Source organism: Mesocricetus auratus, unplaced genomic scaffold (assembly GCF_017639785.1).
Source record: "Mesocricetus auratus isolate SY011 unplaced genomic scaffold, BCM_Maur_2.0 Super-Scaffold_100020, whole genome shotgun sequence".
Taxonomy (NCBI): Eukaryota; Metazoa; Chordata; class Mammalia; order Rodentia; family Cricetidae; genus Mesocricetus; species Mesocricetus auratus.
The window spans coordinates 21,292,613-21,364,701 of NW_024429201.1; the positions used below are offsets into that span (position 1 = coordinate 21,292,613).

The window sequence follows — 72,089 nt, forward strand, 5'->3', positions numbered from 1 at the left end:
TCCCAGGAATCCACAAGGATGACCCCAGCTAAGACTTCTTGCAATAGTGGTGAGGGTGCCTGAACTGACCATCTCCTGTAACCAGACTGGTGGCTACCCTAATTGTCATCATAGAACCTTCACCCAGTAACGGATGGAAACAGATGCAGAGACCCACAACCAAACATTGGGCGGATCTCCAGGAGTCCTGTTGAGAAGATGGGGAAGGATTGTATGAACCAGTGTGGCCAAGGTCATGGCAGGAGAACCCACAGAAACAGCTCGCTTGAGCTCCTGGGAGCTCACTGACTGCGGACAGACAGCGAGGGAGTCTGCATGGGATCAATCTAGCCCCACTGAATGTGTGTGGCAGTCGTGTGACTTGGTCTGTTTGTGGAGCTCCTAGCAATAGGATCAGGACTTTCACCTGGCACTTGAGCTGGCTTTTGGGAGCCCAATCTCCAAGCTGGGTTGCCTTGCCCACCCTTGTTTGGGGGAGCCGAGTTGGTCCTGCCTCAAAGTGCCATGCTCTGTTGACTCCCATGGGAGGCCTGCCGCTTTCTGTTTGGAGACAGAGAAGTGGATTGTGGGTAGAAGGGAGATGGGAAGAGGGAAGGAGGGAATGGGAGGAGAGGAAGGAGGAGAAACTGTCATTGGTATATAAGCTAAATGAAAACATTTTAATAAAACAACTTATTATCTGCCTTTTAAGGTAAGATGTAGGGCCCTATTCTTTATTTCCTTTCTTCTAAGTTGTATACTAAAATATGAATTATTAAAGATATAAAAATGAGAGCAAACAAAAGTCATGTGAGAGGCAGAGACAAAGCTCTGCATTAAAATGCAGGCTTGCATGCATGAGGCTCTAATTTTTGTCTTGCATCAAGATTAAACTAAGATGTTCAACTCCTTGACTTCTGGATTCAAGGTGCAGAGAAGAGAGGTGTCTTAGTCACAGTTGCTGTGAAGAGATACCACAACCAAGGCAAATCTTATAAGAAAAATTTAATTCTAGGTTTGCTTATGATTTTAGAGGTTTAGTTCATTATCACCATGGTGAGGACCATGGTGGCTTGCAGGCAGGCAGGGTGCTGGAGTAGTTGAGAGCTATAATCTGACGCACAGGCAGTGAGGCAGGTGGAGCTGAGCCTGTCATGGGTTCTCAAAACCTCAACGCCAATGCCCAGTGACACTTCCTCCAATGATCCAACAAGGCCACACCTAGTCCAAAAAAGGCCACACCTCCTAATTCTTCTCAAATAGTGCCACATCCTGGTGACTAGCATTCAAATGTATTAGGAGCATTCTTATTCAAGCTACCATGTAAAGAAAGAAGAGAATCAGACAGAGAGACAGAGAGAGAGAGAGAGAGAGAAAGAGAGAAGGAGGAGGAGGAGGACGACGAGGACGACGAAATCCCAGGATTCCCAGGTCAAGGAGTGACATGAACCTGTGGGTGCCACTAAGTCAAGTATGCACAGAATAAAGTATTAGGACAATGATGGGAACATCTAAGACTCTAACCTCAGTGAGCACTGAGATCTATAGTAACGAAACAGCTTCCTTGTGACATCCAATTACCCATGTCGTCAGTGCCTTCTGGGTGCCCTTTGCCATGCCAGCTCCTTTCAGAGAAGCCGTGCTTTGTCAAAGACAGAGAACAAACTGCAGAGACCCTGTATGCCTTCTGCCTCCCCACAGACAGTGTGACTTCTTTGTGATCCCTGGGTGACATCCTCTCCACACAGTCCTGCCAGCAGCAGTGACAATCAGCCCTCCAGGAAGAGTCTCCTGCCTACTCTTGCTTTGTCCTGGCAGGGGCAGCAGTGTCCCTAAACTCTGACCCAACCACTCAAGGGTCAGATCAAGAGGAAGCCACTCATGTGGGCATGCCCATCTGCCAACCCTCCAGGAATTGTGGATGCTAGTATGTCAGAGCAGGTAACAGCTTTGGAATTCACGAATCGGAGGACATCAGGTTGAGCCTTTGACTTCTTTACTTTTTGTTTTGGTTTGTTTTTTGAGGCCGGGTTTCTCTGTGGCTTTGGAGGCTGTCCTGGTATTAGCTCTTGTAGACCAGTATGGTCTACAATTCATAGAGATCCTCCTGCCTCTGCCTCCCAAGTGCTGGGATTAAAGGTGTGAGCCACCACCGCCCGGCAAGCCTTTGACTTCCAAAACCCACATCCAGGCTCTTCCTGTTCCCTTGACTATGAGATATGCTGACCCCAGGCCATTGTTTCCCTTTCCTCTCTAATCTTGTTTCCCATATGGAAATTATATTCTGTTTGAACAAGTGGAATGTAAAAAAGCTTTTGGGACTGTGATCTCCAAACTCCTTTAAGTACAACCCACAGAAGAAACGAATCTTGATCACGAATCAGCGTGCATTCATATGCATAGAACGGAAGAAGTTAGTGTTCATGATACTGTGCTGAAACACTACATGTTTGAAGATGGTCGTGTCCACTAAATTGAATCATGACAGAGAGTGTAGATCACACTGACTTAGGAAGGGTTTTCACATAGGAATCATATAAAACTATATGTTGAGACACAGACTATGCACTGGTTCATTAACCAGTAGGTGAGTCTAGGAAACAAACATGAAATGATTGCAGCAAGTGAGAAGGGAAGAGGAAAAATGTGACAGCCACTTATGGAGGCAACTGGAGTTCAGTCAGTCGCGCTGGGACCCCATACAAGCAATGTAGAACATATTGCAGAATAGCCCCATCTCCCAGAATCAGGAATCCAGGTGTGGCCCTCTGTAGAGCACTATATCTTGGTGTTGAGAACTCCCACTGGGAATAATTAACCCAGAAAACATCTTCCTTGCTTAGGGAGATGTAAGTAGAATGCCCTCAAGCAGAGAGAAGCAGGAGACCCTGGTGTTCCAGGTAAGAAAACAATCTACTTCTAATACAAACCCAGAGGTAGATAGGTGGGTGATGTTTGGAAGCATCACCAATAGCCTCTGCTCCCAAAAATGCCACATTGCCCCCACACTGTCATGCATCTCTTGTTAATGCCCTTTCCTAGATTTAAAACCAAAATGCCCCAAATAAGCAAAGTCAAGCAGAAAGGGTGACCATGACAAGGGTGCTGTGCCATTGCATGAACTCAGATAAATGCCAAGTGTCCCCTTCTTGCAGTTCTCTTCATTGTAGCGTAACTGGCTTTAAGCAGTGGCGGAGAAGTTTTCTGCACTCAGCAATCCAACTGTGGAAGGAGACTCTTGATTGCAGCTTTTGCTTCTTCTGTTTTGAACTCTCTACCCACCCTCAGCAGTGGATGTCGGAGAACTCGCCACCTCTATGACTCTTGGGCCTGCAGAATGGCCCAGGAAGCCAAACAGAAGGCCTGAGAACATTTGCCATCTAAAAGGGCTTTGAAGATTTTGAGGTTGAAAGACTCCAAGTAATTACAAATTGTCATCATAACACAAATATGTCTGGGTAGACAAGTCCAAGGGAAAAGTGAATTTTCACCAGTGACCAAGCCCTTGAGTTCTCTGATCAAATACACATTTCAAGTTTCCCAGGCCTGGCATGTTCACCTACCAGCATGTGCAGTCCATCTGGAACACATGGCCAGTGCAGGCAGACAGGCACTAGGCTGCAATTAGAAGAGACAAGGACACTTGGAGTGCATCTGCCAATAGTCATGGGATCGAGGAGTTGCCTAAATCCTCTGAGCTTGTTTTCTCTAGATTGTGAAAGTGCTTTGAAGGCGAGAAAGGACTACGTCACAGTCCAGAGAAAGGATCAAACAGAACGTTGCATCTTGGTTGTGAAATTTGGAATGCCCCCACTTGGGTCACTGCCCTGAACTTTCTGTCCCTTCTTCAGATGCATTAACTGTACTGATGAAACCAGACAATGGAAAAGTAACGGCGTTTATACAAAGAACACTCTTTTTCCAGTTTACTTATAATCATTTTGCTTTAAGCTCCATATCAAGGCTTAACACATGGATCTGCTCTCTTTATCTTGGTTTCTCTCCTCTCGTCAACATCTACTACCATAGAAGCACAATTGTGGAATTCCGGCGCTTACAAGACTGAGCCATCAGTCGGGAGGCAGGGCCTCTTTGCTGTGGTTCTTAAAAAGTTTTTATTGAAAGGTGAAACTCACTCATATAAATGAAGACATATCAACAGGAGGCACCAGATAAGGACCAAAGAAGTGGCCTAAATAGTCAATGCAATCCAGGTTAGACATACTTGTACATGCGGCTATGTGTGGAACTTGTTTCCTTCTATGTTAGGAATGGCTCACCATTAACCAGTCCTGTTTTTCCAGTATTTACAATGGGTTCCTCTCTGTTGGATACTTGCTTCCAGGTCTTCAATTATCTTCCTTTCAAAACAAAATAAAATATTTATTATTTTTGCGTGCATTTGTGTGTTCTTGCATGAGCTTGTGTGCTCTGTGTACATACAAGAGCCCTTAGAAACCAGAGGAAGGTATCAGATCCCAGGCAACTCATGTGAGTGTGAGATGCCATGTGAGTGCCAGAGACAGAAGCAGAGTCCTCTGCAAGAGGAACAAGTGCTCTTAACCACTGAGCCGCCTCTCCAGCCCTGGCTTTCTTCAGTCTTAGCCATCTAAAGAGTTCCACTATGCAGGGGCCAGCCCTATAGCTCTGCCTTTTTCCTCAGAGTTTCACTTTTATCATTGTCTTTCTCACATTATATCTGTTTTTAGATTTTTGGGTAGTCCACGACGTAATGGATTTTATTATTTTAATAAACAGTACAAGCCTATTTGCCTTCCTTTGTTTTCATTTGTCCCCTCCTCTCCTACCTTCCCCCAAGTCTCCTGCCCCTCCTACATGATCCTATTCTTTCACCCAAAGAATCTTAAATAAACAATTGTTCAAAATCAATATCATAGAAAAGGGTTAAATCTTGGGCATTAATGTGCCCAGATGACCATGGTACCTCTTGAACAAGCAAGATGCGGCAAGCCCTATGACAGCCATCAGCTGTGAGCTCCCTTCCGGTTACCACCCTTCCTGAGTGGGAAACCAGTTAAGTAGTGGTTTAGTGTCCTCCTGCACCCCTCCAGCACTGCAGCACCAGCAGCCAAAAGCTCTCAGCCCAACTCTTCTCCACCATTGCAGGGATGAAGAGAGCCTGACCCCAGGTCCTGCATCCTTCCTGGGAGCATCCATACTGGATGAGCAGTTGCTATGTAAGCAACCGGGCTATGAAGGCCCAGCCCCCAACCCAACATAGGCCAGGGCCTTGCACAGCTGCTCCATTGGTTAACTGGGACCCTGATTGTGACTTTACCTCCCCTGCCTGTATTCTTTGCCCCTCCAGGTGCTTACATTAGATTACAGCCTTAATAAACTTCCTATACCCCACCCAATTCTGAATCCCAGGGACCACAGGAAATGGTATCACCAGCTTAGCTACTAACATCACAGACAATGCCATGGGGTTTCGAAATTCATTTTAAAATGCAGTGTGTGATATTTAGGGTGTAGCTGTTTATGTCATCCTTTAGGTAATTAGACTAGAGCACATTTACATCTTTAGTGTTCTTAACTTTTTCAGTCTTTTCCCACTTAAGGTTATCATGGACAATGCTGCAATGACCTCTGTGTATGTGTGTGTGTGTGTGTGTGTGTGTGTGTGTGTGTGTGTGTGTGCGCACGCATTTGGTTGTGTGCCACAGTAACCTTGTATGTGTGAATGTTCCTTTGGTGTGTGCCACAGTGACCATGTGTGTGCGTTTCCTTTGGTGTGTGCTGCAGTGACCTTGTGTGTGTATGCTTTCGGTTGTGTGCACATGTAAGAATTGCTGATGGTAGTATACCGAGCTACAGCCTCTGCTGAGTAAGATATAGGCATGTCTAGCGGGTATTACAGAGCACTGTCTAAAGGATTTATACCCCAGTTTGTACCCCAATTAGTGGAGTGTGAAAGTTGTCCCTAGCCCACAATATAAAGGATTTGGAATCTCTGACATAAGACAAAGAAGGAGAGGAACTGAAGTTCTAAGACAGAATAATCCTTGCTATGTCAAAAGGAAGGAAAAGCAGCTTGTTTAGTGTGGAGAAACTCAGGAAAAGGATGTAGTTTGTATCCATTTTCAAAAACGGACAGACAGTGATGGGTTTTGCCAGCCACCAGTCTTTGTTGCTGCTAATCAGTTTGGCCATTGTAAATCAAAAAGTCATGAGACCAAGGAACACTAAAAGCAGTTTTGTGCTGATACACTTTAATTAGGGACAATGGCATTTTAATTTTTATGTAATTTTACATTGTTATAAAATATTACTCTTTGGACTTTTTCCCCCTGAATCATTAGAAATCATAAGAACCAGTCTTACTATGTAGGTTAGACAAGAACCAACTGTGGTCTGGGCTTGGCTGGGAGTAAGTCACTGACTTGGTTTTTGTTCTTTTGTTTTTTTTTTAATTTTAGATTGTGGAAACTTTAAATGAAAAGAAATCTGAGTTTTGTGTGGTAACATATACCTTAAATCTCAGCCCTCAGGAAACAGAGGCAGGTAGATCTCTGTTCCTGAGTACAGCCCAGCTGATATAGTGAGTTCTAAACCAGTCAGGGCTACATAGTGAGACTCTGTCTCAAAATAAACCACAACAAAAATTTAAAAAGAGAAATTGAAACTGTATTTGTGAAGCAAAATATTTATGCTTTGGAGGGATAGTGCTAATAAAACAAAAGTAGAACCCTTTTTAGTGTAGATGAAGGAAGATGCAGATGGTGGAGCAACCAGGTAAAAACAGCCTATGTAAACTTGTAAGGGTTAGTGAGGATTTACTACCTACTGGTGACATAGATGCCAAAGAGACCGTGTGTGCAACAATGCACTGGGGGGGGGAGGGGTGGAGAGGGCTCAGTGGTGAAGAGCCTGAGTTCAGTTCCTAGTCAGGCAGCTCACAACTGCTGTCACTCAAGCTCCAAAGTCCCCGATTTCTCTGACCTTCAGGGGCATCTAGATCTATGTCCGGGTGCGCGCGCACACACACACACACACACACACACACACACACACACACACACACACACACACACACTGGAGCACACACACTTAAAAGCAATAAACATTAAGAATTAAGACAAAGATTTCCTGGCTGATAGGAGAGAAGGAAGTATCCATGCCTGGCACAAGGGTTTTGAACACAGAACACAGAACCTGCTGACAGATAGTACTGACGGTATGGCCATTGGGGTGGGGGGGATTGTCTCAGTCATAAGCCTGCCTCCATGATCACCAACCTTCTGAGACTAGATCTGTCTTTTAAAAGGGTCCTTTGCACCTGTGTGCAGACTGGTTCTCATGGAACCCTGAGCTGGCCAGAGTGCTGCCTGAGTGCATTCTGCCAGGTAACCGGGCAGGCCAGCATAATGCCTGAACCTTTCACTTCATGCTACCCCAACTCCTGGCAGAGAGCGAAGGGAGAACGTGGACATGGATGAAAGGCGAAACACGGGATACAGCCCTTCTTACTAGGAACTCGCTCTCACAGCAGCTAACCCAGGCCACTGCGGAAGGCATTGGGAAGAATTCTCCCCTCAACCCTGCCACATTGTGGCCCACACCTCAGCAATGAGCATTTGATGGAGCAAACCATGTTCAAACCACAGGAGAGGGCCGCCCAGAACCCACCCACAGCGATGAGAGTCAGAGAAGTGTTGAGCTCTGGCATTGTGACTGTATTTAGAAAATGATAGAGCGCAAGAGAGGGGCGCACAAAAAAGGCACAAGAGAGTCACCCGGCACGTAAGACAGGACTTTTCTGTGCCTGCATTGGTGACTTTTGTGTCACTGTGACCAAAGACACCAGGAACATGGTATTCCAGCTCATGCTTTCAGTCTATAGTATTGGGGAAGTCACGCTAGGATAGCTCCATCCATGGTGACAGGAACATGTGTGGCAGGCAGTGATTCACATGATGGCTAGCCAGGACACAAGGAGTGGACCAGAACCAGGACAAAGCTGTATCTTCAATGGTAGGTCCCAGGGTTGGCAGCATGATCTAGCAGATAGGGCAATGCATGCCTAGCCACCTGAGTTTGATCCTGAACACTCACTCACTCACTCACACAGACACATGCACATTCATTCACACAGACACACACTCACAGACACACTTACACACACTCACACAGACACACACTCATTCAGACACACTTACACGCTCACAGACACACTTAAACACACTCACACAGACACACATTCATCTACACAGACACACACACACTCACACAGACACACACATTCATTCACAGAGACACACATTCATTCACACAGACACACACACTCACAGACACACTCTCACAGACACACACATTCATTCACAGAGACACACACACACTCACATAGACACACAAACATTCATTCACACAGACACACACACACTCACATAGACACACAAACATTCATTCACACAGACATACACACTCACACAGACACATTTACACACTCAATGACACACTTATACACACTCACACACAGAGTAATTTTAAAAATAAAGAAGAAAGGTAGACCCTAAGTGACCGAGCTCTGCCCGTTGTGAAGGCGTCTCACCAATAGCCCCCATTCTGTAAAGTTCCACAGTCTCTCCAAATAGCAACATACTCCAAAAAAACATGCTCAAAACACGGGTTTGCAGGGGATATTTGAGATTCAAACCGTAGCACTCTCAACTTCGCTGCATGAAAGGTCAAAAGTGGGACTTTTTGGAGAACTCGATGGATTCTTGTCAAAATTCATGGGCAAAATCCACAAGTTTGCATTTAGGTGGGGTTGGCCTACATCTGCTGAATGACAATGTCTTCCAGGGTAGCCCCCCCCCCAGCTTCTGTAGTAGCACCGATCAATGGGACTTCTCAGAAGCCCATCCCCATGAAAATCTCCCCCTACCGAGGCTGCCATAGTAAGTGTGAATTGCTTCTTCCTGGATGGGGTGGGGGCGGGGCTGCTCATCCTGGGAGAGAGGCCATCCCCCCCCCCCGCCTCCTGCTGGCACTGAGCTCTGAGGCCTCCAGTTGGGACCTGACACCACACAGTCCTTCATCTTCTGATCCACAGCAGTGGGTGAGGTGTTTTGCTGTAGCTGCTGCTGTTTTCTTCCTTTCTTTCTAAGTCTCTTGATTTGAAACTCCGAGAGTTACTTTTGGTAACTACAATTAGTTGCACTTTTGAGAAGAAAATTGTTTCTAGCCCACTCAGAGATCTTAAGATTGCCTCTTTCCTCATCTTCCTACCTCCCCAACCACCTGATTCATTCTTGAAGTTTCTGACACAATGTCTTGATGCCTTGTTTAAATTTTATAGAAACAATACTTAGCACAAGAAAGAGCTTGAGTGTGTGGAACATTAGGTGACAGTCTCCCAGGATAGGACTGGCTTCAGGAAGGTATCCTGTTCCCCCAGTCCTCACCCTCATCTCACTAACTGGTAAACACTGTGCCCTAGTTTGCTCTTGGTTGCTGTGACCAAAAGCAATTTAGGAAAGAGGCTAAGTCAGCCTGTAGATTATACAGTCCACTATCAAGAGGATGACGAGGCAGGAACCTGGAGGCAGGGACTGAAGCAGAGACCATGGAGGATGCTGCTCACTGGATTGCATCCAAGCTCAACTTCTGAGACCTTTCTCTTCATGCTTTTTTTAAAGATTCATTTAGTTTTGCATGAGTAAGAAAGTTTTGCCTACATGTATTTATATGTATCCAGTGTGCAGTGCCTTTAGAGGCCAGAAGAGGGCATCAGATTCAGTTGTGAGCTGCCTTGTGGGTGTTGGGAACTGAACTCCCTTCACTTCCTCACACTCCACCCTCCATCTAGTGCAAAATCAAGTGCTCTTAATGGCTGAGCCATCTCTCCATCCCCTTTCTTATATACCCCAGGTTCACTTGCCTAAGGATGGTGCCTCCCACAGTGGGCTGAACACTGCTACACCAATTAGCAAAGCTGCTGTGAAGAAAATGCCCCACAGTCTGATCAGATGAGACAATGCCTCATCTGAGGTTCTCTTTTTACCAAGTGGGTCAAGCTGACAACCCGGATCACCCAATTGCTGATGAGGAAATGGAGTGGCCTGAGTGGGAAGCCTAGAGAAAGGACTTCAAGATTTGTCAATCCACAACATCCAAGAGAGATCCTTTGAAAAATAATGCTCTTCATGTCATAAAAACACTAATGACATCCTTTCCATGAAGAAGCATTGCAGTGTGAATTCCTGTGTCCTGATAGGCTGGGAGAGGAAGAGGAGGCTGACTTGGAGACCGGGTTCATTGGTCTTGTAGACCTGAGAAAGGAGTTGAAATGAGTTCATTGTGGGAATCTATTAAGAATACTTTATTCCATACAGCCATAAAGAATGCTAAAGATAAACTGTGTCCCAGAAATCTGTACATGCTTGTGTTGGGTGCAGAGCGGAGAATGTGTGCAGAAAGGAGAAATAACTGTGGGGTCGTTAGAAAGTGCTTGTCTCAGTCAGGTAAGCAGACACACGTTACTTCCATATGTCTAGGTCTGACGGGAGAGATGCATCTTGGGATAATGAGCTTCCACAGATCTGTGATGGTCAGAGGCATCACCCACTTTGTTTGTGGAGGTAGCAGCACCAAACAGAGGCACCTGAGCTGGTGTGGCTTCATCTGGCAGAGAGCCATTAAAATACTGTTGATTGCGTGCTTGGGTAAAACCGTATGCATGATCACCATGGCCGTGGAAGCAGCATTGTAGCTCTTGGGCTCTTAGCTCTTCTCTGACTTTCCAGCCTGTGTTTATGATGTCTAGAGCTCACAGTCCACAAGACACAGCTCTCCACTTCATATGTGTTCTCCATGCCAGACCCCCTGGACACTCTCCTGGCTCCTTTAACTTCACCTCATGTTGGATATGGAGCCTTCCTGAGACAATGGTCTGGGACCTGCAGGATTGTATTTGAGGTACTCAGTATCTAGCCGGTTTAATGACAATTCTTCAGAGTCAGTGGATGCAATCTTGTGGCCCCTCCCACAGCCACTACACTATCCTGTCCCTGAGTCTGTTTCTGAGTTATGATTATTTCTCAGATCTGATTACTGAAATATGGAAAATCGTGCCTCTTAATCAGATCTTTTCCAGAATAGAAAAATATCCTAGGTGAGAGGCACCCTGAGACTGAGCCAGGTTTGTTTTCTTAAGAAAATAACGTTTGAAACTGGCCCTGGTGGTGCATGCCTTTAATCCTAGCACTTGGGAGGCAGAGGCAAGTGGACTTCTGTGAGTTCAAGGCCAGCCTAGTCTACACAGTGAGTTTTAGAACAGCAAGAGCTACATAGTGAAACCTTATCTCAAACAAACAAACAAACAAATAAACAAACAAACAAAATAGTTGGTGATTCTAGAAGCCCATAACACTGAGCAGGAGAATTACAAGCTGAAGACTTGCTTGGGAAACTTAGTAAGACTTCACCTCAAAATTAAAAGCAATTAGACAAGCAATTTGGTGTTAGAACACTTGGCCTGGAATGTGCAAAGTCCTCTTGAGGATCAGTCTTTGGTACATATAACATATATCATGTACATGTACGCATATATGCAGTGTTCACTATAGGACAGGGAATAAAATATGTAAATAAAATACATGTGAATGGTACTGAAATATAATCAATAAGGGGTACAGTTTTAATGAGTCCAGTTGCTGCTCTCTGTTTCTGGAAGCCATTGGACAGTTAGGCTAGCGGGATGCAGGTCTGGATACTGTAATCCTCTGAATGGTTTGCTTGGTGGAGCTCTTCAGCCCTGCAACTGAGTCTTCCCCACGGACCCACCCCGCATCGACCTCATGCTCATAAACCATCGCTTCCTAATCTGAAACACATCAGGTTTTCTTGCCTTTTCATTTGAATTTCAAGTGGCAGGTCACAAGGGTGAGGTCTGGACTCTAAAAGTAAGTACACGTTCTGATTATATTTCTTTATTTTATGCTTTTGAGTGTTTTGATTTGGTGGACTGCACTCTGCCTACCACACACTCTGGGCTCCTTGGGACTAAACTAAATACACAGCTTTTCCCAGTCACCTCCCTGAAATTGCTTCCTTAAGTTTCTTTAGTATTCCACAACAGACTCTTGCTAAAATCAGAGTCACAAAATTACCACATAAATAAATACTCCACAGAGACCACGGGACACGTCTCTTAGACTACAGAATCTGTTGAGAGCCACTGACATGGCTATTCTGATGAAGCAATCATGCTGCATTGAAATGCCAGGCAAGACCAGTGTTTGCTTTCTTGAAATGACTTCTCCTCTGACCAAATGAGTAGATAGACAGACACTGAATCAGCAAATCATTTGAGGTTGTATGACCATGACCTCCAGGTCACAGTATCTCAGTTCAGGAACCATTTCCTTGTTACATGACCACAGATAAAATCGTTTCCTGTCTCAGTTTTCATGGCTGTAAAATGATAAGTGGAAAGATCCATTTAGGCTCCTAAATCACCACTCAGTACCCACTATTGTTAGACCGGAGTTGCTGTTGTTAAGACATAACAACTTTAATAAAGAGAACTGCCATTTCTTGCATCTGTTTCCTTTGAGATGATGGGCATGAAAGGAAACTTGCCATTCCACATTAATTTGAAAATCTAAGGAAGAAAGTTAGGGGCCATTGTACATTTATTTGAAAGTCTGAAGAAAGTTAGGGGCCGTTGTACATTTATTTGAGAGTCTAAAGAGACAAGTTGAGACAAGCTGTTAGCAGTTCCCAGCCCATCTCTTAGGCTGATCTTGAGTTAGAGGAAATTGGATCTCTGTTACAAAGTTACTTACTCTGGAGAAAATCACAATGCATTGAGGCCTGGAGACATTTGGTGAGAAAAAAAGTCAGCTTTCTCGTGGCTTGCTACATGAAACCTGCTGTCCACACACCGAATATCTCAAAAATCATAGGGACACTGAAGATAAGGAGAGAACTCTGTGGATGAACACAGCATTTTCACTTTGCGGTAATACTGAAGATAAAGAGATAGCCGTGGGTGAACGCAGCATTTCCACACAGTGGCAGCATTGAAGATAAAGAGAACACTGGCTAGACCTGGCGCTCATCCGTAGCATTATTATCTGGAAGGACAGTGAACTGAAAGCGGAGATACAGCAGAGGGGAAGTCCTAGGCTACACTGAGCGAGGGACCAGGGCTCACATCTACTCTCAAGAAGCAACAGAAAATACCTAGAAGAAAGACACTTAAAGATAGATGAGAAGATTCGAGAACTGGGACCCCCGCTAAAGTGAGAGGAAACTCTGTATTGCTGATACCATTGTGACTTCAGGACTAACTGCAGACAATTATGAATAGAAACTGCTTTAATGGGATGGGGAGATGTCTCCACTCAAGCACGAGCATCTAAGTTCCATCCCTTAGAAGTTACACAGAAAAAGTCAGGTATGGTAAGTACACACGGACCCACATTCACCCCCATCCTTTAAACAAGAAAATCAGAAACTAGTTAGCCACAACTGTATGAGTCTACTTTTTGCATTCTATTCTCTCTCTCTCTCTCTCTCTCTCTCTCTCTCTCTCTCTCTCTCTCTCTCTCTCTCTCTCTCTCCCTCCCTCCCTCCCATCCTCCCTCCCTCCCTCCTTCCCTTCCTCCCCCCCCTCCCCGTGTGTATCTAGATAAATACCAATATCTTACTGGCAGGTTTATTGCCACCAAGTCTTAAAATCAAATGAAATACAACCTCAGAAAATGTTGATTGAGGATGGGTGTGTACTGGAACACACCTTTAATCCCAACACTCGGGAAGCAGTGGCAAGCAGATCTTGAGTTCAAAACCAGCCTGTAGGCCAGTTATAGCTACATAATTAAACTTAAAAAAGATTTTTTAGAAGTGTTTGCTTTGTCTTACTGTTTGTTTGATTTTGAGAAGGAGTCTCATTGTGAGTCCAGCTGGGTCTCACTGTGGTACTCCTGTTTCCACCCATATTAGTGCTGGGATTATAGACATGCGCCATATACCTGGATGATGAGCCTTTTCTTCTGTAATTAATTGTTTGGCTATTCTAGGTCTGTTATGTATCTATATGAATTTTGAACCATCTAAATAATTACTATTTTAAAAAAAATCAGTTGTGATTTGAGCTGAATCTAACTAAAGCACCAAGAAATGTAATGAAGAAGAAAATGGTTTTCAACAAGCATTGCTGAAAGAGCTGAGTATTAATGGAGGAGTGACAGCGCAATCTTTGCCACGTACAAAAATGAACATAAACTGCAGCACATAAGAAGGAAAGATACTGGAGAGTCATTGTGTCCTATGGCTAGGGGAGCCTTTCTTAAAGATAATGTGAAAAGCCATAACTGTACAAAATATAAGATCATAAATTATAACCCATCAAAACTAAAACTTGTTCTAAGACTTCAAAAACATGAAAAAGCAAGCTATAGACAGGCACAAAATATTTACAAAATATGTTCCTAAGGTGGTGGGGAGTGGAGACTGTCAGAATTGAGTCGTAAGATAAGTAATGAAATAAAAATTAATGAGGATTAAAACAAATAATAAAGGGCTGTGATATAGTCAGTTGGTATAGTGCCTGCCGAGCACACACAGACTCCTGAGTTCAGGCCCAGCACAGAATAAACTGGGCAGCATAGTGCATGCCTGTAGTCCTTGCATTCAAGAGGCAGAGGACACATAATCAGAAGTTCAAGGCCACCCTGGAATACACAGCATGAGTTTGAGGCTCACCTGTGATATATAAGGTCCTGTTCCAAAAGTAAAAAGAAAAAAAAACAAAAGAAAAAGATAGTAAATATAAACAGCTGGATTCTTTATTGAGGAAAAACAGATCTATGCATGCAAAGATGAGCAATGTTATTAGTTACCAAGTAAAGTGAATTAATGCTGGTAAGCTATCATAAACTAGTTATTAGTCAGGCTGAAATGAAAGCCTGATAATGTCAAGTGTTAAAGATGTGGGCCATCTATATCTGTCATATGTGGCTGCTAGGAATACTGAATGGCGGTCTGTAGTTTCTCAAAGTTAGACAAAATTAGCTATACACAAACATATTGCCCAGGAGTCCCATTCCTGGGTATTGACCCAAATAGAATTCAGAATCTGTGTTGACACAGATGTGTAACAATCATTTTCCATGCATCAATTCAGAGTCTACAAGAAGAATATCTTCTTTTGGGGAAGCAGGAGTGACGGTGGCGGCTGAGACAGGGTTTCTCTGTGTTAACTCTCCTAGCTGTCCTGGATATAGCTTTGTAGACCAGGTTGGCCTCGAACTCACTGAGATCCAAAAAGGATATCTTTCTTGTATATATTTTACTATTTTGGAAATCCTAATTGTTTCTATAAATAACCAAACTTCCTTTTAATATTTTGAGCTGGTCTCTGGACTCTTTAATCCTTTCTCTTTTTACAACGTTCTCAAATCTTAGAAAACATAAAGCAGAACTCTTCCATCAGTGTGGCCAAGGATAGTCAAGAGGCAGCCTGGGAAAGAGATCTCAAACCCAAATTGATCAATATCTGAGTGTCCTGCCGTGGGGCCTTGAGAAGGCTCTGGGTTTTACCAGTCTGTGTGCAGTTGTCACTACCAGACGTCTTCAGCACTTTAATGTGGCAGAGTCTCACTAGCTTTAATGGTTTCCACTGAGTTTGCTTACACAAAACCACTGCCCCCTGATGTCTAAATATTTAGCCCCATCAACGAAGCCACGTTCCAGTCTTTTCACGCAAAGCTGAATTCTCTGTAGCTATGGATCTTGACCCCTGACATTTAGCCCCAGAGGATAGTGGTCAAATCAGCAGTCATTTCTTTCTAGTTTAGGAGAGGTCAGTCAGCACAATACACTGGAAGTCAAGGTGACAGAAGAAATAAGGGCTGTCGCAGGTCCTCTTCACAAGTGAGTGAACTTGAGTCTCGCTTATTGGAACGCGAGGACGGGGTGCTGCGGGGATGTCAGTCATTTCATTCTTGCTCCTCCCCGTGCTTGCTCAGTAACTAGAAGCACAGAGACCAGCTAGGAGGTTGGCCCTTATCAGTAGCCCCGCTTGCAGCTAAAATAAATTTCTTCCCATTGTTCCTGTTTCCTTGTTGAAAAACACCAGGCCTTCCAAGTGCCCTGGAGAGGAGTTGCAACTTCTCATTTTCAAAGCTCTTTACTCCAACCAGTGCCCTCTCCCACAGGAATGCCTTTGAAACTGGTAGACAAAAGGCCAGAGAAAGAACAGGCGAGTTGGCTCGGCACCACTTCCAGTGGTCATTCACTGCCTTCAGCCCTGCAGTCCACCCTCGAAGCCCAGGCATGGTGTGACCGTAGGAAATCCCTTAAAGGGGACAAGAGGGAGGGAGTTAGTCTAATTTCCATTGTATCCAGTATAATAAACTAATTTTGTTGCCAGCCATTCTTTCCTTTCGAGCTTTGAACTGTTAATAGTGGCAATTAATATGAACCAGCCAGTGGCGTCTTCCACTTCACTCTTACTCTTCTGGACATAGCTAGTTTGTTGGAGAATGGACCTACTCATCTCCCAGAGAAGTCTGCAGGATTCCTCATGGGCAGAACCATCCAGATTCCTCCCCACATTAGTGAGGATCAAAGTAAGAATCCTTTTGTCTCCTGAATTCTCCTCAACTCTAGCATAAGTAAAGCCATCTCTCATTTAAATTCTCCCCACAGGGCCAGGGGCTGCCATCAGTAAAGTTGAGAGATCTGAGTAAACTTGACCAACGTCTAAGATTTTTAGTAGAAAAGTTCACTTCAGGAAAAGAAATCACTAACACCCTTGTTCCAACAAAGCCTCGGCCATTCTTGGCTTGGTTATCACATAAAACTGTTGTCCTTACACCGGGGGATTCTGAACATGTTTGGGGACATTTTCCAAATGTTCTAAAGTCCAAGGCTGACAGTCCAGTCGTTGCCAGCTGATAAGCTGGGGCTCTCTTGAAGGACAATGTGAGCACCACGCTAGTTTTCCCTATCTTCCCACCCACCAGGATCTTGTCTCTCACAGACTCTTCACGACCTTGGTTCATTTTGGTTCTCTTAGATTTGCAGTTCTCATGACGCACTGTTTTAAAGCAGGCTATTGTCATAACCATCAGCCCACTGGCTTCTAAAATAGTTCCCATGGCTCCACCCCCTTGATTCATTATTATCACACAAGAGGAACCAGACTGAGAGACCTGGAATATACTAGAAAGTTCAGTTTTCTAGTTAGTAGACATTTATTTTACATACTGCCTGACCAATGAACAAAACTGTATTGACTGCATCCTAACAGTTCAAAGTCGGAACTTAGCAGAGCACATTTTAATTTTCAAAGGTAGCCTGGGTGGGCATTATTTCTATTTTGGTGGTTCAGAAAGTTCATTCAGTGTTTCTGCTGTTCAGCATTTCTGATGCATTGGTTGGTTCTCCATTCTCCCTGTTTTTGGCATAGGGGGTAGAAGGACTCAGTGATGGATTATTGTAGAAATTTTCACACGCATGCACACACAACACACATATACAGACAGAGACAGACAGATGGGGGGGATACAACCTGTCATTTATGCTTGCATCAGACCTCTAATAGAGAGATGTCTTAGGCAGGAATTTTTCAATTTACAAAGCATTCATCATTAGAATTTCTGTGTATTCATCTAAAGATGAAGATGCTTTACATAATTCTAACTAATTCCAGAGTTTTATGAACATGCTTGTGGTGCAAGCACACTCACACACACACACATGTTCACACACACTAACACACGTATGCACACACACTAACACACACATGCATACACAAAAACACATATTCACACACACTAACACACATATGCACACACATTAACACACACTCCTTGAATAGCAGGCTCATAAACAGAAGGCAAAAAATGGACCTCCTGACTGTCCTATGCTCATCCTGCCTTCCTTCCTAGTCAAACATACCGCTTGCATGGTCTTTTAGCCAGCCTAGTCCATGCTACATGGTGTGTTAGCCCAAATCAGAGGATTTGTTAGTGGTGCAGCTGGCACCCGAACCCAGGCTATGATCTTCACGTCCCAGCCTCTGGTCCTCCCACTCCATTCTGTCCCCATGTCTTCCCTTAAGACAAGTGATTTTGTCTCCAGAGACCTCCAGAGAAGGCAACTTTACAGTTTGTCTGGAAAAAAAACTTTCTATATTTATTACTGTGCCATCTATCCCAACTGTCTTCTGGCTTAATCTATAATCTAATCAGAGTCACCCTCCCATAGAGAGGGAAGGTCACATCCACTGAAAATGGGTCAAAGTGATCCCTACATCATATAACATACAGATGTCGCTGCCTAAAAGGGTTTAGTAACCCAGCATTCTATATTTATTGCTGTGTTTTCATTAAAACTTTTTTGCTAGACTAAACTCTTTCAACTTATCTGAAAACCCTGTTCTTTATTCTCCAATTACATTAATGGACTCCCAGAACCTAGGTGGCATTCTGAGCATCCTTCTTAAGAGGGCGGCTCAAGCTGAGATGGGGTCGGATGGCACACAGACCCTTGCAGCACTGACCTTTGTTGAAAGGTATCCCAGAATTCCAAACAATCTTAGCTGCTCTCCTGCGATTAGAAGTGAGTTCCCACAAGCTTAAATCACTTCTAGGCCTGAGATCCAAAGCAGTCTTGTATTTGGACCCAAGAGTAGAAGCACATTATATCTATTGTTACAGGGGATTTTATTTTTAAGTTACTTAATATATGACTTCTTAGCGGCCTGATTCTGCCTTTTCTTTGAGGTGGAAATATTTGTCACAATCTTGTTCTGCTGCCCAATAAATCAAAATGTTGAGCCTCTTGTAATAAAAATAGTTGCTTTGAAGTGTGACCCTAAATGTCTAATTTCCTACCAGCGATAATGAGTCTTCGTCCAGCCATTTGAGGGAACTGGGTTTTCTTTTTTCCTGTCCTTTTGTTTTTTTAGCGTGTGGGCTGTCTATTGACAGGATTTTGTATTCCAGATGTTTTGGCAAGGGAAAGCAGTAAGCAACCATATACATCTCAGACCTTCATACCACCCAAGTGGCTGTCCTGTCTCTGGCCAGTGTGAGCCTCTCCAGACAATCCATACCCTCCCCTTGCTTTTAATGTCGTAACCCTTTAGTCAGCCACACTAAATAACAGGCATTCTTCTGGGCAGTTAGTTTTCTACAGACACTCAAAGAGAAGGGGGAAGAATCAAACCCCTTGCAGAAGTTCAAACCCACGTGGTTTTAATAAGAAGGACAGAGATGGTTTAATTAAGTAATGAGACTGGAGTCCCTGGTGGTTAATAAGGTAATTTGCCACATGATTAAAGGTATGTGCTGAGGCATTTCTGGGGTAACAATCGCATCCAAGTGGAACTCTTTGGAAGCTGCAGTACTGTAGCTCTTTGGAAACAAGAGAAGGGAACACAGAGGTACTGTGGGAAGTCCCCATTCTAATCTCAATACTTTGAAGAGGACGGGGACTGCAGAGCCAGGCAGGAAGGACAGAAGCCAGCAGCCTGCAGCTGGTTTTCACAGTGAGCTTCTGTCCTCTGGGCTGAGAGGGTAGAGGCAGTGTGAAGCTAGGGTTGGACGGGGCAGGAGGCAGGTGCTGCTCCCACCATGCACTGGGATGGATGAGGGGTGCCAAAGTCAATAAATGAAGACAAGTCCAACTCCTCCATCTTGTATTTCCCATCTACCTTCTTGCCTCTGTCTCTTTCCCCTGAGCCTCACACCAGTGTGTCCCTGTGGCCTCCTGAAATCTTTCCACTTCATGAGGAATTGTCATTGCACTGTAGTCTAGTGGCGGCAGGATCTAATGCAGACCACTGGAAGCTTCAGCTTCTGGGTGACAGGAAGAGATTGCACAGCTGATGGGATTGGCATGATGGGACATTTTGTTTCAAAGTGCTCAACCAGGCGTCTGTGGACTAAGAAGCTGGACTGGCCTGTCTGGATGTCAACCTCCTAACAGCTCTCTAAGGATCTTCGACTTTTCTTGTGACTGGAAATAATGATGTTGCAGCTGCTTCACATGGCTACAGGTGTGGTGTTCAAACTGTTCAGTAGACTGGAAGATGCTAGATATGTGTCAGTCTGTTGTCATCATCTCCTCAAGGAAAAAGCTACTCAGGGAATAAATAGCTTTTCATGATACAAAAAGGTCCCTGTAAGCTCCAGATATCTATAATTCATCATTCATTCAGACAATGAATAGATATTAAGTCCTCTGCAGAGAATAAGAAACAAAATTCTTGCTCTTGTAGAGTTTACAGTGGAAGAGGCTGATAAGAAATGAATTGCTTGGGCTGGAGAGATGGCTCAGAGGTTAAGAGCACTGACTGCTCTTCCAGAGGTCCTGAGTTCAGTTCCTGGCAACCACATGGTGGCTCAAAACCATCTATAATGAGATCTGGTATCCTCCTCTGCTGGGTAGGCATATATGCAGGCAGAATACTGTATACATAATAAATTTTTTAAAAAATCTTAAAATAGAAAAAAATGAATTACAAAAGAGAATAATGAGAAAGTATAATAAATGTTACAGAAATATTAAATAGGTCAATGGAATGAATTAGAACTTATACAGGCAATCAACAAAGAAAGCCACTCTAAGGCAGAATAAAGAATAAAACACAACTGTGCTTCAGAGCCGCAGGACCCCCATCTGAGGAGGGGTGACTCTCTAAGGCATGAAGCAACTTGGGTAAGGAAGGAACAAAAGGCATCTAGCATACCTAAGACACAGTGAGTTATCAAAAACAAGGTCAGAGAAATAGCCAGAGCTAGGTCAGGTATGTTTGATTTCAAGTACAAGGGTATTCAGTAGCCTATGCAGGCATGTGACAGAACCTGATGTGTTGTTGTTAGACAATTGTGTGGGCTGCTGTATGGAAAATGAATTTTAAGGAGGCAAGTTGGAAGCAAGAAGAGAGTGAGCCCCCCCCAGGGCCTCAATCGCTTCCCCCACCCCCACCCACCCGGCACTGCTCTGACTGTACCACGCTCGTGCTCGCTCTGCGCTGTTAGGCTATCGCCATTGTCCCCAGCTGCCACCATGATCATCTACCAGGACCAGCCATGACCAGCTGTCCTCCGACATCTACAAGATCCGGAGATCACAGACAGGCTGTGCCTGGAGGTGGAGGGCAACATGGTCAATAGGGCAGACAGTAACATCCATGACTCCCTCATTGGTGGGAGTGCTCAGCTGAAGGCCCAGATGGCTAAGGCACCGAAAGCACAGCAGTCATCGGTGCTGATATTGTCATGAACCACCTCTTACAAGAAACTCACAAAAGAGGCCTACAGAAAGTACATCACAGTTTACATGAAATCACAATGACTCAAAGGCAAACTTGAAGGGCAGAAACCTGAAAGAGTAAAGCCTTTTATGACTGGGGTTGCAGAGCAAATTAAGTACATCCTTGCTAATTTCAGTAACTACCAGTTTTTTATTGGTGAGAACATGAATCCAGATGTCACTGTTGCTCTCCTGGACTGCCATGAAGATTTTCTTTAAGGATGGCCTAGAGATGGAAAAATGTGAACAAATTGGATCTATCACCATATCAGGCTTACCATTCACACAACACCAGGACTTAGGACAAATGGGACTGATGCCATCTTGAACTTTTATTTTGACCATGATTTATTTGGAGTGGAAACATTGGTTTTTTCTTTTCTTTTCTTTCTTCCTTTCTTTTTTAAAAAGGACAGGTCATGTAAGTTGTCTGAAAATAAAGTGCATTTAAATTTTAAAAAAAGAAGAAGAGAGCGAGGACTAATGTAACCCACATGGCAACGGAAGTAATACAGGCAAGGAAGGTGGCAATGACTCCAAAAAGGAGTAAGAAAACTTAGTGCCAGTTTGCAGCTGAAGTTGAGGGCACTTGTAAAGGGTCCAGCCTTACAGCATAAGCATATTGCCAAGACAAGTAGTGGGCTTGGATCAAACCAGAAGGAAAAGAAGGATTTCAAAGGAGAGGCAGTAAGGTGACTTGGTCCTCTGTAGACCTCTTAATTAGCCTTACTGTGTTTTGATGCATAGAGAGAGGCAACACTTCTTCATAAACCGTGTTCTGCCCACATATGACTAGGTAAGTAAAAAATCAATCTATTGATTCCCTTGAAAGGGCACATGAAGGCAAGATATGTTCCAGACACGAGATCATCTTGTTTCAGACTGAACCGCAGACGCCTCAATTCAATCAGTGTAGCTTCTACTTAGCCAGAACTTAACTCAGTCATCTTAAAAACCACTTAGGGTTTCCCTAGATGCCCTAAAACCTGTGACTACTCAAGGAAAGACAGAGGTATTGTTATTGTGAGTGTGCGTCCCTGTAGCCTGTGCAAGTGTTTCCTCTCCCCCTCCACCCTACCCATCAATCCACCAATCTCTTGATCTCTCTCCGTTTCTCCATTCTCCCTTTCTTCTTTCATTTTGAAATAATTTTAGATTTACAAGAAAGTGTAGAGTGTTCTCATGTAACCTTTACCATGTCTTCCAAAGTCACATCTTGTAGAACTATGAGAGCGTATTAAACCCAGGAAATTGACGCTTGTGTGGCGTATGTGTTTAACTCTGTTCCATTCTATTATGTGTTCAGATTCCAGTAGCCATCAAAATCAAACTGTGGCCCACACCAAGCCCTAATGACATCAGATTCTACCACTTGGAGTAAAGTGCAGGTGTTTTATCCATGTAGTTCCTTTGTACTCGCAGTCTCCCAGCACCACCCCCCTTACACTGAACTCAACTTCAGACATGCTATGCCTTTTGCGATGTCAAACATAATTTAGAAACCCCAAGGAGAAGGAAAGTTGGCTGTGTGTACCCCTGTTTTTACTCTCTCTATCATTTTCTTTCTTCCTTCCTTCCCAGACAGTCTAAGATTCTTTCTTTGTCATTTCCTTTCTGTTTCAAGAGCTCCTCCCCCCATTTGCAATTCTTTTAGGGTGGGGGTGCTGCTAGACACCAAGGCTCTTGGTTTGCCTCTATCTGAGAAGTCTGGGTCACCCCTCCCCAAGGATAATTTCACAGGATGCAGAATTTAGAACTGACGTTCATTTTCTTTCTTTCTTTCCTTTTTTTTTTTTTTTTTTTTTTTTTTTTTGGTTTTTCGAGACAGGGTTTCTCTGTATTGGTTTGGAAGCTGTCCTGGAACTCGCTCTGTAGACCAGGCTGGCCTCGAACTCACAGAGATCCGCCTGCCTCTGCCTCCCGAGTGCTGGGATTAAAGGCATGCGCCACCAACTCTTGGGAGCTACCTATCTTTCCTATCTTTCCTTGGCCTAACTTCTAAGTGGATCTTCTCTCCTTCTTCCTCAAGCCTTTTTTCTTAGCCCTGAGGGAGGAAAAGAGATATGTATGTCTATCCTTTGCTTTCTTGAAGGAGAGAGTATGTTTTTTTAAGGAGTGCTAGGTGATTTCTGACGCCATTGTGGAGGACTTGGCTTACTTTTTGAAGAGAAGGAAGACTCAGCTCATAGCAGAAAAGCATTGGCTCCTATTACCCAGGAACAAAGAGCTCCTTTCTTCTGAGGAGCTGAAATGAATAATGCAGTTACATTTGCATATTCTATTACATTAAATTCTCCAAAATTTACATGTAAAGTACCTATGTCAGTATCTGGAAAATAATGAGAATCATCCAAAGTATTGCTAATGCTATGTTCTACGAGGTCTTTCCCTGTGCATCTGACTGTTCCCAGGTTACAGGAACCTACCTTCTTCTTTTATCCAATTACAAACCGGTGAAAACTGACATCGTAGATGGCCTGCTTGAAGAGGAAAAGCAAGTGATAGCGAGGCAGCATATGCTGTGAAGGACAAGGACATGGGAATGGCAGGAAGGGCTGCCTGGCCTTCCTCACCCTCCACCAACAGCCTCCCCTTCACACCACCTGGCAGGCTCCTCCTCCCCAGCTGCCTGTCTGAGTCACTGCACAGCTGAGGCCCACAAAACAGCCATAGAGACACAGAAGGAGGGAAAGCTTGCATGGCAGACCCCCGGGAGAACTGGCCCAGCGGGTATTTGTTGGACACCAGGTTGACCACCATCTGTCAAAGCTGATGACACAGACAAGGGCAAATAAGTGGACAAGTGGCGGAGTTTGTGTTTAGCCAAGGTCAAGGCCATAAAGAAGAAAGCCCAAAAGCTGAGCTGTTAAGTCCATCTCTACAGAAGGCCTCACATTCCACATCTGCAGAGTCGAGGAAGGTCTATCTAAAACTAGCAGACAGATCTAAGCTGTGGTTCTTCTCCCAGCAAAGTGTAAAAACAGAGTCCGTCCCAGCACTCCAGAGGCTGAAGCAGGACCACTCTAGCCCGTGAGTTCAGGAGCAGGCTGGGTAAGATAGCAAGAATCCCTCTGAAAAATGAAAAGGTCTTCAAAAAGTATGTGTTTGAAAAGGTGTGTTTTGGTGGTAACGGTGTTCCTCGGCCACTTTCTTCCTTGGAGTTTGAGACAGGGTCTCTCGGTGGCCTAGAGTTCATCAAGGAGGCTAAGCTGCCTAGCCATGGAGTCCAAGGGATGCCCTGTCTGTACCTTCCTGGTGCTGGGATTTCAGGTCCACAGCACCACACTCAAGTTTTTGGTTTTTTGCTTGTTTGGTTGGTTTTGGTTTGTTGTTGTTTGATTGGGTTGATTTTTGTCTATCCCGTCCCAGACAGGGTTTCTCTGTGTAATAGCTCTAGTTGTCCTAGAACTCTTATTGTAAACCAGGCTGACCTTGAACTCACAGACATCTGCCTGGCTCTGCCAAGTGCTAGGACTAATGGCATACACCAGCACCACCAGGCTCACACTCAACTTTTTAAATACAGGTTTGATGAGTCAACTTGCCTCCATCTTGTGCTTCAAAGCCAAACTGGATTCATTCCTGTTTATGATTACTCCCCTGTTTCTCAAGGATTGGACTATGCCCCATCTGTGACCTTAACTACAAATAGTTCTATACCTTCTGTTCCAAGAAGTGGCAGCCTTGCTCTTTTTTTTCAGGTTGTTATGCTTACATTATGCTTCTGTAATCTCACTTACTTGCCTGCCAAAATCCCCTTTGGGACCCCCCTACTCCTGAGCTATAAAATCTTTGTCTTTTCTCCATCCTGGGCCACTGAAATCCTCATTGGGGAAATGATCTTGCTGTGCACAATCAAAAAATGAAAAAAGCTTGCTCCAATTTGGTCATTTGGGATGGTGGTCTTTCACTATTGTCTGGTGGGCACACTCAACTCCTCAAGGGCCAGACTCAACTCTTCAAGATTTCAAGATAACCCGGGCAGTGGTGGCACATGACTTTATATTCCCAGCACTTGGGAGGCAGAGGCAGGCAGATCTCTGTGAGTTCTAGTCCAGCCTGGTCTGCAAAGTGAGTCCCAGAACAGCCCAGACTGTTACACAGAGAAACCCTGTCTCAAAAAACAAAATAATCCCCACCCCAAGAGTTCAAGATAAGTACTTTACCAACTCAGCCTTCTCCCTAGCCCTTAGCTTAAAAATAAAAACTTTTTAAAGTGGAATCATTAGGACCCTTGGTCTCACTGTGACTGCTTTGTCACCAGGCACTATGCTGCTCACTGAGGGCTCATCTTTAAGGCACCATCTCAGCCAGCACCCACCAGGTTTCCAAATGCATCGCACTCCTACAAAAAAAAAAAAAAAAAGCAAGGGTCACATGGACTCTTCTTAACCCTCTAATTACCCCAAATTTCAGCCTTGCTGGATGCTCCTGAACTCAGCAACTCTCTGGCATTATTCACTGTGCTTGCAGGGCGAGGTAGCTTCCTATATGACTTTGTCAGTGTGGGTGGGAAGAAGATATTTTTCCATATGTATTGAGCTCATGTTCTTGATTTTTCTGCTTGCTAATTATATCACACATTCTTTTACAAACCTGTTTAGCATTTCGGAAACACATCCTTGTTTGTTTGGTGATTTACAATTACTCTTGTCTGCTACTCAGAAAGATCAGGAATGGGCCTTAAGAACACCACTGTTATACCAGGTGGTGAAGATGCCCTAGAAAACAATCCTGGCCAAAGCTCTGCAGACTTTAACAGGAAGTACTCATCCTGCCTGACACCCAAGAGGTGCACTTTGTGGGGGAATAACTTTGGGTTCACATAGTCCTTTCGTTTGCAGGAAAGAAAATACCTTGTCGTCTGACGTGCCACAGGATTCTGGCTGAACCAGGCAATGTCTCCTAGACTCTCCTTAAGGTGAGCCACAGAGTTCTGGAAAGAAACTTTCCAAAACCCACCATGCCAAGCTTGGAACTACAGTTTTGAAGTGCTTCCTGCTCACCAGGTTTTCTTTACTGTTCTGTTCCTTAGTTTCCACAGGAGAAAGAGGTTGATCAAGGTCAACAGAGGGTAGGCAGAGAGCCGTTCAGGATGTATAGCTAGCAGTACAGGATACATCTGAATACAGGTCTCCATCCACAGCTTCTGTTTCTTTTGTTTCTCTTCTAATTACACTAATTACAAAAGAATGACATATTTATAGAATATGGAACAGACATGAGGAGAAAGGGAGAAACCCACTATCACTAGGAAGGAAGCTCTCTGTAGGTGGTTGCTCCACACTGCTTATATTTATCCAGTGTTCATTAAAGTGCAAAAATAGGGGGAGATAAAATCTGAATTCATACACAAAGGGGCTGAGGCACTTCCTCCCAATCTTTCTTCTTAGTAAAGTTTGAAAACAGCCAGGTGTAATGGCTCAGACCCTTACTTGAGAAGTAGAGGCAGGCAGATCTCTGTGAATTTGACAGCCAGAACTAAATAGTGAGACCTTGTTTCAAAAACAAACAGACAAACAAAAAAGCTAAAACAAAAATTAAGAAAAAGTGTTGACAACTATATAGCATCCCATCCTCATTATACCTCCCTTATGATGAAGATCACACCAACGACACATAAAACTGAGGCCACTAAGTCCTTCCCAGGCAAGGACTAGGACAAAGCCCTCCTGGTAGCATGAATTCCTAGTGTAGGAATCAAAGATGCCCTATCTTTCTCCAAACCCTAGTGTAAGTTTTGAGGCTTCCCAGAACCTCTTATGTTTGTCTTCATTTTCATTCACCCTTCTCCCTTGGCCCTTTACATTTTCTTCATCCATCTAAAACCCGATTTGAGGGTTCAGTTCTAGACAATAGTCTTCCTTCTGCAAGCACCTAAACTTCCAAGGCTGAGGTTAACCTTCTTCCATGCTTTGTCCAAATCTGAGACTGCATTCCAGGGAAATGTGAGGTTCTTCTCACTCTCTGAGATGTATTTGGCTATGATTATCTGCAAATTTAGCACTTGCCAAACTTTAGTGTGCAGACAAGTTACTTATGACCATGTTAAGATGTAGATCATTGGCTGGATCCACATACCCCCAGGTCAGGCCACTTTGCTGGTCCCAGCACTCTACCTAGAGTAGAAGGACTCTAGAAGTTTTCTGTGGAAATAAGCCCATGCTTATGCTCCTGAGTTCTACCCAGGGACCAGGTAGTTAACATGCTCTCTTCCTCATCCAGCTGCTCTCCTGTGTTCTTTCTGTTTTCATCCAAGCAAACTCATACAGATAGAAGCTTAAGGCCACCCAGCTTCTTAGTTCCCCCATCAGTCTCAGAACTTTCTATATAGTTCTTGCATCACCCCTAAAGATGTTATGTTCCTGTGGCCCTTCTCCTCTGACAGTACTGATCCTCTCTTTCCTGACTGGGCACTCTAGACATCTCTTTGTTCAGTTCCTGTCCACCACTAGAGTAACTTGATAGGGAATGGTCTTCTGTGTATATGTTTGTCTTATTGGTTGATGAATAAAGCACTGTTGACCAATAGGGAAGCAAGATAGGTGGGACTAGGAGTTAAGGAGGATTCTGGGAAATGTAGTAAAGAGAAGTCGCCATATGATCCAGGCAAGAAGTGACATAGCAGGAAATCACTCTCTTCTCTTCTCTTTCTTCTCTTCTCTTCTCTTTCTTCTCTTCTCTTCTCTTTCTTCTCTTCTTCTCTTCTCTTCTCTTCTCTGCAGAGAAGCTGAGCAGATATGATGTAGACCCCAATGGAGTAAGAGGTCTGGACCTTATCTCTGGTAAGATAAGGCCACATGGAAATATTAGATTATTAGAAAACGGGCAAATAATTAATTCTGAGTTAGCAAATAAGAAACCTTAGAAAATGGCCAACAGCTTAATAACAAATATAGCATCTGTGTGTTTCCTTGGAGTAGAGAAGGGCAGTGGGAGCTAGCCAGACCAGAAACATCAGGTTACAGTAACTTATCTTTATAAATGCCACTGTTCCAGAAGTTGACACTCAACTATAAGGCTGTTGTTCCTCTGCTGGGATTTTGTGACCAGTTCTTATGATAACTATTCTTGCAAGCAACATCATCAACACAAATCTTGTCTGTGTCTCCGATTTTCTCTTCCTGTGGGACAGATTCCTGGAATTCCAACCAGCTAGACGAAAAGCTCTCAAAGCACTGGCCCATAATAAGAATCATCTCCCATTCCTTTTTCATGGAGACATACTGCCTAACCCCAGGCCCTTGTGGCATATTTTGATGGGCTTGGGAATGGAAAGATGCTTGTTCACCCACACGTTCCCAAGCAAGCTCTTCCTTGAGGACTGAAATCCACTCCACTCTGCTTAGCTTTTGATCACAGATGAGAAAGTACGGAAGCTTCCATTGCCTACCTCAGGAAACAGACCACTATTAGGAGGTGCAAAACCTCTAACTCCAGGATTTTCCTCAGTTTAGAAACCCCTCACTGAACCGCCCCGAGTGATAGGAAGTTTGGGTTCAGGTGTGTGAAGCAGGTGTAGATACAGAATGGTCAGAGGCTGTGGAAAGGGGAAGACTCTGAAGTCAGGGTCTTCAGCTCCCTCTGCCCTGTTATGGAGTGAGGTGTCAAAAGGTGTCATCCTATGGTGGAACAAAGACAAGAGTGGTTGACAGGGCCCAACCTCCACTTAACCTACCACACGATCCTGCTTTTTAAGGCAGGCTTCTTGCTTACAAACCCTGACTTGACTTCCTCTAGCTATTACAAATCCAGTTCACTGGGGGCTACCGTACCAGCTATCCAGTTTGGGGCTTTCCCAAAGTCTGGGAGAACTGTCCCATTCAGAACTACAAGTTCCCACATTACTTGTTATGAAACCTGGGGTGTGGGCGAGCCAGCCCTGTCCAGTCATAACAAACACTTGTGCTTCATCAAAAGCAAATTGTGCAAAAGAGCATGCACAAGAAAACAATTAATAAAATGTAGGGAATCACAGTGGTAACGGGGGCCTCACTTTTACAGTCTGTTCATTAAAGGAAACACAATAAGGCCTATGAGGAAGCCACTCCTTCCAGAGGTGGCCTGTGGGTCCCTCCATCCATTATCTTGGTACCTTGTTTCGAGTTCCAGTGACTGCCACCTGTCCTGTTTGGGTCTGCAGTGAATGGCATTTTCTGGTTTAAAAGGCTCAAGCTGAGTTTTCTGCTTAGCCTGGCTGGCATCTGCTTCCGTCTACAACAGGATACTGCTGGCTCAAGAACATATGCCAGGGTTGGTTTTGTTTTGGTTTCACTTGTTTGTTTTAGGTTTTGTTTGGGGGGTTAATAATGTTGTTTTTTAAAGTTCTTAGCAGGTCTGGTACTGACCTGTACACATGTGATATCAGCCATATTCACACACAAGCACTGGCCACATCTCTCCTTCTCCCCCCATTTCCGGATGCTAACAGTTTACCACGGTTGTCCTCACTGGGTACCCTGGCATGAATAGCTAATCCTCACACTGCCATGCTACCTCTGTGAGGTGGCCTTTCATTAAAGTCCCTAGGGTAGACCCATCCATCTGAATTCAACTGTTGCCTTCCAGGCCCCTGACTGACAGATGCTTTCAGCCCCAATCCCCTCACCTCTGAGACAGAAATGACTAATTAAACAGCTTCCTAGTAACACACCACGGGATGTTTGTGATGATGAGGGTAGCTCAGACAAGCGTTCAGTATACTGCCTAGATGTGCAAAGTCAACTGAATGATATGTTGTTGCTACTTACAATAATGAACAGCAACAAAGGGGTTAAAAATCCAGGTCTCTCTGTTTATAAAAATGCCTGTATTTCCCACCAGCCCGAACCTTCTTCTTTAGGGGAAAAAAAAAATCAGACATCTCCTCGTCCATCTTGGAAATATCATATTTAGACTGTCACACAAATCCTCAGCAGATTTGTCAGTGAAGTAGGAGCTCGCCAGAAGAAGAAAGTGTCCTGTTGCCTTTCAGCATCACCATGCCAGACATGACTCTGTGTCTTTCACTCACTGGGGACTTTTTAGAGCATCATGTGGTAAGGCAGCCAATGAGGATTAACTACAAATCATGTTAATTACATGGAATGACAGGTGTCTGTCACAAATCCATTATCAGAAAGCAAATGTTCATTAGGCAGCCATTGTGACCCTCACAGCTTTCTGAAGCCTTGTGACCACTGCTTGCTTGGCCAGCGTCTGCCAGAGCTCACCAAGGCAGCACTTGTGGAAAAGGAGTCCTACAAACAGCCGGAAAATGTGTTTCCCAGACAGAAAGTCTCCACAGTCATGACGACACAAATAATGCATTGTGCATGTATCAGAGGATGAGCCCAGGGAGGAGTGGGGAAATCTGGGGGAAATGAAGAGGATTTGGGTGACTCCAGAAATGAATGCAGTTTCAGAGTGCATCCGGCCCCAAAATCCTTTCCACCTAGACATATTTCCTACAATTATCTCTCCTCTCACTGTGCTTCAGAATGCTCTGAATTAAAGAGTCAGTAGATTCATATCAACTTGGGAGGAAGAGTTCCATCATTGAAATAAAATAATTAAACCACAACGAGGGAATGGTCTCACACTAGGTGAGTCAAGCACAAGAACAGGCATTAGGTAGCAAGATTTAAAGAGAAATGTAATAGGCTTTAATATAGATAAACCTGGTTCAAATCCTGGCTCTGCCTCATACTATCTGTGAGCTTTCTTTGTGTCTCTTCCTATTTAAAATGAGGGTAAAGTCATGTCTTATAAAGGTCACCTTGAGAATCAAGTCAAACAGGAAAAAAACCACCTAGCACAGACATAATCTACATTTAATAAACAATAGTGGTTGCTACCACAGGCATCTAAGTGCATAATTCAAACAGAGCTTGCACCTGGATAGACTCCCCAGGGAAATTGATCCCATTGTACCAATTGAACACAAGACCAGGGGCCCCGTCCAATATTGTTAATGATTTGCTCTGTGGTCCTGGGAAAGTCCCAGCATTTTCAAAGCTAATGGGGATCCTTGAGCTATGTTTGAAGTCTTGGAAGTCCAGCAGGAGAATGTAATTATTGAAACTGAGCCTGTGTATTCTCTGCCTCTACTGGAAGGAATTATCTCATCATCTCACGATACTCTCTGAGTATGTCAGTTGTGATCCAATATTCTAATTGACTGTTACATGTGAATTTAATGAGCAAGACAGGAAAAAGCAACAAATTAGTATGAAAATGTTAATGTTTTTGATAGAATGATATGACAAAAATGTATAAAAGAATTTTGAAAAGGAGATTTGTGATGATGGAAAATCTAGAAACCATTTCTCAAAACAGTTTTTTTTTTTTTGGTGTTACCATATTGCATTTCTAGAACTCTGCCTAAAGACCCTCATCCTCTAGAATTTTCTCCCTTGGGAGGAGGTTGAAAAGTGTTTCAATTCACCTCCCCTTGCTTCTATCTGTTCTTGCTGTTTCTGGTCACATGATACTGGCTGGCCACAAGCCTTTATATATAAGCCTCTTTCAACTCATTGATCTTCTACACATGAACAGGATATTAAATATTAATCCATTCTTTCCCTCAAGAAAAAAAATGACCAAACACGTGTTCTGAGTCAGGTATTGTCAAAAGACGGGAATGAGCCAAACAGGCGTATCCCCTCACAGAGTTTGCATCCTAGTGGTAGAGATGGACAATAAATCCAATTATCAAAAGTCAAGCAGTTGTGTTATATGATGTTAGTTGTGAGTGCTGCCAAAGGAAAGAAGCCAGGGTAGATGATAGGGTAACAGGCCAGAAAAGGCTACAGGGAAGAGTTGAAAACAATACACACTTGAGGACCAGCGTTTGGGATAGCGGACACCTGGGACAGAGTGATGGAAGTCAAGCCAGAGGTGGGCATGAATTTGGCCACCCACAGAACCATTAGCCACTGACGCAGAGAGGAACATTTTACACTGCTGGATACCTGTTTGCTCTTGAATTGAATTTTGTCCTTCTTGGGGGAGGGAAGGAGGCTTGTAAAATTGGGGTAAAGTAAAAGTTACAAGGCTGGGGAAGTACCTGTAACACAAGATTCCTAAGGACCCTCCACAAGGTTACAGAAGAAGTACAATTGTTGAGAGCAATGACTTTCACCAGACCAGCCAAGCTGTATGCAAGCGAAAGCCCCAGGGAAGCACCTTGCCTAAGTCACCACCCATGCTGGGTTGGGCTTTTGGGTAATACAGCTGTCTTTGAGTCACCCATGAGCCTTCTAAGTCCTTACCCGTGCTCTCTAAGTAACCCCAATAAACACAGTGGCTCAGCCAGCTAGACTAGAATGGAATCATTTCTTCAGTCTGTCATCTGTGGAATCATTTCTTTAGTCTGTCATCTATGCTCTATCCCAGGAAGTCCTTATGAGAAAGGATACAGATATCTCCTAGGACTCTGAGTGTGCTGTAGTCAGGACTGTGGAAACCACTGGAAATGGAAAAGGAAAGAAATTCGCATAAACACGGCATCACCAGCGAGTGTGGGATAAAGACACACGCAGCATTCATAACCAAAATTACCTTAAAGACTTAGGACCTCGGCAGTTTGAATAGCATGGTCTACTGCCTCTATGTCCCTAGATTCAATTGAATTTGATTCTCTAAACAGCAGAAATCTTCACCCTGCTGGTAATCCTAGTTACACTCTCTGATGCTTAACAACACAAGGACACAAGGTAATTAATACAGAGGTTAAAACGATGGCAATAAGAATTACAAGCAAATTGTAAAACCCTTAGCTGAATTACAGAGTCTTAAACTAAGCTCACATCTGCGTCTCAGTCTGGGTGGGTGTATCTTGTGAACCAGCATTAGTGTGTTTGCTGTAGCAATGCTTTCTCTTTCTCTTTCTCTCTCTCTCTCTCTCTCTCTCTCTCTCTCTCTCTCTCTCTCTCTCTCTCTCTTTCTCTCTCTCTCTGTCTCTCTCTGTCTCTCTCTGTCTTCTCTCTCTTTCTGAGTAGTAAAGCAGTATCCATCAATTTTTTAGTAAGAACTTTTAATACCTGCCAAATAAGAATGAAAGAGAGAGTTACTCTCTCAGTCTATAATGACTACCCTTCAAGTACAGAAGAGGGACCCCAGTTTTGAATTATCAGCCCAGATAAAATATAATAAAATGTGAATTTATGTCAAGGTCTAGGATTACAGGCTAAAGTGGCCTGCTGAGATAAGAAACTCCCTCAGACATCCAAACAACAAACAAACAAAACTTTCTGCTTTGGGTTTGTGCACCATACATCTTCATATATTCAGGTTTGTTTTTAGCATGTAGTATTCTCTGTACCAGTGAGGCTACTTAAACTAGTCTCCTTTCTCCCACATTTGAGTAAAATGAGCATCTTTCATTGCATTATTTATCATATGACTTTGGGTTCTGCCTGTCTCTTGGAGCTAGGGACTTGGGATGAAGTGACAAGCCAATAAGTCCTTCAAATCAAACCACAAAGACTTACAAAGTACATCAAGTTCTCCTAGAACTTCTACACCAATGTGACTGTGGGTTGTGTTGAATGTTTTAAGAGTCAATATAAGAAACAGCAATAATTATAGCTAACTGTTCCTATAACCACTGTTGTGGTTTAAATCTGAGTATCCTCAACAGACTCATGGTTTTGAATGCTGGTTCTCCAGTTGGGGGTGTTATCTGGGGAGGCTGTGAAGCTCTTAGGAGGTGGAACCTATGTTGCAGAAGTCACTAGGAGCAGGCACTGGGGGGGTCTGTTATCACGGGATGCTCCCAGTCGGGCTCTGCTTCCTGATTTCTGTGATGTGAACAGCCTCTGCCATGTGCTCCCCATCGTGAGCTGAGTGGCTGCCCCATGACTTCCCTGCTGTGATGGAATGAGACTCTGCACCAAAGCAAAGCTTTCCTCCCTGGAGTTGTGGTCATAGCAACACAAAAATAACCGATGTGGCTGTCATATCACAATGCATGCAACAATGTCCTCTAGGTACTGAACACTCCCCTACTCGATAAATAGAAGTTTTCAAAATGAATAGTCACTAATTCGGCATTTCTTGGGTTGCCTTGTTGTTGCAGTTTTGCTTTTGTTGCTTTTCTTCTTTCCTTTTAGCTTTGACTGACAAGGAAGTCAGAGACACTTTGCATTAAGACAGTGGTGTTCCCCAGTCTGTTTCCGGCATTATTATCTCTCTGATAGACCAGTAGACCCCAACCTGTGTAGATCTTTGGGGTTTTAATTTGCACTTAGGTGTCTCTCAGACATATTGAGTCTTCATTTTGAAAGTATTCACTAAGAAGAAAATATAAACAAGCCTTTGAGCTCCTGGGCAAAAGGGAGGCCAGAGACATGTTTACTAGTTCATTTGGCAACCCTTGATAGAACTCTTCTATGTAGGCCCTGGCTGGGCTGGAAGGAAGGACAATCGGATTGTGTTATAAGTTCCTTCTTTCTTTTTACTGCACACAGACTAAACGGCCTCTAAATATCTTCTCCATCCCAGTGTTTCCAATGTCTTTCATTCAAAAACAACGGAACTTGATTTAATCGTGCTTGCATCCATGTAACAGCCTTGAAGCCTCTGATTTTGGAGCATGTGTTGCCAGGCACTTATATTCTCCACTCTGCCTCAGAGAAATCATGCTGGATTTTTATTAGCTACATAAAAAAGTTGACATTTATGGTATTGCACTTGTCATCTTAAAATGAGATGCCACATCTTAAAATGTACCTGAATATTCTGGAAGCAGATTTCACCATGGCCTCTGTAAAATCAGGTATTGTTTGCAAACTCTCCCAGATAAACCATGGTCCTGTCTACAATACTAGACCCAAGGAAATCCTTTAATAGTTTCCACAGTACTAATTGGTTTTCAATATATGAGAAGCCAATTCGCATATACCTTGAAGGAGAAAAACAGCCGAGAACGACTGCCAAGCCCTGGGAGAGATCCTGGCCGCAGGATCCCCATTCCCTTTTGGCTTTTTCTGGTGCACACAGCCTTGCAGCAACCCTTTTTCTGTTTTCCTGCTTCAACACCCACTTCATACTAGATTCACACTCTTAAGACAAGCTCTCCTTTCACTGAACTGGATTGGGTTCTTCCAAGGGATTAGGAGACTCTTCCCAGTATCCAAACACAGAGTATCACTCGGTCATTGGGCAATGCTCTCAGGAGGCAGGGTGAGGTTCAGAGAACAGCTGTGTGTCTGTGTTCTACTCCCACACAGGACAGTACACTCATACCTGGGTTTTCCCTGGACAATGACCATGGCGTCCAAAAACCCAGCATTCTCAGCTACATCATGTGGATGATTTAGAGGCAATGTTATTAAATTACCGTCTAATTAATTGGCTCTTGGTGTTACCAAGCCAGATTGCTAGAGGCTGAGTCCCTTGATTGTATGATTTAGTCATCAACCAGTCTAACTCTAAGGGATTCCAGTCATCTGCAAAATCAGTTCGAGAAGGTCGGGGACCAGCACTTAACCATTTCTAGTTCAGTTCTATACAAGCTTGTGCTTATGTCATAGGTTAAAGGTGAGACTGCATGAAAGCAAGTTAGAAAATCTTGACAACAGGCATCTTCTAAGAGTTGGTAGTGCTCTTTATATAGGAGACGTTCCTTAAATACTGTCTAATTGGAAATGGTTTTCAGTCTGTACACTTAAGCGCATAGTGAGGTCTCAGAAAAACCAATATCCCTCCCACTAAATCCACTTGAATTCATCCTCAGGCCTGGTTCTTTCCCCAGGTCTTACCAGGCCGAGCCTTGACTGAGGAAAGAACCCTCTATGGGATGAGACAGCGTTGGCTTCGGACACTCTTGCTGTTCATCTAACTTTCTTAGAAGCCTCCATTTGCTGTGAGGCAACTCTTGGTTCAGATCAGCTCACCCCCTGCCTCATCCATTGTGGCCTTTCCTCCGCTAATCTCCTCCCATGTCAGAGAAGAGCTGCTTTTGAAAGCCATTTCATCTTGTGCTCCTGTCTCCTCGCCCCTGCCAAGGCCTCACTCAACTGTCTCCTCTCTCTGACCTTCAGAACTTATGTGTCCTCGTCCCTCCCAGCCGATACTGTTGATTCGTTCCGTCCTCTTCTGAAAATAGATTTCCCTCGATTCGCCTCCCCCTCCCAAGCGCAGCTCCCTCTGTCCTTCTCATGACGAAGCTCGCCACCTCCTCTTTTCGCTTCCTTTTCTCTCCTCCACACATTGCCATCTGTCATCTGCCTCCAGCTCTCCAGAACACCGGCTCTCAGAAAGGTTACCAGCAGCCTCCTTGCTACCCAGCCCACGGGTGTATTTTTAATTCCTAGCCTTCTGCCGTACTTGGCCTTGCTGCCTGTGCCCCCTGCAGTCACCTTTCACGCCAGCCCTCTTGAGCTTCCTGCTTTTTTCTCAAGCCTTCCTCTGGCACGCATGCCCGGCCGCCTCCCCTAATGTGCATTCTATCCCTGCTTCTGTTCTTTCTTCCTGTTGGCTTTCTCTGGAGTCACTGTGTCTCAAGGCTTAGGCATTGTCTTGGACAACTGACATACTTCAATTCTGCTCTGTCTCCTCTGAACTATTAAACCTTTAAAAAATCCATTTATCTTTCCAAGCTTCTGCTCTCCCTTCTGTGAAATCAAGGGTTAGAGGGAGTATCAGTAAAGATGACTCTTTCGTAGCTGTTGATCCAAGACCGCACAGGGTCAGATCAATAGCCTAGAACTGGTAAATAGTAAGATCAACCCATGGCAGCCACTATTATCCTCTTAGTTTCTTTCACTGCGACCTGAGATTGACCTCATCTTCTCTCTGGACTTCAGCTCCCATGCTTCCTTCATGATGTTGAGATTCCCGCCTCTAGTCCTGACCTTTCCTGTGCTCCATCCAATGACACCTTCTCTGATGTGTCCACAGGACCTCAAACTCCACGTGTCTAATTGTAGGTTGGATTGTGTCCTTCCCCATTCCCTCCGTATATCAAAGCCTTGCCTCCTAGGGGAGCAGTGTTTGGAGATAGGGCCCTAATCAATCTCACTGATGACCTGAAGAGGAAATGAGGCACAGGGTGACATCAGCGGTATATGCACACTGTGGAAGACCATGGGAGAGGAAGGTGGGTAGGTTGCCATTTGCAAGCCATGAGAAGAGGCCTTAGGGAAAAATAGCTTTCACTCAGCATCTTGATCTTGAACTTGGAGCCTCCAAAACAGTAATCAAATAAACTTCTGTTGTTTAAGCTGCAAAGAAAGTGGTATTCTGTTATGATCATCCCAGAAAGCTATTACATGCCTAAGCTTACATCATTGTGTCTTCTTTTAAGCATAGGCTCGTGGTTTGAATAGGTTCATGAGTGTCCATTCTCCCTTAAAGTCCACAGCTAGCCAGTCTCCAAGGCCTGCCGGGTTTGATTTCAGAGCAGCTCACACCTGTGTGCCACCTGGCCAGCTCAGGACTCTGCCATCATTCACCTGGTCTCTTATAACAGCCTCCCACTTGATGCCACGCTCTCACGGCAGCATTACCCCACTGGAGTCCACCCAGTTGGATCACTCACTCTAAAGCTCGGGCATATTTGCAGGTGCCTTCAGCTGGTCCTTCATTAGCTCCCCACTGCCTGTCACTTAGCTAGACACTGAAGCTATCCACAACCTGGCTCCAGCTTACCCATCTGTCTCGGATCTGCTTTTACCTTACCTAGACTTTTATTTAACCTAACAAGAAAGCTACTGCTCCGGGGGAAAGCCTCCCCCTTTATGAAGACTCTCTCATCTAAAATGGCTCTTTTTTCCTTGTTGCCACTCAACATCACTGAGCACTTTCTTCCTCTAATTCCTACAGGAGGTCTTTTTATTGTGCGGAGACCTTCTGACAGCTTCAGGACAGACTGGTAATGCTGTATGTGTGTCTTCCTGTCTCTCTTCAGCTGTAGATCCAGAGGGCCAGTGCCCAGCACAGTATAGGTACATACAGCGCTTCCCCAGCCTTGACTGAATGGGTAGCAAGGCTGGGAAAACAAGCGGCCTTGATAGTCTTAAGCCTTTATCACAAAAGAGTTATGAAACAAAATGAATCACAAGTCTCTATTTATTCTGGAATTTAAGCTCTAGGAATGAGATAAGTAATATTTAAAAAAAATGAAACGGCAGTCAAGAGGCAGAGTGACAGAGGTATTGTCATTGATACCCAGCCACCACTAATCTTCTTCTAGTAGTTTCATCTCTATTGATCACTTCTGAAGAGTGGCCTGAGCTGTCTTAGCTGACCTCCCTATCTGCCCAGGTGATCCCCCGCCCAGCCTTGTTTTTTCCCTTCCTTGCGAATATCCATGGCCGGTTACAAATGGTGTGGAGACTACTCAGGAGTGTACACTATAGGATCTGTTCTGATTGCTCACTTCTGACAACCCCTTCTTACTTTCTTAAAAGGCCTTTGGGAGAGCAGCCAGTGCTCTTGAGCACTGAGCCATCTCTCCAGCCCCAAATCTATACACTTAATACTTAAAATATAAGTTTCAATTTCTTCAAATTGGAAAAAAGAAGTAATGAGAGTTTGTTACATAATAAATAAGCTATTTCTAAAGATGCTAATTCTTTTCACTTAAAAAAAAAAGGTATCAAGGCTCCTGAGGTTAAGACATTGTTTGTTTTGGTCACAGTGAGTAAACATGTTTGCTTTTCCTTTTTTTTTTTTTTTTTGTTTGCTTGGTTTTTCTTTTTCTTCTTCCTATTTAAAAAAACAATATTTTTATACATTATACAAGCACTCTGGTTCTGATATAAACAGCCATGTTTGCTCTGCTTCATTTCTGGGCTCCTGGGGTACATTGTCTCTGTAGAGCTCTGGCTTTCACACTTAATCTCCTGATATTTCTCATTTCCCATGTGTTTTGAGTTTCTTGGACTTCTTTAAAACTTTGTCAGTGCCTGACTGAGAGCCATCTTCTGAAAAGCTGGGCGACTGGATGCATGCAGCTGAAGACAGAATGTGTTCTGGGAAGATGAGACTTTCTAGATTAGCGTCTCCTCATACCATATGGCCGAGTGAGTGATCAGATGCACTTATCTATTGACAGAAAAATAGAGCTTTTCACATAGACTTATCATTATGAAGAATGACATCACCAGAGAATTCAGAAATAGAAACTATCTCTTATTTGGGTTGGAAAAAGACTGGGGGAAAGTTAGACATACCGCCATATGGATAACCTTAATTCTAATTTGCATCTTAATGGAAATGAACCTTCAAATGTCTGTTCCCTTCAGTCCTTGAGACAGTAAGCCTTTTGTGGCTCTCTTTAACTCGGGAAAGCCAGATTTAAGCTATAAGTGGATTTTCTCAAAGTTCACACCATCTAAAAGTATTTGAGATAAAGATATTATACACTGATACGTTAAGCCACATTTATGGGAATCCTTACACCCTGTGCCAGACTACGTGGTTTTCTTCCTAAACAAATGTTTCCCTGACTTTAAAGGTCATTTATATCTTTAAAAGAGAAATCTATTTAAAAAAAAAAGGTTTTCTGGAATCCTGGCATCCAATGAAATCTACTGCATATATCTTCCTTTTCTTTGCAAACATGAATTTTATAACTATCATTATTTTAGTTTTGCAGCATTGATATATCAGGTGTCTTTTCTGTACATCAGGAAGAGTTTTCTTTGTTCATATATGTATATCATCAATTTTTTATTGGTTATAATATCCTACTATGTGCTGCCTGAATGCCCTTTCATTAAATCTCCCCCCCATGGATTGTGATGAGGTATAGGATTTATCGGTCCCAACTATGCCACTGTGGCAGTTAGAAAATCAACAGATGCAGGAAGATTGCTTTGGCCTTCTGCTCCTGCCCTGACACAGGTCATAACCCTGAGAAAGAATTTTCTGGCTCCCCTCTGAAGTACATTATAAAGCCTTCATGTGAGAACTTCCTTCACCACAACTTGAGGAACAAGATGTTCTCATCTCTGAAGATAGGAACACACAGAAGGATGGGAAAGAACTGGCCTTGCTAAGCCCCCCTGGTTTATTACCATTAGAGCATGCCCTCTGTGTCTGACTGTACTTCTCCACAACTATTCACCTCTTCATCAAGAGTAGAATAAACATACAGAGGTTTCTTTGTGTCTTCATTCCAGAGCGCCCCCATGTCACATAAAACTTGTACCTCGAGTTTTAAATGCATTGTTTTCTCTTATTGATCTGACTTTTATTACAGTGCCTCAGCCACAGAACCCCCCCCAAGTTGAATAAGAGCCACAAATCTCCCATGTCAGACAACTGTTGCCAGAGTTGCTGCTCTATGCAATGTTACAACAGTTGTCACTGTATCTGGATATGTGAGTGCCTTTTTAGTCAGTTTCTAACTTTGAAAACTGGTACAGGTCTTTTTAAAGAAGACATTGTATCATATGTTGGAAAGAAAAGCTAGAGCTTTCAGATCTTTAAAAATTATCTAGGGTTTCAATCTTATTCAAGGTATTTTTTAGCAAAGTGAGCTGGGGATATTAGTGTAAAGATAGATAGATGATAGATGATAGATAGATAGATAGATAGAAAGACAGATATTGATGTACAGATAAATAAATTTTAATCTTTGTATTATAGTACCAAATAAACTGAAATGAAAACAATATCAAATTCTGCAAGATAACATTAAAAAATCTTCACAAACTTGAAGTAAGCATATACATACCTTCAGTAGGTGTCGAAAATGCAAATCATTAAAAATCTGCTTAACTGAACTTCATTGTGATTTAAAATATCAGCTCTTCAAAATGTGCACCTGAAGAAAGAAGAAAGAGTTCGTGTGTGAGTAAGGGTGGGGTAGATGTAATCAGAGCTATGTAGGATTAGACAAAGAGAGCAGCGAAGGAAGGGAGGAAGGGAGGGAGGGAGGAAAGAAGGAAGAAGGGAGAAACAAATGTCAGAAAAAGAATGCCATAAAAATATAGTGTTCTTACAAAACTTAATCAAACAATCTGATACATTTAATGAGCAATATCTTAAAGAAGGATTTCACTGTATGAAATCCTTAAAGAAGGATTTCATAAATCTATGAAAGCAGGTTCAACTACACAGTTGTTAGAAAGATGCAAACACTAGGATAACTGAAGAATGAAACATGAACACACACACACACACTCCTGCAAATGGGGAGCTGAGCCCTCAGATTGTACTGTTGGAAATATAAAATGACTCTTCTACAGGGCATATGACTCTATCAGAGCCAATCAGGGAAGATTGTGGATCCTAGTCAGTTCTGAGACACTTGTGAGGAAAAGAACTGTTCTTCTTCCTGTATTTGAAACTGAGAATCATCTCGCTGTTGAATAGAATTGAGATGTTTAACCCAACTACAACAAGTAGAATAACCATCAAAGTGCAATGGTGATATCAGAGCAGTGGAAAAGGCCAAGGGGTACGGGGGATCTTTCCTTCTGGTCAAGGAAATGAAATCTCTGACCTACATAGAGACCTAACATTCAATTGGGCAGGCCGATAGCCTGGCTAAGGGGCCACCCCTACAAAGGCAAGCTCACCCTAAGCCGTACTAAAGAGATGGGAGGAATAATTAGCCCTTTCCTGCAATACAGAATTTCTACCTCCTACCACAGTCTTACAAGCTCTATAAAAAAAGGTCTGTTTTCTTTGCCCACCTTTGTCTCCACTCAAAAAGGCATAGCTTTTCCCATTTCTTCTCTTCTATCTCTTTCTTTAGATGCTGCAGAACTGAGCATGCTCTTTCTGGGACTCTGGGCTTCCTCTCTCTAAAGCTTGCCTCCCCACCATTGGCTGCTCGTCTGCCATATGGATGACCCTCCATGCTGGCTTAACATATTACCTTTTTCCCTCTCTTCTCATTCTTTGAGAAGCTTCCAAGATTTACAGTTTTCCTGCTTTGGGCAGGGAATGAGGGGTTGTTCTTATTGAGGTCTTCTTTTTTAAAGATTTATTCTCATTACTTATTATTTATTTGTGTGTGTGATATCTATGTACCTGTGTGTGAGTGTGTGCATGTGAATGAGGATGACCCAGCTATTCAAAGGCATCAGATCTCCCAGGGGGCAGTTGCAAACTATCTAACCGGGGTGCTGGGCATTGAACTGGGGTCCTCTACAAAAGCAGTACATTTTAACCCCTGAGCCAGCCTGAGATTTTCTTTTAAACTCTAATAAAATTGTTCTCAACCTTCTGTTTCAGTCTGTCATTAAATTACTTTATTATGAGACTAAGAACCCCAAGAGGGAGCCCTGATTTCCCCAGTATCATTGACTCCTGTGGGACTGCCTAACATTTCCAGTCAAAGGTGAGAGCAGGTAAGATTCCCACTGAGCCCCCAAAGGTACTTTCCCTGATGATCGTTGACTACAGTATTTACTTTCCTGTCACTTATAACTGACACAGAGCCCTGTGCGACACCCACTCAGCCACCAAACTGTAAAAATTATCCCATCTACCATGGAGTTTTAGAACAGACTATATGGATGGTATCTGTGCTGTTGTTGAGAAAGAGAGCAGCATGGCGATTGGAAACAGAGCAGTGGCTTCTAGTGGAGTCTGTTTTTGTTCTTCATCACAGTTGTCTCCTGTGACCAGCAGTAATTGAGAGTAGCCATCTACTGTGTGAGCACTTTAACAGGTGTGCAATTGGGCTTGGCAAGTAACTTGGTAAATGAGTAGCCTGGAAGGAGTGTGCTGAGGGTGACCTCCAAAGCCACAAGAAGGCCTTCTGTGGAAGAGGAAGGGTGGACCAGGCAGCTGTGGGACAGTTGTCAGCAACTGACAGGACCATGGCACCTATAGAATACTTTAGTCACACATATTTGCACAGAAGACACTGGGGCATCCAGGAGGGGCCATGCCTCATGATTCAAGATAGTAGCTCGCAAGATGAAATCATCTCCAGAAGCATCTGCCCTTGCTGGGTTTGGGCAGCTTTGTTTCCTTGCTGGACTCCATCAATGTCCAGAACTGGTCGTGGCGGTAGCTCAGTGGGGAAAGTATGCTTAGCAGCCTTAACACAGTCTGTTATGTTTCCCAGGCCTGGAGAAAAAGAAAATGCCCAGTGGACTGTGCCCATTGCTTGGTGAGTATCTTTGCCATTATTAACCTTGAAGAAACCTGAAGTAAGTACTGGTCTCAGCTCTGGTCTCTTCATCTTATGTTGATGTTTTTCCCAACTAAAAATAGTAGCTTCCTGCTTCTCCGAGATCAGGCGCCTTCAACATCAATGTTGAAATATTTACTTCAGTGCCAGGAAAACGAGTCTGTTATGTCTCTGCAATTTGGCTGGCGGAAGCCAAGTTTTCTTGGCAACGCCCCTCATCAGCCTGCAGGAAAGGGTCACCCAGATCTACAAAGGGACAATCGGCAGAGATTGCCTTTCTTCCCCCTCCCTCTTCACATTTAGCTCTGAGCTATGAACATGCTTAAAAGCACTAGTGAGGAGGCCAGTTCTGAATGGTCTTTGTTCTTTGAGATAAGTTCAAAGGTATCAAAAGTCGGCCTCTGAGGCTGGAGGGAAAATGCTTTCTACTCAGCCGCCAAAAGAGTTGAAAGTCTACAGGCTTCCCTGAAATTCAAAGGTAGAAACAAGAAGGAAGCTGAAGATTGTTCCCTGACATTGGAAGATAGAGTTTTCCTTTCTTCTTTTTCTTCGTAGTCTCTGTCTCTGTCTCTGTCTCTGTCTCTCTCTCTCTCTCTCTCTCTCTCTCTCTCTCTCTCTCTCTCTCTCTGCAGGCAAATCAGGTTAATGCAGCTGTGCCTTTGGAACAATTAGACCCACCTAGACAACCAAAAGACAATGCCAAGAAACTGTCCCCAAGAGAGAAACAGTGAGTGTTCTGACCTCGTATGCACTGGTGGGCTTTTTTATAATCTGAGGCCTTTGCATACATGTTTCCCACAGATAAAAACGCAAGCATCTGAACTGCAGGTCTAAGTGTTTTCCTCTCTGCTGCTGGCCCATGCAGCTGGCAAAACATGACCTAGACCTGATGAACCCCTGACATGTCAGTCCTTGGGACAGGGTCAGAAAGACGTCTGGATCTTTAAAAGACACTAATTGTTTAAAGAGTGAAATCATTCCCGGAAACTTAACCCAGCATCATAATTGAACCCAGAATGATACTGTGAGAGTCTCAGAGAGGAAACCTGGGAGTGTGTGTATGTGCGTGTGTGCGCATGTGTAAAGGCCAAAGGTAAACTTGGGATGCCCTCCCTCAGGCGGCCTCCACCTTATTTTTGAGATAGGGTCTCTCATTAGTCTCATTAGTCTGGAGCTTACTGTGTCTTCTAGACTGCATGGTCAGTGAGCCTCCGGGAATCTGCCTGTCTCCATCTCCCAGCACAGGAATTACACGTGAGCACTACCATGTCTAGCTTTTTTCATGGGTACCGGGAATCAAACTCAGATATTCAAGCTTGCACTTTACTGACTGAGCTACTCCCCAACCCACCCCCTTATTTTTTTTTGACTCCTGTTGACAAGGAAGCTAACCCTGCCCTCTAAAACAGAGTGACACAGAAGAGTACTCAGACGAGGTCTCACAAGTCCCATGGCCCCTCAAACTCAATGCTAGCACCTGTGCAAAAACCAAGGCATGACAAATGTATTACTGAGGAGCCACTGGGCATGAGGCCATGGGTCAGTCTCCAAGCAAGCCTCCGGTGTTTATCACCCCAGTCCGTGCATTAGAGTGCGTGATGACACCCTCTGTTGCTAGGCAGTGGGGCTAGGCAACGATTGGAATCATTTGCCGTCTGGGCCAGTCAGGATCTAGGGACTTTGATCCCAATCCGTGTGTTTTATACAGTTTGCAGTATTTGGAGGCTCACAAAGATTATGACCTCATCCATGATCATTTCTCTTTATTTTATATAAAAGAACAACACAATTCAGTATCTAATGACCCCTCTCCCCAATCAGTTGTTTTGTTTTTGTTTTTTAGACAGTGTCTCACAGTTTAACTATGGCTGGAATCTAACTGTGAAACTTATTATTATGTAAACTCAAATTTACAGAGATCCAGCTGCCTCTTCCTCCTGAGTGCTGGGATTAAGGGGGTGTGCCACCATACCCAGCAATATATGGAGCAACCCTCCCCCCTCCCCTCCCCTCCACACCCCACCCCTCACCCCCAATACTCACCATTCTCATAAGTGCATGGATTCCAAATACTGACACCACATTGGCTTCCTTCCCATTTCAAAACAGCATTTGGGTCAAGAATGGATGAAACAAATTGAAGAATAATGGTTTCAGGCTAGTTACTCTATGCTCCAAATGAACAATTAATATATCACTGCTGTCTGATATATATATGTGTGTGTGTGTGTGTGTGTGTGTGTGTGTGTGTGTGTGATCTAAACAAATAACAACATTAAAAAAATCCCCGCGGTTATTCAGTATGCACACAGAACACATTAGTCTCTGGCAACATCTCCAGGAACTAATTGAGTATAAAATACCATGCAGAAATGGAGGTACTCTAGTGGAAATGAAGAAGGATAATGGTTTTACTGGATACAGAGGCGAGCCTCACATCCCGGCGCCCTCCCCTCAGTTCCCTCCTGTGCCTCTTCCTTCCACAGAGACAGCAGGGCACAAGGAGGAAGTCGCCAAGATTTCTAAACAGAGAGCATGATTCACAGATGAATCATGACTGTGCGGCCTGCAGCCCTGTCAGAACTCAGGAGGGAGTAGCTCTCGGGTGGTAATGGCCTCATTACGAATGTTATGGAGGCGGCAGTATGTCTTCTCTGAGAGATAAAGCAGTGTTAGCCACACTTCACAGGGCAAATTAAATTCCTTTGAGCTTATTTACCAACTTGAAGCCGGTGCTATTCTCTATGAGCAGAAGTTTCAAAGGAAGATTATGCTAATAACTCAGCAGAGTGGCTCTCTGGTGTAGCAGGGTGTCTGTTAAGATGATGGCACACCCCATATGCTGTCATGCCTTCTGCATGGCTGGACCATTGACCTGATCGTCTTTGGTTTTGTGTATTCTCTTTGGGAAGGAGAGCGCATTATCAGGTTTAGACCTACCAGCTGTGCAAATCTTGGACTTTCTAACCATCTGTTGTTTGCTAAGTACCTACTATGTACCTGCCTCTATGTTTAGTCAATCTGTATACAAATGTCTCATTTGAAGCCAATAACCATCTCATGAGGTAAGTATATTTTTGCACTATGCAAATTGGCATGCCAAGAAATAAGGCAGGGGCTGGAAAGATGGCTCAGTGGTTAAGAGCACTAGATACTCCTCCAAAGGACCTGGGTTCAGTTCCCAGCACTCACATGACAGCCCACAATTGTCTGTAGCTCCAGTTCCAGGGTATCTGGCACGCTCACACAGACATACATGTAGGCAAAACATCAATGCACATAATGTAAAAATAAATAAATCTTAAAGAAATTAGGATTCCTGCCCAAGTCAAGTAGTAGAAAATGATTAACAACTTGATTCAGCACTTAGGAGGCTGAGGCAAGAGGAGAGTGAGTACAAGATCAGCCTGGGCTTTAAATCAAGGGTTCATACAAGGGGTGGAGGGTGCAGGAAGGAGAAGAGAGGAGACTATGACCCCAGCATTCCTCAACATCACCAGAACCAGGAAGTACAGCTACTTGATCTGTGATCTGTAGCCACAGAAGCATGGCTTCAAGCATGCAGATTGTGATGCGAGCATTCTCTCAGTGTTCACAGGGCACCTGCTGCTCTTCCCATCCATGCTCTTCCCACAGGTCTCTCTTCCTTCTCTTCTCATGAAAAACCTACAACTGAACCTCAGACCATGTACCACACATGGCTAGTAGCTGGATGTCCAATTGACTCTCTGTATCTACAGCAGTGGATTAAAAACGACCCGTGTATGTTCACGTACAGACTCTCTTGCTATTCCCTATACATTGTGGCAATTATTTATACAGCCTTTACACCAGACTTGTTTTTATAGGTAATCTAGACATGATTTACACTGTGTGGGATGGTGTCCATGGATTTTATGCAAATATTAGATCACATGTACAACTGAAGCATCTGAAAATTTTGGTACTGCAGGGGTCCTGGAGCCAATCCTAAATCCATAATGAAGAATGATTATTGCCTTAGTTAGGGTTTCTATTGCTGTGATAAAATACTACGACCAAAAGCAATTTTGGAAAGAAAGTATTTAGTCCAGCTTACCGTTCCATGCCATATTTCATCATCTAAGGACCTCAGGGCAGAAGCGCAAGGCAGGAGCCTGTAGGCAGAAACTGATGCAGGGGCTGTGGAGGAGTCTGCTCACTACCTTGCTCCGTATGACTTTCTTGGACAACTCGGGACTACCTGCCCAGGAACAGCCACAGTGAGCTGGATCCACACATCAGTAGTTAATCAGGAAAGTGCCCCACAGGCTTGCCCACTAGCCAGCTTGTTATGGGGGCATTTTCTCAGTTCTCTTTCTGAATGACTCTAGTTTATGTCAAGCTGACAAAAAACAAAATAAAAAATCCTAGTCGTCACAGCTAATGTTTAACATGCAAGCAAAACTGCCCAATGTCACCAAATGCCTAGTACCCACTTCCTCACTTTTTCTTTGGTCTCTTGATCAAGAGATAATGATCAAGAAAGCAATTTCACTATTTTAGAAGGTTCTAGGTCTGGGATTATTGCCTTCAGGGAGAATATAACCAAAAGCTAACATGCATTTTGAGATTAATACTCTGATTACTACATAGAGAGAGCCACACTGGTTCTCAATGTCATAGCCAGTTAAGTCCACCTATACTTTTCTTATTATAGCAGATAACTCTGTCCACCATGGGAGGGGTAGCGAAGATTATGCAACTATGAGTTCAACCTTTCACGAGATTGGAATCTGTTTAACTTTTCTTCACATTATTGTCTCCTAGTTTTGCTTGGCATGTAGTCTACAAGAAACTACTGCTCATTCAGGAAGAACAACAACAACAAAAAAAGTCGAGGCCAGGGGTCTCCAAGGCACAGGAGCAAGTCTCAGACTTTGCCACCAAAATGTTTCAGTGGGAAAGGGACTTGGAGGACCTCTGGTGCTCCCTAGCCCACGAGCATAGCCAAACTGGAGAGCTTCAAGTTCAGGGGAAAGACACTCTCTCAAAACAAATAATCAAAGTGGGGAGTGATCCAGCACCAACCTCTGGCTCTTCATGGGCACCTGCAAATACATATATACATACGTGCCTGGCTACACTCATACCAGTCCACACGTTTCAATATAAACCAGTTGTTTACATTGTTTATGACTTAGAGAAAAAGTGTCAGCATGCTACAAACGAGGTTTTGAATGTCCTCGGTTCTTGCAAATATAGTGAACAATAGGGGAAGCATTGAGGCAACTGACAGGGAGGGTGAGATGATTGCAAATAAACAGAAGATCAAGGTGCTGAGAAAAAGTTGCAAGGATAAAGTGATTTCTGCACAAGCATGAGGATGACTTCAGCTCCCCAGCACCCAGGAAAAAGCTGGGCATGGCCGTGTACGTTAGTAACCTCAGCTCTGAGAGGCAGAGATAGTTGAATTCTGGGGGCTCACTGACTGGACAATCCAACCAAAATAGTCACCTCCAGATTCATGAGAACCCCTGTCTCAAAAATGTAAAGTGGGAAAGTAATTGAAAAAGACACACCCCAATGACTGTCAACCTTTGACCTCTACATGAGCCCATCAAGTTCACCAGGACACACATGCTCTCTCTCTCTCTCCCTTTCTCTCCCCAGTTTAAACAAGATTGCATAAATACGTATGCCTCACACCCTAGCTGTGTGGACACCAGAACCATTTGTAGACAGGAGTCCTTGCCACGGGGCTGTGATCTATACCATGTAAGGTCACTGAAGCAACTAGGAGTTAGACCTAAAGTTTACCTATAAGCCCCACCAGCCCAAAGACCAGGTAACTTCCTGGGATTCTGGGATTTGTAGTTCTTGAAAAATAACAACAAAGCCTCATGGGAAAGTATGGTAGACCTTGAGCTTTGCCCATATAAGCCCTGACAGCATGTGCCTCAGGGACACTCGCTTGGAAAGTTTCTAGTTGATGGTCCTGACCTAATCCCGTCTTGGTCAGTATTTAATAATTTAATAAAAGCTTGCTTAAGTTTGGCCAACATGGCGGAGCTGGTCTTTCTGGTGAATCTTAGATTGGCACTAGGTACTGGCTTTCTTTCGCCCTTTGTCCTCCCCTCTCACTTGAGCAGCGTTAACCTGTGGTGGACTGTGCTGTTCCAACTGGATGTCTGAGAAGAATCTGCTTTAAACTGAAAACTCAACTCGGGGGGGAAGCGGTTCTCAGCTCAGGTGTCAAGGACAAATAGGCATGTCTCAAGGATGTTTAGGAACTGTATAAAATTAGGTTTTGCTCATTAAGAGAATGTCCAAGTGTGAGGATGAGAATAGCTTCCTTTAACTACGTCCCTGGCACATTAGAGCCAGGTCAAAATTCTCACCATCTCACAGTCTTCCATAAACTAATTGTGTCAGTCGGCTTTCTGTTACTGTAACAAAGTGCCAGAGACAACTTAAAAAGAAGAAATGTTTGTTCAGTCTCTTGGTCTCAGAGAGCCCAGTTCATGACTGGTTAGCCATTGGTTCTGTGAGGCAGCAGGTCCTGGCAGGAATGCCCATGTGCTACTGGTCGGAACACAATATTGTGCTGATACCATGGTAAACAGTATGGAGATAACTCACAAAACTGGAAATAAGAATCACCCATGATCCAGCAATCCCAAAAAGGCTGGAAAATGAAGTCCTGAAGAGATGTTTGTATGCCTATGCTTGTAGCAACAGTATTCATAATAGCAAAATAAACAAATAAATAAATAAAAGAACCCAAATTCACTCTCTGGATAGATGAATAAATAAAAATTTATAGCAATGTACTGCCTACATGTTATAGAGTGTTATTTTGCCTTTAAAAGGAAAGACATTCTGACACATGGTTCCACACCAATGAATCCTGAGAATCTGCTACTGAATGAAGTAAGTCAGTAATAAAAAGTCAAGTATTCAATGAGAGTCATCAGACAGAAATTGCAGTAGATGACAGAGGAGTGATTGACAGGAATTAGAAGCAATGGGTGGTGTTCAATGACTACAGAGTTTCAGTTTTGCAAGACGAAGAAAGCTCTGGAGGCGGGTTTCACAAGACTGTCCATGTATGAAACACTACTATCAAGACAGTAGCTTTTATGTTATGCACATTTTATCATACCCTTAAAATTCTTCATTTAAAATGCACCTAGAGGCCCATGGACATGGGTGGCCATGATGCCTCACCCAGAATATACCCTCAGTGGAAAAGCCAGTTAAGATGATGAAGTATTGGGAAGCTATAGGCCATCCCCAAACCCTATGTCTCCCTCATTCCCCCCCCCCCCCCACTATTCCCCTCCTCTATTTTCATTCCTCCTGTATTTTACTATTATACTTTATTGGGAATGCTACTGAAAGAAGTACTTGGATAGAAGCAGAATAAGAAAGGATTGAGGGGGGATCTAGAGTCAGGGAGATGAGTGTGAGGCCTGTTCTACAGGAGAAATTTTATGCGTGCTTTGAAATGACCAAAACCCCTATCTAGGAAAGTCATGGGCTGTAGGGGAGACACTATTAATGCTGTTTTTCTAAATGGTCTTCTCAAACCTCCCTCTAAATGTTTATGTTTATAGCCATAGATTTGTGCTGCTCTTAACCTTTGTCAAGGGGTCTTGTTTTGTTTGGGGAGGGGTGTAGGGGGGAGTAACGATGAATGTAGGAACTAATTATTGTTATTGTTCAAAGTGCTTAGCATAAGCAGTTTGTGAGTATTCAACCACACATGGAACATCTATAGTATCTCTCCACCCCTCCGAAGGCTCAAGGAACATTGTCAGAAAGAATGTAAGAGCTGGAGGCTAGGAGGAAGTTCTATAAAATGCCCCCCCCAATACAACATGGCTGTTGCACACATGAACTCCTAGAAGCAGTGGTTTTTACCTACAAAATACCTACACAATATCAAGCCAGCTAAAATTCCACCATGCAATGGGGAGGGGCTGTCAACCTATCAGCTGCTGGGACAGGGAAATTCACTGTTTGTTTGCTTTTGTTGTTGTTAGGAAGGTGGCCACTGGTAGGCTCTTCAGACTTCAATGGATGATCATAATGTCTGTGTACATATAGGCAAGACTAACTGTATTCAGTATACTAAATATATACTCAAATACATATATATATATATATATATATATATATATATATGAGAGAGAGAGAGAGAGAGCTAAGAGAAGAATGTGAAGCTGGGAGAGAGATTAAATAGGGCCCTGGGAGAAGCCAAAGAGAGGAGTGAGAGGTGGATCTGATCAACAAGTATGAAAATGTCAAAGAATAAATAAAACCTTACCCACACACACATATATATGTAATAGCTCCTCCTTAGTTACTGTTCTGGGTGTTACACCAGTACTCTGTCTGTGCTGGCTAGTTTTATATCAACCTGACACAGGTCTGAGTCATCTGGGAAAAGGGAATCCCAGTTGAGAAAACACCTCCATGAGACTGGCCTGTGGGCAAGCCCTGGGTGTTTTCTTGACTGACGACTGATGTCCAGCTCGCACTGTGGGCAGTGCTTCCCCCAGGCTGGCGGTCCTGGAAACTATCATGGAACAGGCTGAAAAAGTCATGAACAGCAAGCCAGGGAACAACATACCTCTGTGGCTTCTGCTTCAGTTGTTGCCTCCAGGTTTCTGCCCTGACTTCCTTAGACTGCAATGTGGAAACGTAAGCTGAAACCAAGCCTTTCTTCCCCAAGTAGCTTTTGGTCTTAGTGCCTGTCACGGCAATAGAAACCTAACTAAGATGTTTCCCAGCAAGCCTCACCTTCTGTTGCTTTCTTTCATGAGCTACATCTCCAGCTGGATCACACTCTTCTCCAGTCTCACCTCTGTGCCTTAGGCCAAACCTCCCTATCCTGAAACAGAGCAGAATCCTGATTTTATCTACCTGGGAGCAAGCTGGAAGGTCCCTGGCATGTCATCAATCTTTGAGTCCTGTACATTGGGGTAAGGAGGGAGTCACTTAGTTGAGAGGAAGCATGGCATGGCCATGGACCCCCTCATCACAGCCTGTGGTTGTTCCATTGTCACTGCAGAAGCAGAAACCTCATGCTCACTGTGTTTTATGAGGGAAATGAAGTAGCATCATAGTGTTGACGAAACTCAAATGTCTGGTGCCTATTAGACCTTTCTTTTCTCTGCAATTAAGCTGTTCTTTATTCCAGAAGCAGCTCTCCACTGTGGCTCTGAAACCTGATATGTTGTCTTCTCTTTTCCCAAACAAGACAAGAACCTCTGACCCACAAGCACAGAGCATGGGCTTGTGTACTGTTTGAGTGCGTTCCTCAATGTAATCACTTTATCTCTCCACCCAGACCGAAAATACACTGAAGCGTTAGGAACCAGATGGCCTGTATCCTCAGATCTGGCCCCATCTCCATGTAAAAAAGAGATGCACAAACACTTGATACACACCATGAATTCAAAATGTGGAGGCAGGATCCTACAGTCTCAAAAAGAAAGCATGACACAAGACAGAGACACTACCTGGCCCTCTAAGAGACACAGAGAACTCCAAGGAGAAATGGCCCATCCCAAGGTGCCATCTCTATTTTTCCTTTCACTACCATATATTTCCCCCAACCTTGAGAAATGACTAACATGGAGTTAGGATCACTCTGGAATTCTCTATCAGTACTGAAGCATGAGTGGGAAAGTCCCAAGGAATTTGCTCTTCTTCCTGTTATATGTCTTATTCTAAAATAGACTAAATTAGGTTCCCTAGCAACGCATGCTCTATAAAGATCCATTATCCTAGGATGAGTTCTAAATCCCATACCCTAAGTCACATGACTTCATGAGCACAGTGTCTTACACAGCTGTCCCATTACTCTGATGAATCAATTGAAATGGAAATGCTATGGAAGTCAAGTCTGGTGTGGTCCAAACTCCATGAGCTTCATGGACACAGAAGAGAATTCCTGAGAAACCAGGCATGGGTTCTCTACCTAAATAGGAAGAATCTTAGTGTTGTCCTGTTGACACAGTGAGTGACTGACTAGTCAAGAATTCATCCAGGTACACTCACACCCTGATAGGCCTCTGCTAGATGATGACTCCAGATGGACTCCTGTTGATAACACAGAAGGGAATGAGAAACAATTGAAAAGTCCTTCCAGCCAGGCACAATAACCCTTTGTTTTGCATATTCTGTATGCATGAACATAACAATTATTTTCTGAGCTAACTTGTTTGAGCAGTAAAATGTTGCAGGGCAGAATGCAGAGATATAATTAGAATATCAGGGCTCATGAAACTAATCATTTCAAATTAAGCCCATACACAACTGTGGCACCACAAAACCGCCTTCTCTTTTTCGCTTGTAGGGGAACATTCCAGAGGCATGAAGGAAAATCAACTGTTTCCCCTGGGAGTTGAGACGGTAAAATACCTCACGCCCAGAACACACGTTACAGATCCTGACACGAGTCGAACAAAGCTTTTATCCACTGTCAACGGCCTTTCCTGAGGTAGATGACTGTCCCCAACACGGACAGGAAGTGTTGCTGGCACTCTGAGCATAAGGAATATGAAAGTGCCCTTTCTTTTTCGTGTTTCATCACATCCTACCACACTCTCCGTTGTAATATCTTTTTCTCTTAGGAAACCATGGCAACAGCGGGGCTTCAGGGAGCCTAGTGACTTCTCAGTAGGCAATGTGGTTTTAGTCTGTTATCTAAGATTGGAAGTATGATTTGGAAAAATATCTACAATCCCACCTATTTGAAGAAACCAGTAGTTGGCTAGGGTAGTATGCTGGATGGCAAATATCCATCACTAGCTACAGCACTGATTTGACAACACCCTCAACAATCTCAACTTCAGAAGAAATGCAATATGGAATCAATGGGCCACATTTCCAGTCGCAAAGAATTAGATCAGTAAGATTCAGTAGCCGTAGCCGATTGCCTTGCTGAAGTAACGGCAACTAGTAAAGTCCTGGGTGTCTTTTCTAATAACCTTTATTGCCCACCATTTTGTCCTCGCTTGTGTTGAACCACCACGCACAGGCTGTTTCATTCAGCTGTCTGTGGAAAAATTATACCAACCACATGCTTAGACAGAAGGAACACAATCCGTTGCTTACTTTGCATCTACAAAGCTCAGCGGTGTGGAAAAAAACAGGTTTGCTCGGTCGCTTCATGAGGATAAATGACGATGTTTCAAAGCAACGTTGGAACAAACACGAATCGATTTATTATCAGATGACGGAATAACGAGAGATGTGAACCTGGATGTTAAACTGAATGCTACTAGAGGTGTCACATTAGCCGTCTCTGAGCTGAAGTGGTGGCAGCCCTGGTCTCATCAGAACCCAGCATGACAGCCTGCACTATGCTACCAAGTGAAACGCATAGGTCCAGCCACAGGAGCAGCGGTGACGTTGCAGCCTCCAGCAGCTCAGCAGAGAGATGGGCTTTCTGGTTCCAACCCAGTCCACATCCAGCTTCCTGTCTCTGGGAACAACTGTCACGTGCAGCCCACCCAACACTCCTGCCAGCTTTGCCTCTGGGAATCCCTTCTGCCTTACCAAAGCCAGTGTAGTTTCTGTGCGCACTTTAGATGCCCCTCAATATCCACAAGTCTTCTGCCTTACCTTTCTCCAGGGCAGGCTCAGAGAGCGAAGGGAGCCACAGCCTGCTGTACCGAGAGCATGGGACCAGGGACATGAACAGAGTGCCACACCCAGTCAAACCCAACTCAGTTTGAAAGTTGTGAATCTGACAAGCCACACTTAAGTTGAAAAACAACAATGAAAAGCCATTATGGCATGCATTCATGGTAGATACTACAGAATACAGCAATATCCACGTATCCTAAGGAAACAAAGCACTGATTATCCTATTTCTGGAATTTCTCCCAAGGACCACCTCCACCCCACTCTCATCTCTCCTAAGGATGTGAATTGAATTGAACGTGTCCTCCCAGAAGCAGCTCACTACCTAGTAAGTGGATGGCAGAGGGGTATGAAGGCCCAAAACTACATTTCAGCTATGAAGGGATCTATGACCTTTGCTGGGACCCCAACTCAGTTCAGCTCAGCTTCACCCTCTCTCCAATCCTCTTATCGAGATCCTTCTCAGGAGTCCATCTACCCCAACCCATCTGGAAACAGCATCTACCCCGCCCCATCTGGAATACAGTAATGTACGTCATCTTAGAAAGCAGAGTACTGATCTCATTAGATAACCAAATCCCTCAGGACCTTAACTTTGAACTCCTAGCTAGTCTCTGGAATTGTATGGGAAAAAAAGAAAATCTGTTTTTTATAAATTACCAAAATGTGGGTATTTTGTTATAGAAACAGACCAAGGAAGGCCTACAGACATCTGCTAAGATGGCCTCAAAAAAAAAATGTACTACAGACAATGGTTTACACAACAGAAATGTGTTTGCTATGAGTTCTGAAGACTGGAAGTCCAAATCAAGGTATGGCAGGATCGGTCCCTTCTGAAGGATTGAGGGACCAGGGAAAGATCTGCTTCAGGCCTTCTGCTATACCTGAAGCCTTCACGCTCACACCCATTCTTCCTGAGAAAAGGATTTGTTTCTAAATACTCAAAAAGAGTATTTACAATTATTTACTTATGTATAGTCTCTTTCTCTCTCCCCCCTTCCCCCCTCTCTCACACACACACATGCACACACAAACACACACACGCGCGCACACACACACACACACACACACACACACACACACCACTGCACGCTTGCAGAGTCATAGGACAATTTGTGGGGATCTCTTCTCTCCTTCCACCATGTGAGTCCTAGGAATAGAACTCAGGTCATCAGGCTCAGTAGAAAGTACTTTACCTGCTCAGCTGTCTCACCTACCCTCATATTCCCACGTTTTAAGAAGGCACCAGCTGCAATGTTAGATTATGATTCATCTTAATGACCTGATTGTAGTCTGGTTATCTTTGTAAAGAACCTGTTTCTAGGCCATTTGAAGTACTAAGAGCTAGGACATCAGTATACGGACTTGGGGGCGAAATGGGGAGTCAGAGTCTAGCCCATAACAGAACCCACCCTGCAGCCACATTCAGTTAGGCTTTCAGAGCTCACAGCCTCCGAGTCTTCCCCAGTCTCAGTCCAGTTACCTCAAGACACCTTGTTAAGCATGGAGAGAGAGAGAGAGAGGATGCCCAGAAAAGCTGGTTATGGGTTCCCCAACACCAGTTGGCAAGATTTAAATCAGGAAAGAGCTCGGTTCCCAGGCTAGGGGGAAACCCAAAGTGGAGAGCTCATTGGGAAATATGCATTTACAAGGAAGCTGTTTATTACACATAGTTGCATGATGAGGAATGTGACTGACAGTCCAACCTGTCTCTGGACGAGTGTTTGGGAATCTAGCATAATTAACCTTTTATGTTGTTTGTTCTCAAAATTAATGACAGCATGGTGATGGGTAAAGGCGGGAGGAAAGGGATGCAGGCAAACAGGTGGTAGGGTTTTTACTAGTAAAGGTGGAATGTATTTGCATGTATCCTTTGGTTGACTGGTACAGGGCCTTTCCTCCACATACACACTGCTTTAGTTGGAAGCTGTAAAGGTGAGGGCACGACAGTGTAGGAAATATCACAACAAAGCCTACATGATCAACATTTTGTTTATGGGGGCAGGACAATAGGAAATGTGGGCTACGGAGAAATCTATACATGAGTACTTGACTGCAGCTCATGGCCAGCCAGCACTGGAGAAGGCAGATTGGTGTTAGAGCCTGTATCTCAAGCCATCAAAACCCTGTCGGGATAAAGGAGCACAAACAGGCAGGATTACAATTTGGCCCCAGGCCCTGGGCCCCAAGAACACCGCCTTGAAAACATCGGCGAGCTATGGAGGCCTGAGAATCAAGTGTAAATGTGCTCATGTGCCAAGAAAACCTAAGACAGCTATTTTCACAGCATATTGGGACTTGGCGTCGTTCCAGAAGCCATCAACCAAGTAGGCTGCCCTGATACTTCAAAGGAGGAACTTGCACTGATAAATCCTATCCCACACTTTCTACAGTGCACAGTTAATCTTGAGGTATATAATACCACAACAGTGAGTCACCAGGCTGGAGCCTCAGGTCTATCCACAGGACAGGGAGAAAAAGGGAAAAAAAAGGCCTCTCACATCTGTTGTCTAGGACAGTCCTCCCACCCCCACTCCTTGAAACTGTCCAGAAAGAAAGAAAGAGAGAAAGAAGGAGGGAGGGAAGGAGGGAGGGAGGGAGGGAGGAAAGAAAGAAGGAAGGAAGGAAGGAAGGAAGGAAGGAAGGAAGGAAGGAAGGAAGGAAGGAAGGAAGGACATGTGAGTTATAGCTTGTTTTATCTGTACGGAACCCCCAACCATAACAACCTTGGCTCACCGTTTCTTGTCACCATGTGCTATCACAGTTTAATGGAAATCACCACAGAAGGGCTAAGAACGTATCAGTCCTCAGACTCTGCTCAGTGACTCAGCAAACCTTTTGGCCATGTGACAAGGCCAGCAATTTTATTTTACAAACTCACACGTTTCTCAGAAGATTCAAGCTTGGAAAACCTATGTATTTCAAATTCTATAAAAGTTAAAAATACTCAGGGAATCTCCAAAAACAAGGGTCACTGGGGAGCTCAGTTGTAAATTGCTTGTCTAGAACATTCATGACCCTATCTCAGGTCCTTGACATAAGATGATGATGATAATAATAATAATAATAACAGCAACAACAAGAATAATAGCATAAAGAAAGACAAACCTAAGTACATTGGGACTGAGGTAGCAACGGAAGAATGCCAAGGCTACATTTCTGTGAACACATATACCTCCCTGTTTCACCCCAAACCACTGTCTTCTTGAGGTTCTACACATCGGTCCTGGAGTGCACACCATTCAGATGTCTGGCCTGTGCACAGGTCCCTTTCCAACAAGTCTGGCTGGTGTCATATAAAATCTTTCTTTTCACTGTCAATTTCATGTATGTCTCCTTGGTCCTCAGAGCAGTCCAGTTAGACACTGGAGGGCATCCTGAGAATGTTCTCTGCCACCACATCTGCCAACATAAAAAAAAATGAGAAGCCACTAAGTACTAACCAAGCCCTTCTCAGAAAGTCAGTCAACAAGACTGTTTCAGAATGGGTGACCTTCCACTGGCCAGGGCCACTTTGTTCACCATGTCAGAAATAAAGCCTGCCAAGTTTTAAGTCAAGTGGTCAATAAATCTTACTGATTAATCTCTGGCACATTAGCCCCTTTTGACTTGAGGAAAGTATAAACTTGGTAAGCAGAACATAGGTTTGCCATGGCAAGGAACCTAGAGTCCCTAACAAGAAATGCCGGGCAGATTTGGAAGTGTCAACTAAACCACAGGCCTGGGTGAAGAAATAGTCTGACATTTGTCCACCCTTAGGGAGCCCAGAGTCCCCCTGCCCCTGTGGGGACAAATTGGTGGTGGTCACAAAGGAGACTTACAGGACACCTGGTAGGAGAGGAGTCCCGAGTAGGGACCAGCTGGTCAGGATTCCTGAATCTTGGGGATGATAGGGTCACACTCAGGCATACACTGGAGTTCCTATCTTGTGGTCCTCTTTGGGAAGATAGAAAAGTAGGAAAAGCTCCAAGACCTGAGCATTGTACAGAGACCCTCCTAAATACCAGGTATGCTTAGGAAGCTCTGGCAGGGAGAAAAGGCCACATAGTTGAAGCCAGAAATCCAGTCCAAGTACCACTAGGACCCGAGCAAATCACTTGACATCCTGAGTGTCACTTCTCATACAGTTCTTACCAGGACTGTTTCAATAGCACAAACATTGGAGCTATTACATACTTCGTGTGTATTTGTTCATATTCTGTTTCTACAACAGACTACCAGAGGCTGGGTAATACATAAGGGGAAAATAAAGGTTATTTAGTTTACAGTTTTGAGGGGTTCAAGATCATGGAACCATACTGACCAGGAAGCTCCCTGCCAGCTGACTAGCTTTCAAAGTACTGAAGGGTGCCTTACAGGCCACTGGGGGTTGGGGTGGAGTAGGGTTTGATGCTGGGTTAGGGAGTAGGGTACGGCATCAACAGTCCTACCTCCAACATGTCCATGAGCACAACAAGTGCATGAATGCCATGCAGGGAAGACCACACCTATAGGTTATCCAGTGCCAAATGGTCAGCCCTGAAAATGTGCAACCAAGAAATATCAAGTGGACACATCAGGATGTATTTAAGAATATATACTTATATGCACATATGCATGCAATAGCAATTGGTGAAGAAGAGGCCACGAATTTGAAGGAGAGCAGGGAGGGGTGTGTAGGAGGCTTTGAAGGGAGGAAAAGGAAAGAGAGAGATGTAATTAAATTACAATCTTAAAAATAAATAGCAACGAAAAAGGACATGAAGTTGTAGGGGAAACAAGGAGGCGGTGTCAGATCTGAGAGGAATTTGGAGAAATGGAAGGTGAATATGATCAAAATACATGGTGTGAAATTCTCAAACTTCTAAAAAAGAGATCATGGCACCAGAATATGCTTCTCTGTGGCAAGGGCTACTTAGCTGTGTCACACAGTAGACAGAATCATGGTGAGTGGTAGGTCTCAAACCAGGAACAAATGGCAGAAGTGCCTACTAACATATCAAAGCTAAAGCTGGCATCCCTCAGTCCCTACCTGTTACAGGGTCTTCTCCAGCCCAGGCACCAGGCAGGGTTGCCCTTCCCTATATAAGCCAGCCATTTGGGCTACTTGGGTCCATTGGGGCCCTTTGGCCTCTTGCCCTCTTGGATGATGCTCCTGGTTCCCCTGTCTCCCTTTCCCCTCTCCCCTCTCTCATCCAACCTCCCCTCACATGGTCCTGTTCATTTGGCTGGTCTTGTCAACTCTGAATTCTTCCAGATGTCACTGCCTCTGCCTGTGTACTTCCTCATATCTACAATAAACCTTCTCCTCCATCATACCTAGGAGCAGTCATGCCCTCCTTTTATTTCTTTGCTTTGCTTTTTCCATTCCATGAGAGAAGGAAAGCTTACCGGGCAAGACAGGAAACAGACTTTTAACTCCTTTGTTTGGTTTTGTTGTTGTTGTTGTTGTCGTTGAGACAGGGTCTCTCTAAGTTGTCCAGGCTTGCCTTAAACTCAAATTCCTGCTGCTTTCTGACTGCTGGGATTACAGGAGCAGGCCACCACACATAGCAGGGTCTTACACTTTTGTGACAGTTTTTCTATCAAGGACTGAGGCCTCATGAGAACTACCTTGATTCTATGACAGCAACTTCAATGGCCTCCTACTTGGAAATATCTCCTAAAGGTACTACAAGTATTAATGTTGCAACAATGAGAATAAAACTCCTCACACATGGACCCTTGGGGGAAGAGACAGGATATTCAACCAGTGCATAAACAGCAGCACCAAACCAAATCGCATACCAAGAAGTCAATATCCAAGTTCCTAAACAACAGAGATTGTGCATGAGAGCTGGGAATGGTAGAAACTAATGTCTAAGAGTGCACAGGGCAGAGACAAAGCCTATTTAACCACTTTACAGTCAGAAAAGTCTTGACTGCTCCTATCTACATCAATTGTGGGGGGTTTTGTTGATGTCGTTTATTTGTTTGTTTTCTAAAGCCCTATATTAAGGGGTATTAATTCAGCACACAGACAGTCTTAGTTAGGGTTTCTATTGTGGTGATGAGACACCATGACCATGGCAACTCTTATAAAGGAAAAGATTTAATTGGATGGCTTACAGTTCAGAAGTTCAGTCCTTTATCATCATAGTGGGACATGGCAGCATGCAGGCAGACTCGGTGCTGGAGCTGAGAGTCCTACGTCTTGCACAGGCAACAGGAAGTGAACTGAGACACTGGGTGGTATCTTGACCATATATGAGACCTGAAAGCCTGCCTCCACAGTGACACACATTCTCCAATAAGACCACACCTACTCCAACAAGGCCACAGCTCCTAATAGTGCCAATCCCTTTGGGGGCCATTTTCTTTCAAGCCACCACACAGACCTATTCCTTTCTGGTCATTTAATTTGACAAATATATGTCCCAGGACCCAGAACCTAAGGCAAAGCCTTTCTTAATACAGGGTTTGAAAAAATAATGCTTTTATTAATTCTTTGATCATTTTATAATTTTAAAAATTATATTTATTCCCCTTCCCCAACACCTCCTAGGTCTTCTCCTCCTCCACCGCCTATCCACCCAATCTCCCTCTTCTGCCCTTGTTTCTCTGGAGTTCAGTTTGTATTGACCTACTACTCCCAGCATGGGGCCTACCCTGCAGTGATTAACATGAAAGTATCCCATCATTAAAGAAAGCTAATGTCAATACAGACTTAGATTTTGTTTTCTTTTATTTCCAAGAAGTTGATAGTTTCAAAGTTACAGTTCTAACAAGTCTGCTATAAATACATTCATTACACACTTCAGCTTGTAGGACAGAATGTTGAGATCATTTTGGCTTGAGAGAGGGGGAAAAAAAGGAACTCAAAATGTAAGTTGCTCTGTTTTTTTGTCTGTAATGAATGTGCTTACTCTAATGATAGCACATGAAACTGGTTGTTTTGTCACTTCTGAGACAAGAACTTGACAACCCCTTCCTCGGCTCCCTGTCATTTGAAAGCCAAAGGAGTTTAAATTTTGTTTGACCCGGTACCTGTTCCTCTCAGGCACACAGATGCTGAGACAGTTTCTAATGGTAACTGATACTAGAGCAGTGTTGCCCATAAAGGGAAATAAACAATATGAGAGACAGAATGAGTTGAATTCTGGGGGGCTCCTCTGTAGTGTCTGAGTAATGCCAGAGAGAGCCTTTGGATGAAGGCATGACTCTCTGGCCCCTGCTACAAATGGAGGATCCCTAGCTAATAGGGTATTTGACTAATAGTCTTCTAAACACTATGCTCTGGATTTCTGCTTACTATTTATCACTTAGAACAGTGGTTTTCAACCTTCCCAATGTCGAAACCCTTTAATACAGTTCCTCAACTTGCCATAAAATCCCTCCCAATCATAAAATTATTTTCATTGCTACTTCATAACCGTAATTTTGCTACTGTTATGAATTTTAGTGTAAATATCTGTGTTTTCTGGTAATCTTAAGTGACCTGTGTGAGTCATTTGACCACTAAAGTGGTTGCGGCCCACAGGTTAAGAACCACTGACTTAGAAGATTTCCTCATAGATAAGACTGCCCAGGATTGATCTTGGTTCCATGGGATGATTGGCCTCACAACATGGTCCTTGACAATTGGACCCCATTTATTTCATCTCATGATGTCCAAGAGTTCATTCCAACATGTTGATGGAGATAAGGGTGAGCAGTTCACATCACGGCAGACCAGAAAGCAGAGAAAGGAAATGATTGGTTTCTTCCTGTTTGTCATTTTATTCCATTGAGGTCCCTGGGTCATAGGCTAGTACCAGCCACAGTCAGAGTAGGTCTTGGTTGATCTCTGAGACGTGCCTCACCAGTCTCCTGGTTGATTGAAAATCTAGTTAATCTGTCCATGAAGATTAATGACACAGAAAGCATCTTTTGTATCATCAATGTACACGTGGCTATCACTGCCTCATCCTTTGGGCAACACTAATTAAAGTCGTTCAATGTCAATTCCAGGAGTTCTAGACTGGGGTTCCCCCAACATGCGCTCTTGTAACTCTGGGTCTCTATAGTCTGTGTCTCTACCTGACATTTGAAGGTGGCTAACAAATCTCCCCAATACTTAAAGGTTTAAAGCACTCTTTTCCGCTGTATAATCTATCACTCACTCCTAAACCTGAGTCCCCCAGGCAAAGTGACTGTATTAGTTCCCTTTCTGGTTGCTATAGTTATGCATCTGACAAAGGCAACTTAGCAAGGAAGAGTTTATTCTACTGTAGAGCTTGAGGTACAGTCCATCATGGTGGAGAAGTCAAGACAGCAGAGATAATGAATGAGGCATCTGGTCATATGACATCCACAGTCAGGGAGTGGAGGAGGACAAGTACCGTGCTCAGATCCCATCCTCCTTTTTATACAGTTTGGACACCAGCCCATGCAACGGTGCTGTAGGTCTCCTGTGTCCCTAATCTAATCTAGAAATTCCTTCATAGATGCACTCAGGTGGTTGTAGAGCCTGGCAGGCTGACAACCAAAACAGTTACCCCATTGCTCTCTGTTCACTTATTGCATTCCCATCAGTGCCTTTCAGCTGTCTTTCAATGGGCCACTAGCCCCTTTAAGACAAGACAAATGTCTAATTTAGCCTAGCACCCAAATTAATGCCCATCACATAGTAAGTATATGCTCAGATATATAATAAAGCTGTATGGACTATGTTTGTTTGATGAAATAAGTAAGTGGATATAGAATAAAAGCCAAAAGCACTTCCTGCGTGTTTGTGTTTAAGTCATTCAATAACAGCATCTCTAGCCCTGCCACCGTTAACATAATAAATCTCTACACAGACTCCTCTGGCTCCCTTGCTGGAGTTAGTAGTGCGTTTGGCCAACCACCTTAAGCAAGCAGGCATTATTTTCTCACCTGAGAAGTGTGGCTATTGGTGTTGAAGATTAAAGATCCATTATTGCCAGGGCTTTAATACTGTGTTAAATTATCACCTCACGATAGTTCCTCCAAGTCTTCACCATCATAATGGACTTAAATGTTCTGAAGTCATGAGCCAAAATAAATGCTCTGACATTTGGCCTAGCTTCAGACCTAATAAATAAATGGTGGGAAGAAGGGTTTCAGCCTCATCTGCCTCCCCTCTAGACTTTTGCTCATATCGCAGTTACCAACCTGCCCCATGATCAGTAATGTCCCCAGCTATAGAGACGAGACAGAGTAAGAAAGCTAAAACAAAGTGCCATGACTGATTAGGGCCAAGCATGAACCATCACTGGACGCGGTAGGTGGTCTCCCAAAGTCAGACTTCTGTGGGTAAGGAAAAAAGACAAATGAGATATTTAGCAAGCATCTAAGACACTGGCAATTTAGAAAATGTCTCAGTGTTTTAAAAGCAAAACAGCATACCAGAATGAAAGAAGATCAATGCCAGCCAGCCCTTACTGGAATCTTCGTTCCTTTCAAAGCCCGATGAACTTGTCATCTGGAGCCTGGCTGTCCCGCTGCTGGGGGAAGGCTGGTGGCCATATACATTGAAATAAATGCCATATACATTTATTTCAGATCTCTTCAACGGGAAATCTACACAGACTCACTCAGCATCTGATGGTGTGATATTAATGCAATGGAATACCCCGCCCACTTAAGAAGAACCTCAGAACAGTGGTTCTCGACCTGTGGGTCACGAACCCCTTCACTGTGTCACATATCAGACACCCCACAAGTCAGATATTTACATTACCATTCATAGCAGTAGCAAAATTACAGTTATGAAGTAGCCACAAATGATTTTACTGTTGAGGGCCACCCCAACACGAGGAACTGTATTAAAGGGTGGCAGCAATAGGAAGGTTGAGAACGACTGCTCTAAAAGAACACAGATACACTAGTGCTGGGCATCGTAATTGGTGCCATAGGGTTTGAAAGGGAGTTTGACATTAACGAGCTGCCCTGGAAATATAGCTAAGATAGCATTTAGGGGGGCACAACCAAATGCAGGTAGTATTCAAGAAGGATGGTGTTTATTGTCCTGTGACTGGTGAGTCTATGAGAAAGCCAATGGCAAAGGCTGGCAGAACAGTCAGTCATCCCTGGGGGGTTGTAGGGAAAGGCCCAGCAGTCTGAGATCTGCCTCTGTAGATAGCTCTGTGAGAGAATGGGATGGGGGTGGGGGGCTGGAACCTAGCTCAGGGATGATTTAGGGCACAGAGAATATTGGCTTTGTGTGGGAGAGTTTGATAAGGGGTTCTAAGGGGGTTTCTTTTATACATGAAAAGCAAAAAGCCTGCTCCTAAGCAAGCCCTTTGGGATCTCAAAGAATGAATGGCTCTGGGAAAGGCAGAATCGATGCAGGCCTGTAGGTGTACAAATGCCCAAACATCAAAAAAAGAAAAAGAAAGTAGAACTAGTCATAGCTCCGCGTGAGCAAAGCCACGTATGTAAATCCAACAGAACACGGAGCCATGCTTGTGTTAAGGGTGCACATCCTCAAAATCACAGAGGGCCAGGGATATGGCTCTGGGGGTAAAGGCGCTTGCTGCCAAGCCTGAGCACCTTGGCTACTGAGATCCGGATGGCAAAGGGAGAGACCTGACTTCTGCAGTTCCTCTGACCTGCACATGTAAAATGTAAGACGTGCATGCATGTGTGTGTGCACTCATAAAACAAACACATTAGTATAATCTTAAAATTTTAAAAGCTGCAGAGAAATATGTGCACTCAGAAACATACTCAACTGTTCGTGTCAGAGGGTAAATAAACACTCAGTGGGAGTGGGCAACAAATTGTGGTACATTCATATCCTGGGACGTGAATGGGAATGAAAACGAGCAAGCTGAAGCCACACTAACCATTAATGAAACTCATAAACAAAAAGCTTGAACGAGGCAAAGATGGAAACGACTCCTACGTTAGGATTTCCTTTATGTGAAGCTCCTACGCTGGGGAAGGGAACTGGAGTGCTGGGACACAGGTGCTGAAATTCTCTTGCAGAGGAAAGCTGTGCCCACTGTGAGATCTGAACACAATGCGTTTCTCTGGGAAGAGAGCTTGTTGGCTAAGATGGAGGTTTCTGGGTGCTCAGCATATTCCAATCCTTCAAGAGCAGTAGTTCTCAACCTTCTTAATGCTGAGACCCTTAATATAGCTCCTCACAGTGTGGTGACCCCAACCATAAGATTATTTTGTTCCAAAATTCATACCTGTAATTTTGCTACTGTTATGAATCGTAATGTAAATATCTGATATGCAGGATATCTGATGAGCAAACCCCAAAGGGGGTCACGACCCACAGATTGAGAACCACTGTTCAAAGGACTAGATGTGAATTGGTGTTTGTTTTTGTTATGCTGTGGTTTTCTGCATGAGTATTGTATTTGGAAACTTTTAAAAAGGAAAAAGACTGAGAGGAAAAATAGTCTAGACAGAACCACACGGGTAAGACATATGACTGGGAACACAGACATCGTCTCCTTGACTCAAGACTCCATTTCAGGGGCTGGAGAGACAGCTCAGAAGTTAGAGCACTGACTGCTGTTTCAAAGGATGGGAGTTCTGTTCCCAGCACCCACATGGGGTGGCTCACAACTCTTAACTCCAGGTCCAGGGCTTCTGATGTCCTCTGCTGGCTTCCACAGACACCCGTACACATACGACATGCACTCTCACATACATGAGATACATGCATACTATGAATATAAATAAAAACTAAATCTAAAACAATAGCAACAGAAGAATCCATTTCAGTGACCATAAGTTTCTTCCTACGGGTATTTATTAGGAATGAGCTCTCTCTCCTTTGATGTAATGTGCGAGTCAGAAAGGTGGGTGTGGCTACTGTGGCATAAAACATATGCTTATGGAAAATAAATAGGTTTTTGATGAGTTTTAATTCTGGCTTTGTTCCACTTGCCTAGAGCTAGGTCTTCAGCAATGTGACTCACATTGTTCCCCGCCTCCCTCCTTCCGTAGAGCTGTTAATGGAAGCCAGCATTGACTGGCCTTATGATCATACACAATTTCTTACTTTTTGTAAGCAACAAGGAATTATAAACTTCCTCTTGACGTTGGGAGACAAAGCACCGCATCACGATTATAGCCTGCCTACTTCGGTACCCCCTGTAGCTGCCACTGAATGTGAACGTCTTCTCCCGTCCTCACTAAGCATGCTCTGTCGCTCTGTGCATTCAACAGCTGCCAGGTCCCTCGACAAGCGGCCTCTTCGGAGGCTGTGTGAAATGAATCCGACATCCCGGCACCTCAGCACCTCAGCTCTGGAGTCTATGACACGCTCTGGTAACAGGGAGAAAGTATTTGCTTGGAGCTGGCTATTTTCTTCTGGTTGTTTCTTCCTAAGAACAGCATTTCACAGGGATGCCCAGGTTCTGGGAATCTGAAGGGCAGGAGCACATCTCATCAGTTCAGTGACTTGTGTTTTCCCCCATGAACAGAAAAAAGCAAAGCAAGTAGCAGACAAGATGGCTGAGCAGTACCATGGCTGCTCAGAAACCTGATGGAAAATCAATTGCATTACTATTCAGTTGCATTATTATTCTGGCTAGAGTTAACAAAATGCATTTTTAAAAAGAGAGGGAGAGATTTGCTGGAAATGGGGTAATGAAGTAAAGACTTGTTTTATTCCTTAATATTTCTGGAAGCATTTACTTAATGTCAAATTAAGGGAGTTTGGAGAGAGAGAGACAGAGACAGAGAGACAGAGACAGAGAGACATCTGGACATCTGCTTGGAAAGTGGAGAGATGAATGAATGGACAGACAGACAGACGGACGGACGGACAGATGAGAGAGGCAAAAGGATAGGGGGCTACTCCGAGAGGCACAGAATGCGGCAGAATGCTGATATTAAAGGCAGAGAAGAACTGGGTAAGACAGGAGCATCCCCTGCTATTGCTCATTTATTTAGGTTAGGTTGCCTTTGCCCTCTCCGACTGATACTGTTCTTACACACATTTGAGCACGGTGATGGATTGCATATGTACCCCAATGGCCTTGTTCTCACTCGCCCTAACTGTTAATGGGCTGTAAATATGGCCTTTAGAAAAGTAACCGGCGTTTGATGTGGATTTGTGTTCACCTATGTTAACGACATGCCAGGGAAATAGATTAGCCGCCTGTCTGCCTGTGACTTGCTGAACTGAGCGTTTGTACCACTGACCTGGCCTGGCCTCCTCCAGCATGATAGAGGACAGTGCCATAGCTATATGCAAATCTAGGCTTTTATGATCCAAAGAAACGCTGCCAAGAAAACAATGCATTTACGATAGGGCCCCAGTTATGGTGTAATAAGCAGCTACAGCCCTAGCCATGAGCAACTTGGAAGGGAATGAGCAGCTTTAAAGGGAATGAACAGGAAGAAGAGGAACTAGGGGCTCCTGGCAGTGAAGGAGTCATACAGTAATTAGCTCCCAGACTGGGCTCAGTGGTGATGCAGGGGGGCTTCTTACTGCCTAGAGTCTCCTCTTCGGCTGAAATTAAAGTCTGATTCCGTGTCAGGAGGGCTTTCGAAACGGCGTGCTGTACAAGACGGCTGGGGAAATCAATGCGCTTCAACCAGGAAGGATTGTGACATGGCTGCTCTCTCCAGCGTGGCTTGCAGGGTGGGTGGGTTTTACAGGGAGGCTGTTGGATGTCTGAGGCAGACTGAAGGAAGTCTGAGTCTAGGCTATTTAGGAGGGAATGTGATGGAAATATCTGCCCCATGCCTGGAGAACCTATTTGTTTTGATGAGGGCTGCTGCTATTTTCCTTAAGGTTGAAGATTACAGGACTGGAAAACCAGTGCCCGGGACACAGGAGGTATGCTCTCGCAGGCCCAGGAAGCCCCGTGCCTTAGTTGCTGCCTGCCTTCCTGCAAATCTGAATTCAGAACAGAGATATGTGTTATACATACCTATGCCTCTGACAGCCAGAGAGGCCCTCTCTAATGCCCCTCCTCCATTCAGGAAATAATTATCTCGATAACTCAGCAATCAAATTCTTAAAAACCATGGAGATAGAAAAGGCATCAGAAAATGTCCTTTATTCCATTGGATATGTTTAATCTTGCCAAGGAGAAAATAACACGACACTTGTGACTAACACAGTTTAATGTAAAAGTGGACAACTGTTTCTTCTATATATACCACATAATTGATGCATACCATACACACACTTAACAAAACATGGCATGCACTCAGCAAGAATGTACTTAACAGTTGAAATTTGTTTTCAGTTTTTGAACTCAAATGAACTGTTCATATAGGATAATAAAACATTAGCAAGTTCCAATTATTTTCCTTTGTCCTTCTGGACCGTTTGTTTCTAATCTACTGCTAGAATGAAAGAGTACAGAGGATAATGGGCAATGAGAGCTCAAAGACTTCCAAACCATCATGAAGAGACTTTTCAAATGAAAGCAGGCAGCCTCTGGATTAATGTCCACTACAAATGTAATATTTATCTATAATAAAAGGTGCTGATTTGGTGCATTTTTGTATAGTTGTGTGTGTGTGAGTGTGTGTGTGTGTGTATCATTAAAACACAATAGTAATTACAGCTATTATATAATATCTAAACCACTAATTTTTCCCATGGGAATAATATTTTCTGAGTTTTTTAAAATTTATTTAATTTTATTTTGTGTGTGTGAGTGTTTTTCCTCCGTGTATATATGTGCTCTGCAAGCATACCTTCTAAAAGGTCAGAAGAGTGTATCTGGTTCCCAGGAACTCAAGGATGGCTGTGATCCGCCATGTGGGTTCTGGGTCCCCTGTAAGAGCAGCAAGTGATTTTAGCCACTGAACCATCTCTCCAGCCCCAAAGAATATTTTCTTACTACACTACTTAGAATTCATGATAAGAAGCAGACATCTCATGGCATGATTTTGCCATTATTTTTGCAGACTTGTTCCTCATACTGGTTTTAGGCAGGCCCCTCCAACTGCCGTGTCCTTGCTGTAGACCCATCCATTTTTTCTTGCCCATGACCCCAGACTCGTATTCGTCTTAGCAGGAACAGCCCAGGCAACCTTTGGCAACCTGAACCCAGTGAAGAGGACAACAGGACCAGGCCAGAAGTCACTTCTACATTTTCCCAAGTCTTTAGGGGAGGGTTATAAAGTTTGCATTTGGAAATGAGAAAAAGTACACTTCAAGACTTGTCCAGTGCCCCGGCAGAACCCCGATTAAAATCTAGATGTGATTATGAATATGGAATCAGCCAAGAGGTGTGTCTTTGAGTAGGCCTGTAGCATTTCCAGAAAGGATTGATGAGGGTAGAAGACGGCTGCCAGAGTGAGGACTGCCAAATGCAGAGTGTCCCAGAAACAAAGGATCAGAGGGGAAGCCCTATTCATTGCTGTGCGTCTTCACATCTGGTGGGTAAGTGAATCTCACTGCTGTTGCCGCCACTGCCATCCTTTGCTGGCACTGGAATACAGCTTCTTCATCCTCCGACAGGGACTGAAGGCCATCATCTCTCTAGAATCCCCCTGGCCTTTCCTGCTACACTAAGGCTACTAAAAGGCCTCTCCAGGGTGCAGGTCACTGCGGACTGCCTGGCTCCATCAGTCATTTCAGCAGATCACTTTCAATGGCATACGCTCTTATTGGTTCATTGACTCCAGCGCTCTGTTCACTAGATGAGGCTGATGAGGATGCTCGTGAATGAGGTCTGAGCTACTTCCTGAAAGGGGTTCAGCAGAGCCGTGTCAGCCGTGGGAGCGCACAGAGGGTCCCACTGCTTTGTCTTAAACAGACACACTTTCATGATCCTCCCTGAGTTCAAGTCAGTCATGCTTTAGACACCAACTCCTCCCCAACAGAGGACATGACTGAGGAGTTAAAACAAGTTTCACTAGAAGATTTCTGGGTGCTCCCCATCCCCTTTCTTACTTTTATCCTTCATTTTCTCTGTTGGTTTTTTTCTCAATTTTCCTATCTTTATGTATTCATTTATTCATTTCACCGTTTGTGGATGTTTTTGCTTGCATGTATTTCTGTGTCCCATGGAATTCAAAAGAGGGCATCAGATCCCCTGGAACTGGAGTTATTGATGGTTGTGAACCTACATGTAGGTGCTGGGGATTGAACCCAGGTCCTCTAGAAGAGCAGCCAGTACTCTTAACCACTGAGTCATCTCTCTAGCCCCTATTACTTCCTTCTTAACCTACTTCTTTAACAGCATATCTGTATTTTCAGTGAGACTGCTGGAGCTGCCACATTAAGTTCCACATAATTTCTCATTGGAAACCTCACATACAACATGCACCTCTAAAGGGCTGATGAGTCCCTTTATGTCATCTTTATTACAAGCTAGGGAACATCTTGTGTTTCTCTGTCTCCTCCTTGCTACATTAAAAAAATGATAATTTACCACCCCATATGGCCAGAGCTTGAGTGAGGTTGTGCTTACCACTTAGTATTGATCAGTACTCGTTTATAACTGGTGTAATGCTTTCCCTACAGGGTGTACATTACGCTTTCCAGCATCAGGACCACAGAAAGCTTTGGGTCATATAGTAATTGGAAGGTCTGGCAAAGAAAACAAATCTGTCATCAATGTCTTCTCTCTCCAGTTACAGTAAGAGCCATTTTGTCTCCTCCTTCTGTCTGGCCTTTGTATATGGTCACAGGCAGAAAGTACAGCTCTGGCCTTATTGGACTCTAGGAGAGAGAGAGAGTTCCACTGGTCACCAATAGGACACGGGAAGAGTCATGGGATCTAAAGACAGCCCAGGGCTGTGCATGTGCTGGTAAACAGCAAAGCTTGGAGGAGCCTTTCACATGATCAAGACAGCAGGAGTGGAAAAAGCAAGGGACAGTAGGGACCGGTGTCATCAGCATCCTTTTCCCTTCGCTAGCTGAGCCGTTTAAAGTGCACAGGGAGAGGAAAAAAAGCATCTGTACAACGACCAAAACAAAAGTGAGGATTGAGTTCATTTGCATATAATATTTAGCTCAAATAACGGACTTTAAGGCACACAAACTTATCTTTCCCCTATACAAAGATGCTTTAAGGTTGCCATGGCAATTCCAGTCATCAGGAAAGGGCAAGAATTGTATCTTTCTTCTTCAGCATAGGGCTTGTATCTTTAAGTTCACCTTGTGACCCAAGATGATTGATTAAACTCCAAGTAGAGAGTTTAAAAATAT

General features: G+C 43.9%; 1 long non-coding RNA gene and 1 pseudogene across 2 annotated transcripts; one reads left to right on the forward strand and one right to left on the reverse strand.

Annotated features, from left to right (window-relative positions):
* Positions 1 to 14,744: 14,744 nt before the first annotated feature.
* LOC110339558 lies at positions 14,745 to 45,888 on the reverse strand. 2 transcript variants are annotated; one of them, XR_005869934.1, is made up of 3 exons: positions 45,407 to 45,888; positions 40,949 to 41,038; positions 14,745 to 16,309 (listed from the first exon to the last, which is right to left on the reverse strand). It is a non-coding gene; the product is annotated as an uncharacterized LOC110339558 (long non-coding RNA). The 2 variants fall into 2 exon arrangements; XR_002381618.2 differs by lacking the exon at positions 14,745 to 16,309 and adding an exon at positions 38,317 to 39,312 and having other exon boundaries at positions 45,407 to 45,886.
* On the forward strand, positions 21,115 to 21,650 carry LOC101828332 (annotated as a pseudogene).
* Positions 45,889 to 72,089: the final 26,201 nt, after the last annotated feature.